The 65541-nt window shown below is 41.2% G+C and overlaps 1 protein-coding gene across 1 annotated transcript; it reads left to right on the forward strand.

Annotated features, from left to right (window-relative positions):
• Nucleotides 1-12994: 12994 nt before the first annotated feature.
• Nucleotides 12995-60462, forward strand: hs6st1a (heparan sulfate 6-O-sulfotransferase 1a). Its single transcript, XM_026318286.1, has 5 exons — nt 12995-13847; nt 55270-55492; nt 56682-56930; nt 58873-59195; nt 60168-60462. The coding sequence occupies exons 1-5, from the start codon at nt 13348-13350 to the stop codon at nt 60199-60201; spliced, it is 1329 nt and encodes a 442-aa protein (XP_026174071.1). The 5' UTR covers nt 12995-13347; the 3' UTR covers nt 60202-60462.
• Nucleotides 60463-65541: the final 5079 nt, after the last annotated feature.

Consider the following 65541-nt stretch of genomic DNA (forward strand, 5'->3'; position numbering starts at 1 on the left):
GGAGAAGCCTAATACTTAAGGCCAATCATACACTTGAACTGCTGCTTTTAAGCGTGTGCTACACCAACAACTTACTGGGATGAAAGGGAAAAAGAGTACTTGTAGCTGTGCACTGTTGCATCCAAAATAATTCTGTCTAAATGCCAGCTGAGACTGAAGAGGACTGTGTTGAATTTACTGTTAGAAACGGTGGAGGTGAACCACTAAATGAGTTGAATTCAACAGCTGAACAGTAGGCTTTATAAAACTCCAACACATGTGCACAGCAATGAAAAGCTCACCCACTGCAGAGCCTGTCCTCTCATCATCTCACTGCACCATCAGTCTGAATTCTCCAGGAAAAAAAAAAAAAAAATCTTAAAGCAGCAGCCCCATCGCACACAACACATATCTGTACCACTTAAAATCCGCCAATACTGGTTCAAAAAGTGAAATATTTATACACCTGGCTCAGCGACTGACCAAACCTGCTTGTTTTTTTTTTTTTATCTGGTCGATCAGTGTTGAACTGCCACCTGATTCTTATCACAGCATCCACCAATGGTCTGCTAATTAACTCTGTCTGAACTTAATGGAAGAATGAACCCGTTTAACTTGTTTTTAAATCTCATTGGTACTATGATAGTGAATACTGGCAGTGTCAGGAAAATGAGGACATGGTAGTAATTTTAAGGTAGTGGACCCACAATGTCACTGGTGCAGTTAACTGCAACTAACACTCTACATGTGTGAAGAAGATAAAGGACAGGGTTTGATTTAAAACCAAGGACCAAAAAAAATCATCTGTCGCCTGCCAGGTGTGGCATTGTGCCCATGATATGGGGACAGGCTTTTCCCCCAGCAGCTGAAATGGATGAGTGGATGGGATCTGGTGTGCTGTGGCAGTCTAAATTATTTCTGTGGTTTGCTGTTGAGTGGTGTCAAAAATTGTGATTTATTTTACTCATTTTACATGCACCTTCAAATTAACATAATGTACAATACAAGCCTGATTTGAACTACGTAATTTTCCTCACTGAGATGTACAGCAGCCCGTCTTACAAGCATCAGGCAAACTAACTACTGTGAAATATCCAATATTGCAGTTACTGTGACTATTTCAAAAAGAAAATATGGATAAATCGCACCAAAATATGTGTGAAACAAACATTACACAAATGAGGCCCGTGGACTTATCATATAACAGAGTAAGCAGAAGCCTAATCTAGTTTAAATTAAGTTTGCGCCTTCACAATAAAGAGTTTCATTTATTTTGCCTATAGGGGAACCACAGTTTTGATCATTTCCTTTTTACATTCACAGCGAAAAAGTGTAGCTACTTTGTGTTTTATGCAGTAGGACACATTTTTTTGGTAATATAATGAAAAAATAGACTTCAGACACAAAACAGTTGCAAAAACACTAAATTAGCACAAGATTTGGACACCTTCCCTTGCCACCATACTTTAAATAGACTAAAAATAAGCTATGACACAGTAAAATTATTAATTTCCTCTGAAACACACTTATCTCCTGTGGAGTGGGAAGGCAGATAAGGTGAAGAAAGAAAACCACAAAAAGGAACACCAGTGGCAGATTTTGAGGTGCAAGCTCTGCTTTAAGCACACACACACACACACACACACACACACACACACACACACACACACACACACACACACACACACACACACACACACACACACACACAAACACACAAACACAAACACACACATACGCACGCGTGCTGTTTCGATGCTTGGCAGACAAGCTGCAGCCCTTTTGATGATTGTGTTCTTGGTGATTTTCCATAGTCATGCAGCAGCATGGGAGGTCTCAGATGTTGTAAAAAATGAGTGCTTTTCTTTGAAAACCTGTAGGACCCAACTGTGAAACTGGACCAGCAGCCATTATCTCTCTTTATCACTACTCTTTTTTGCAGCTTTTTTTCCTATCTAAGTTCCAGAGCTTCATGTGTCTGCCTCTTCATGTCTTTCCTCTCACTTCTCTCTGTCACCACAAAACTCCATCATCTGATCTGTCTGGCTGTGAACCCTTGAGCAGCTCAAGACAGACGGTCATGGTGAATTGGTAATATGAGTCATGGCTGAGTATTGGAAAAATGACAGCCTTCCGTTTTTTGTTTTTTTTTTTCACACAGAGCTTTCAAGAACTCCTGCATGGAGCTCTTTTTTTTTACCTGAATGTAAGTCTGCACACAGAGAGATAGAGGAGAAATACAGAAACGCACACACAGATACACATGACAGGGCTACAACCACAATATGCTGTTTAGTAGGCTCAGAGGATGAAACGTGACTTTGAGATTGTAATTCAGATTTATTGACACAGGAAAGAAGCAATGCAGTGGAAATAGTATGAGAGACAAAAAAAAAAGGGGCATCTTAACTTCAGTGGAAATAAGGAGAAACTCAAGGAGGCAAAATTGAGAGGAACAGAGTGTGTCCGTGTGTGTGCTGGGCAATCAAGTGTGCAAAATCAAAGCACCGGGCCCTCAATCAGTGAGAGTTCAGATGGAGGGTGACAGAGAATATAGCAAATGGGATGATGAAGTGAGCAGTTTAAAAAGAGGAAGGAAATAAGATCCAGGGGGGCATCTCTGAGGTTATTTTTCATCTTTTGAGGTCAGTTATATTCCACTACTGTTTGTCCTCAATCACAGAGTTTTTGCATCATATCAAAGATGGAAAAAAAAATCATGGGGGTAAATTTAATTTCTCAATCTCTAAATTGATTTAGTAGAACCTACTGGAGGCTACAAGTCGAAACTGAGTTTAGCTTATTGTGCTTCTGCTGTGCTCTGTCAAACAGTTGGGATTTCAGATCAGCACAGAGTTATGACCTGACTGTACTAAGATGATAAGATGATTAAATATCTAATTCACTTTAGATCATTAATTTTAATCTGCTTATACTTAGCAGGCTGGGGATGGGGAGGTAGGGGAGGGGGTTGAGCTCTACGCTCTTCCTTCCATCTTTCAATATCCATCATGGAATCAGTTTTATCTTCTCTGTCCATCCGACAAAATGCAGAGAAAGAAACAGAAAAAAATCATGATAGAAGAGAAAGGGATATAACTGACACTGCCCAGTTCATGTACTGAGCAGCTAGCACACGTTTGTTGCTTTTTACCGTGGCATATGGCGCATGTAGCTGTCCATTAGGGCGGCCATCAATAACTGCTCTTTACAAATTCTCCTCAGGGAGTAATTGTCTAGTACAGCCTTTCAATATACATAGAGGCCTACCAACTTGTGTATATAGGCTGTTCAAATACGTGGTCCTACAATGTGTATGATATTGCAATACATAAACCAGCTTGGTCACTTACTTTCTGTTTAGACTCTTATACCTGCATACTTGCACACTGTATGAGTGTGATCAGTTTGCATGCATGTTTCATTTTGCTGTGTTACCTTTAGCACCACTGATTCATCACACAGTTGTACAGAAGATAATGGCTTTAGTGGCGCAATAAAGAAGTGTAACTGAACACATCTGTGTGATTCTGATCAATCACCTGCTGTGGGTTACTATGATGTGAAACCAGTACAGGAATAACAGGGAGCCATTCATTATTGTGCTGTGGCTTTTTAGCCTTTAATGATAGGACAGTGTGTAGGCTGGAAAACAGGGGGAGAAAAACTGAAAGGGGGAGAGCTGCGACAAAGGCCCTCAGCCAGGACTGAACTCTGGATGTCATGCATCAGTACATGGGCACCCACCAAAACCACTGAGCTCTCTAGGGTGCCCTTGAGTATGTGTTTTATTCTCCACACAAATTTATTCTCTTTCAAATTAAAAGCTGTTCTGGCACCAAAAGTAAAATGAGCTAAAACACCATGGGTGTATTGTATTGCATAAAATTCTGTTTTCACTTTGTCATTGTGTGGTACGGGGTGTACAAACAAATAATGAAATACAGTCCAATCTAGTCTCTTATTAAAAGGTTGATGTGGAGTTAAGTACATCCTAACATATGATGACACAGACAATAGGACAACCTATTTGTTTAACATTTTGAAGAAATTACTTTTTGAATCTTCTTCTCCTTTGGGCTGCTCCCTTCAGGGGTCGCCACAGCGAATCATCCACCTCCATTTAACCCTATCCTCTGTATCCTCCTCACCCACACCAACTATCCTCATGTCCTCCTTCACTACATCCAAGAACCTCCTCTTTGGTCTTCCTCTAGGCCTCCTTCCTGGCAGCTCTGACCTCAGCATTCTTTTACCAATTTATTCACTGTCCCTCCTCTGAACATGTCCAAACCATCTCAATCTGGCTTCCCTGGCTTTTTCTCCAAGACATCTAACATGAGCTGTCCCTCTTAGTGTCCAACCTCTCATACAAATCCTCATGCGCCCTTTGTTTGGCCTTTGCCACCTCTACCTTCACTTTATGCTGCATCTCCCTGTACTCCTGTCTGTTCTCTTCTGTAATCTCAGTGTCCCAGTTCTTCTTAGCTAACCTTTTTCTCTTAACACACTCCTGAACTTCCTCATTCCACCACCAAGTCTCCTTATCTGCTTTCCTCTTTCCAGATGACACACGAAGTACCCTCCTACCTGTCTCCCTGATCACTTTAGCTGTAGCTGTAGCTGTCCAGTCATCTGGAAGAACCTCCTGATCTCCTAGAGCCTGTTTCAGCTCCTCCCTGAAAGCCACACAACACTCTTCCTTATTCAACTTCCACCACTTGGTCCTCTGCTCTGCCCTTGTCCTCTTCATCTTCCTCACCAGAGTCATCCTACACACCACCATCCTATGCTGTCTGGCTACACTCTCCCCAGCCACTACTTTGCAGTCACTGTTCTCTTTCAGGTTGAAACGTCTGCACAAGATGTAATCAACTTGTATGCTCCTGCTTCCACTCTTATATGTCACCCTATGATCCTACAGTAAATACAATAATATGTAAACCCACATCTGTGTATCTCCTCTATCAATCACATACACTTTGTTGTGTCAGGCATTTGTAAGTGGCCAAAATCCTTTTCTCTGACAGTTAGCACTTTTCAGACTGTCTTTTTGTGCTCATTATCTGTGACAGCCATAAGTCTTTCCTGTTTGACATTTCATTTTCCTGGTGTAATTCTGCAGTAAAGATCAGGAGATGCTATAAACCCATTTTCAGTCATCGTGAAATTATTTCCTCCATGGCAGCAAACACCAGCTTTGACAAACACCTGCAGGTTAAACTGGGCTACCACTTTTAGGGCTGACTGACTCTGAAGGACATACTATAAATTGAAAGTCCTGGCAACATTAAGCCTATAAACAACCCATAATGAAACACTCTGTGTAGAAGACATGTTATACTGGAACTCTCTCCATTCAAAAAGAATATATAATGGAGCAAACCACTCCTCCCACACCTCTCCCTGATTAGGCTAAGCTCTGGGCCCTTTACCTACATCCTTGTCGTGTACGTTGTGGCAGGTAGTGCAAAAATTAGCCAGTAAGTCAACCATACTGACGTCTTCCAGGGGAAAATATTTGCTTGTCATAGTTGTAGTAGACAAGAAGTGCAAACATGTAGTGACTGACACCCATAGGCTCCCACTCTTGATTTCAACCTTGTCTGGCATGTATGTGCTATGCTAGACTAGGCTAATTGTCTCCCAGCTAGAATGGAAATCGGCAAAGCATATTTCGTAAAATATTAAACATTTTAGATAATCTATTTAGATGGATTAGGTGAAATAAATGGTCCTCTACTTTATATATTATTATATATATTTATATATATCCAAATTAAGGTTCTGCATCTTGGCAGTGGTGGCAGCTGACCCTAATCAACAATAACTACATCGCTATGGCAGCAAGGCGGACATGTGCTTTCATGTCCTGAGAATATACCCTGGCAGGGCCACTGCACACTTGAAACGGAGCTTTGGTTACAATCTACAATCTGCTCATGGCACAGAGACAATGCTGAAGCCAGACTCAGCGGCTATCTTTGGAACAATATAGTATTTGCCGGTTACTCATGCCAATAATGTGTAATTGACATGAGGCGGAAGTTGAGTTAGAGGACAGAGGGGGGACGAGGCTCAGATGAAACAGCTGAAACAGGCGAGAGGAGGAAATGTAGGACTGTGAGGTGAAAACCACCAATAACCCGGTAATTATTGTACATTTATTTCAAAAGAGATAAGTGGTGTGACAGAGGACAGTGTGGATTTCTCTCTGTGAGAACCTGATGCCATGTGGCTCACAATAACAGGAAGGAAGTACATGGTGAGGGCTGAGAGACGGCAAAAGAAAAAAGAGGTTGGAAAAGAGGAAAAAAAGAGAAACGGGGGTAGGAGGGAAGAGGGTGAGAGAGTGTGAGGTTACGCCACGTCCATTAGCTGTTCGTTGTCTTCCAAGAACTGGAGCAGCAGCTAGATCAGATTGCACTCCACTCAAACAAAGAGCTTTGGTTATTTGAGTCCTCTGCTATTGTACCAGCTAAATTTCCCAAGGCAAATGTTGACAAAGAAAATTGATATTGAGTGCAATATTATTCTCCACCAATCACAAGGCATTCCTTCACCAAAAGTTGGAATCTGTGATGTCTGTGCTAGATTCATCTGCATGCTTAGTAGATTAAACTGAGGGTATAACAGTTTACCTTATTATATTTTACTATAGTACTTAGCAGTGTGAAAACATGTTTTACATATTTTTCAGTTCTGTTTGTGACTTGCTAGCTACTGAGCCCAAGTAATCTCCACAAACAAATGCATATTTAGTGGCCAGTAAATAGTAGACAGTGGTTATGTGCAGAATTTTAAACCCTTAATCATTAACCACTGCTTTGAAACATTACATAATCCAATTCCCTATAGGCACACGCCTATTTATTTAATCCCTCATGTCTGTGAGGAAGAATTAAGTGTTAAAGCCGACACACCCATAGAAAACATATGTCCTCTGGCAAAAAGTTCAAGGGTCAACTTGTCACTAGAAAATAACAGCGCATCAAAGTACGTAGCGTGTGCACATGCACAAACACTGAGAGAAATGTTTGAGTGCTGTTAGACTGATGACATAAGGAAGATTAAGGCCAGTACATGCTTGAATTGAATGATTAAATGTCAGTCTCGCCTCAAAGGCATCCATTGTGTTACACTAGTTTGTACACAGAAGTGACTGATGAAGAACAAAAACTCAGCTTTCTTTCTCACCTTTGCCCACCTGAAAAATCCCTGTGTGAAGAGGGCGTGAATGTCAGTTTTGGAAGGTCACAGGTTGGATGTATGTCAGGAAGGTGTGTGGGACAGAGTTTGAGAAGCATGCTGACACCTTTAGTGTGGTGGAAGAGCTCTGTCTATTCGTGTTAAGAAAGATGAAAATGCCAAACGGCAGCTTTAACTCCTTGAAAATGTATTTATATACTGTATTTGCAACAGGAAATAAACATAGTTAAGAAGCACTTTTTCTATGTTAGTTGTGTGCCTATATGGATGACATTGTCAGTCCGTATGTCGGCGGGTCAACCATACTAAAATTTCCCAGCCACTGCATGGATTCCAAAGACATTTACTACGGACATTCATGTCCCACATCACAGATTCCAGTGATGCTCTTGAACTTTTCTATAGCACCACTAACATTTTCAAGTACCCTGCTGAATGTCTCAACATCTAGCTGGGTTGGAACAACATTTAGTTCTGACAGTCATGGTTCCCAGAGGATAAATCTTAATGACTCTGGTGATCCGTTTCTTCTAGCACCATCATTAGGATGGCATTTGTGGTTTGAGCTTCATCCAACTGTCAACTATTGACATCAGTCTCAGCTGGGCTTTCTTTTTAGTGCCAACTAAAGACTTGAACCAAGAGCCATGACATGACCAACCCTTAACAACTATCATAATACCTGCATTATAAAAGCGTTGTGTGAACATAGTCCAAGAAGCAACCTGAAAGGAATAATATATAAATGTAATTTCTAGGCGAAGCAATTGGAGTAGCACATGAACATGTAGAAGTATACACACTCATATTCATTCACACAATTCACACACAACATATCAAAGTAAGTCACATCAGATACGTGTTTACAACTGTATGGCATCTGTACACACACACATATCTACACAAACAAACACTCTCAAACCTCCTCTCTCAAACACACACTCAAACACTAAGAAACTCTGGAATGTTAAGGAATACATGGCGCCCAGTTTGGCTTTCTTTCTACAGTGTGCACTTCCCCGTAGGCACATCCAAAGAAAATATTTGTGTCTGAAACACTCCGAAGGTTCAGGGAATACTTCATTTCAGAGCTTCATGAAGAAAACAGATTTATAATTCTTCTGACTTAATTTTCTGCTTGTTTATTTATAACAAGCAAACAAATGTGCTGCAGCATTTGCAAAAAACTGTAAGTTGGGAAAATTGGCTTTGTATGTGTATGTGCTTTAATATCTTTTTGCCTTTGTTTTGCGTTTTTGCCTCAGTGGAATTTGGTCCTGGCCGCTGGCTGAATGAAAAATAAAGAACAAACAGACGGAGCATGTCTGAGCATGATGTGTGTAAATGTGAGTGTGTGTTTGTGTGTTAGTGTGCTCACAGGGCAGACAGTGGGGCCCGAAGATTCTTTAAAATTAAGACAATGTTGGGACAAGGACATAAGCCCCATGGATGAACCCTGTTTGGTTCGTGTCAGCATGAGAACTACCTATAATCCACTGACCATCTGTTTATTTATTAACTCACAGAAAATTTTAATTGGGGGCATTTCATGGGTCTCATCCACTGGTAAATATTTGTGTCCATGCACTTGTTTGGTGTTTGCTTTCTCTTGTAGACATTTGTGCTTGTTTTTTTTTATTTTTTTTTTTTATCACAAGACAAATATAAAGTGCACCTCATTAAATGTAAATGTAAGAAAGACGCACAATGTCCGCATGTGAGACACTGAAACAGGACATAACACACAGCTCAAAGCCTCTGGAAATGGTATGGAAATATCCATCTAAACAGGATCATTATGCAAAGGCAACAATAAACTGGCTCTGATGATAAACAGACTGTCATATCTCTATACCCGAGCCAGAGGGCAACACACTCTGTGACATCCATCTTCTTTAAGTAACGCAGCTCGTAATGACACTGCTCATGGTGGGAGCAAAACACACTCGCACTCGCACTCACACACATACACAGGCTAACATACTATGATAAACACGCACACGTTAACGCTCACAAACACACAGTATTAATATTCCCAGTCACTTTCTCTCTGTCTCACAAACACAGTGACACACACACATTCTCCAGAAGTCTTAGTATTTAACACAACTGGGTAATGCCAGGGGCGAGGCAGAAGTCATAATCATGAGTGTGTTTAACAGCAGTGTGACAAGCGGATGCTGCTTCACTGTAAGTAAAGAACATGTAAATAAGCAGGCTGAATTATTCAACACTGAAACACTGAGACTGGCTTGTACATGCACCTCGCTCAGCTCTAGCCGTGCTGGGATAATCTCAGGAACAGAAGGGGAGAAAAAAAAGTTTTCCATCAAGGTGTGAACAATCCACACCCGAGTAGTTAGTTCATGTGACATGATTGTAAATTCAGGATTTGTTAAAGTCTGTGTTAAGCTCATAAGAGATGTGGTGGATGGGTGTGGTAGGACAGGAGCATGGTTGTAGCTCAGGATACAAAGAAAGAACAGATGAATAAATGTGTCCACGGTCAGTTGACAGAAAATAAACTGGCACCTATTTCCATCCATCCATCCATTTTCTATACCTGCTTATTCCTTAAACAGGGTCACGGAGATCTGCTGGAGCCTATCCCAGCTCTCTTTTCTGGTGGAAGGCAGGGGTACACCCTGGACAGGTCACCAGACCGTCACAGGGCCACATATAAACACACAAAGACAAACAACCATACACACTCACACTCACTCCTATGGGCAATTTAGAGTCACCAATCAACCTAACATACAGGGGTTTTTTTTTGGACTGTGGGAGGAAACCGGAGTACCCGGAGTAAACCCACGCAAGCACGGGGAGAACATGCAAACTCCACACGGAAAGGCCGGGTTCCTATTTCCATTATTGGTTGATTAATTCCCAAGTTAAAGCTATATTTCATTCAGTTTTATTTAAATGTTTTCAGGCAAAAATAAAGCATTGACATGGGAATGCTATTAGGAGCAAGATCGCTCACTGACATATGGTACAGTATGAAATGTGTTAACCTATATAGGGATACAAATGTGGTCCAGTATTTTTCACATTGCTCATACTGTAATCTTAAGGTAAAGGTTAATTTAGCTCATTGCTTTGTTGGAGGGCTTGCCTGCAGCTCTTCCTGTGCACTGGCTATTTTTAACAGCTAAAGGTATTTTAAAGTGATATCCATTCTGTGCCATGATGTTTTCTGAGATTTTGTCCATGAATAATATGGGGATTGTATCTTTTTAAATGTAAGATTGCAGCTTGTTTTAGGCATATATATAATCACTAACAATACTGGGAATCAATTTATTAATAAACTTAAGATGAATAACTACAGAATTGATGGCAAAGCATGAAACCCAAAAGCATGTATTAATGAATTGCTAATTTTATAACTGCATTACTGCCAATTAGAAAGGCTCAGTACTAAACACTGAACACTTTATAATACATTAATCCTGTAAAAATTAACAAAGTATTTATTTTAGTGTTTCACTGTTTACATTTTGGATGCAAATATTGTACTTTTTATTACTTTCCAAAATTAGTTTATTAAAACCAATACAACCTAATAAATTAGAATGTATTGTTATAGATAAAACTACAAAGCAGAAAGTAGATTGGTGATGCGTAAAGGTTAATGCATCAGTAGGTGAATTATAATGTAGTAATAAAATATACATTATTCTCAAATGGGACACTGTTGATTTATTTTCTGTAAATCACAGAAACATCTCATCAGCATTAAAGGAAAGGGAAACTATTTGTTTGTTGTATAGCTGTTTGCTCCATAAATACAGGCTGGAAATTGTGAACAACTGGAATCAACCTGATATAAATGAGAAGCTATGACAGGTTTCAGGATGAGGATGAGCGCACTTCTTCATAGATCCACACTCAACTGGGAAATCATGGAAGCTGAATCTGTGGATAAGCACACAAGACATTACAACCTGACTAAACACACATCACATCATCAACCCAAACCACTCAAAATGAAAATATACCCACATCCCTTACCAACCTCATTTGCCATCAGCCACAACCGACTGCTGTTTTCACGCCCCTGGGCCTCCTGATTGGGCTGATCTTGCTGATTGAGCTTCATATAAGAAACATGTGGGAATCAGGGCACGAATCTTGAATGCCAAAATTACACGCAGTCAGTCATTTTTGCCTTGCCCTGTTACCACAATAAACATCTGCAATAACAAACTGCCTCAGAAATCCAATCTAAACCTCAGGTGCACCAGTGAAAAAAGCAGAGTTTTATCTGAACAACATTCAGCAGTTGAAACCCGTCTCCCCCCCATTCCTATTTGTGATTAGTCAAAACATGTTTGACAGTAATCGCCCCTGGGAATCACATAAATATGCCTGACAAGTTGTTTGGGATGCAATGAAGAATCACAGGAGTAGCAGGACTCAGTGCTGACCACCAGCGGTAACAACGCGAGAGGCAACGCGAACCACCGGGAACGGTTGATCTCATGGTTGTCGGACATTTGAGTTTTCTTGTAAACGAATAAGTTTGGAGCTCTGCAGGACCTGGACCTGTTGACTGCGCAAACAAAACAAAAAACAGAAGTGAGGGAATAAATAAATAAATAGCAAAAATAATTTCGTTTTTATAAATTCAACAATGTCATTAGTTCTACATGAGTTCAGGAAGATAACGTGTCTGTAGGAATTAAAATTGGTTTTGTGTTTGCTATTCCTGCTATTGCTTGTTCTCAAAAATCAGTTAAGTAAAGCCTTAATTTGTACTTTACCTGTGTATTTATTTAGCCTATCTAAAGTGACTCACAGCTTTTTACTACATCGGAAAGAGAATTGAGATTGGAGTAAAATGCATTTGTTTTCCAGCGCTGCCATTTCGGTTTTGTTTAATTCAGTTGTTGATATTGCTAAACTCATTTTCAATAATCCAATTAACCAAAGTAAATGCCAAAACAGACAAGCTGGAGCCTTATGGGGCCTCAAATGGCCTGGGGTCAGAGGGTAATGGAGCCTTGCCTGCAGCGATTTGTTGTTTTATAAGGTAATCACAGGTTTTGAGTTGTATAAAAACTTTTCTGGTGATGTACTGCAGCTGTGAAACAAACTGAATCATTGTTCATTTGTAGGAAGGAAAATGGAATTTTCAAAATGTACATAGTTATTTTATTACAAAACTTTAGGAAGTAAAATGCATCCATTTCAATTTACATTTTGTTTAGTTTCATATATTCTTTTGTCAGGCGTCTAAGAAAATCGATGTATCAGCTATCATAATACGTATTTATAAAATATATCCTAATAAATTTAATCAAAGATCCAAACATACATTTAGCATTTAAACCACATGTAGATAGATAGATAAATAGATAGATAGATAGATAAATAGATAGATAGATAGATAGATAGATAGATAGATAGATAGATAGCATTGGTCCTGTTGCTCTGATCTTAGCTTTTTTTTTCATTATCAATAAATCTATTTTTTTTATAAATAACAGTGATCGATCTGTGTAAGAAATGTCAGTAAACAGGTGAAACATAAATATCACTTTTTAAGACGAACAGTCAAAACATAAAAATACTGAGTTCACTACAGTCGGAAACTAGTTCAAGTTAATATTCTCACTTTGTTAACAATTATTCAATTATCCGTAATTGTTATTAATTAACTGACAAATCAAGAACAAACTAATTATTTCACAGCCAGGGCGCTGGTTGTTGTCTGCCACGCTATTGGCTGCTAGCAGGTGACGCGGTCGTTACGTGTCAACCAATAAATTAAAGCGACTCTCCCTTTCAGAGCGAGAACCGGAGTGAGGGAGGTTGAAAAGGTAGGCTTCGCGCTGCATCTTGGGTACATAGCTCCATGGTGATGCAGTGAGCCTGTGCCGTGTGGACTGGAGACCAAAGTAAAGTCAACGGGGGAGGGTCGGCTACGGGGCTTTACGCGAGTTACAATGCGTCTTTCGCCGTGTTGAAGAACCTCGCTGAGCGATGAGCCAACTTCGGTCGTCTCCAAGCGGAGCGAGTCACTCTTGAGCCCCGAAATCAGTCCTTCTTGGCGGGGGGAAAGCGAGAATGAAGAAGCCGAGCGCCCCGCTCCCTGTTGTCGGCTTGACTGGGAAATGGTAGCGTACTGTGGGAACCGCACTGGGAAGGAACATGGTCGAGAGGAGCAGCAAATTCTTGTTGATCGTCGTCGGATCCGTGTGTTTTATGCTGATTCTGTATCAGTACGTGGCCCCCGGAGTGATCAATTTGGGCTCCCCGCACGGTTATTTTACGGAAGAAGACGAAGGGGACATCTTCCCCACTCCGGACCCCCACTACGTTAAGAAATACTACTTCCCCGTCAGGGACCTGGAGAGGACGATCGATTTCCAAATCAAAGGGGAGGACGTGATCGTGTTTTTGCACATCCAGAAAACCGGGGGGACTACTTTCGGCAGGCACCTGGTCCAGAATGTCCGTCTAGAAGTCCCTTGCGACTGCAGACCGGGCCAGAAGAAGTGTACCTGCTACCGGCCGAATCGCAAGGAGACCTGGCTCTTCTCACGGTTCTCCACCGGCTGGAGCTGCGGCTTGCACGCCGACTGGACCGAGCTCACCAACTGTGTGCCCGGGGTCCTGAACAAGAAGGAGAGCAAGCAGAAAAATCAAAGGTAAAACTGAAAAACGTTTTGTTCATTGACTGGACATGAGGAGGGAACCCGAGTGTCAGGTCTTATAACCTGTAGTCAAACGTCTTAAGAAGTGAAACTAAACGTGTTTTTTTCCTGATGAATCTTGTTGCGGTGCCACAGTAGAGAAAAATATCTGAAGGTCACTGCAAACTCACAAATCTGTAAGTTCTATTGAAATAATATAATTACACTCATCAAACTGTTTGCTTGAACTAATGTAGAATTAGAAAATCGAATCTACTCTTGCCAGTGGTGTCTCCAGCAAGTCTTTGTCAGTTTTACAAAAGAGCCTTTAATGTAAGCTTATTTCTCTGGAGAGCTAATTATAATAGGCCTGACCTAATGGAACATTTTAAAGCTTTCTTTAAGTAAATATCAAAACTTTAGTATGAAACTAATTTTGTGTAATTTATTTCACATAAATGTAGCAGTGATACCAAAGAAGGTAAAACATAAGAAGAGGTAATATAAAGGTATTATGCCCACATGGCTGAATATTACACAGTCCCCACAGCATGGTAAGTATGATATTGATCTTTATGTCATCCTAAATCAGGGGTCTTTCTCCTCACATAACCACTGTTACAGCATAGTGTAAAATAGAAGAAGAATGGAAAGGTTTGTGTGCGTCTTTCTGAAATTGTGGTTAATGAAACACGTTGAGAGACAAATGTTGATTGACATTTTAACGTTGTGCTGTCACAAATGCCACAGGAGCTCTACAGTGCTTCTGACAATTGTTGATAGGTGCCAATATCAGGGTGCCCCCACCCAACCCAAGGGAACATGTACTGAGATTTGTTGAAATTATTTTAGGCAGGGGAGTGTAATACATCCAGGCAACATTTCCACTCACTAATAATCTTTCACATTGGCTGTGAGCAATCCACACACACTGTGCATTCTTATTAAGTTATAAGCCATTTTTTCTCCACACCTTCCCTTTGTTGTTGCCAACATATTGCATCCCTCACCCAGACATATTGATGGCTGTATCAACTTCCATTTCACTGCACCCTTGTGGTTAAAGGGTATGCTTGTTGAATGGGTTTTACGTCTTTGTAATGCTTAAGCTTGTTCAATATTTTATTTTGGGTATGGATGATCGATTAGATAAAGAGGGGTTAGAAATAAGTGGGAATTAAAAAAAAGAAGTGTTTTTCATCTCTGCCTATCTGTCTGGCAGCTCGGCGAGGTGGAGATGTCAGGCCGGCTGCTCTGCTTCCCATGCCTGTTCAAACTGGGAATCAGAGCTGCAGGCTGGGCTGGGCTGGGCCAGCAGGGGGGAGAGAGCTACTCTGCGGGGGTTTGGCTCCACTCTAATCCGGGTGATTATTACTGCTGGGACACACACACACTAGCGCTGGTATTTGCTGCTGGCGTCAGTCCTGACTCCCGTGGTTCCACCCGGTCAGAGGTGATAACATGTCCAGCCATTCACCATGGTGAGCTGAGATATCACAGAGGATGCAGGATAAACTGCCTTTCATCACTTTGTGAGCACTTTTTCAAAACCTACAACTTGCGTGTCTTTGTGTTAATGTGCACCTGAAAAGGCCACTGGAATGGAAAAACAGGAAGGGAGAGTAAGTGAGAGGTCTAGGTATGTTTGCATGGGTGTTAGTGCAGCAGAGAGGATGTCTTGGTTCTGGTATAATCTACTCTCCTATCGCTTTTGACAGGAGATACAAAGGACTATAAGCTTAATAGCACCTTGAAGAAAAACAATGCTGCTCCATATTACACACAGCTCCACTTCCACAGAGAAGTGAAGTGAATTGCTGCAATGAGGAACTCTGAAGAGAAACTAGAGGCACACACTCACTGTTTCTCATCCTGCAGTAGCGGTGTGGTTAAGAGGGCAGCAAAAGATCATCTGTGTTTACAGGATGGTGGTGAGGGATTTATTGGCGCAGCAGCGTACACATAACTTTCAGATCAGCTGTGCGTATTGTCAGAGTGGTGGAAATAAACAGTATGTAGCCTCAGCTAGTAGTGTGACAGATTTACGTGGCTGACAGTCTACATAGCTGCCCACTTTGTGGAGGAAGTGGTTTAGAGTTGTGCAGCTAACATTCAGAAAGAGAAAAGAATAAATAACCTATCTCGAAATCTCTGACAAGGAAGCAGCCGCAGTTTCTAATGTTGAGATCCAGCATGTCTCTGCAGCTGTGTTCTCATCTAGCTGTCAAGTGGATTTTACACAAACATTTCAGATGCTGCAAAAATAAAATGTGAATTAGGACCATTTCCATCAGCTGAATTCAAGCACACAAATACGCCTCCTGAATGACAAAAAAGACACTTGCCCAAAGAAAAATGGAAAAAGTTGAGATCAGATGAAAATATTGAAGAATTGATCAGTACTGGACATGTTGACATTGCTGCATTTCAAGCTAAAGCCCCCCGACCCCCTCAAAAAAGACTCAAAAGAATTATTTAATTAATACAGTTCTTGCAAATGAATATTAAATACTCATCCTGTTGTTTCAGCTGTAATGATTATAATGAGGTATAATAGCATAATAGGCGTGTAAGCAAAAGAGAAAGATATCTGTTCTAACATTTGGGAGATTTTGAACACATTTCTGAATGTCTAGAGCCAGTATTGCATTGTGTACTTATACTGTAACATTTTCAAAGCTTTATTTTTATGGCTGTATTATTTATTGATTGTACAGATAGGTTTGTATTACTGTGTATTGCACAGTTTCTTCAAAACATTTATGCTTCACAAGAGCATATAAACATTTTCGAGACATTGAGGAAATTGGGTTGAATGTGGTGGTTTTTCAAATTCAGTGTATCATAAATTGTGGGAGACAAAAAAATGCTACGATGGCTTAGGCTCTGTGTGGTCTGGTGACAGATGTGTCAGCTTTAGAGGAAGGCGCATTAAGTAGGAGTGAGCAGCGTTGAGATGAATAGTTGGTAAAAGGAGAGACAGGTCTGTCTTTGAACGGTGATGAGATGAGATCGAGATGAACAGTGGCGTTGTGGGAGAAAAGAAATCACATACTCAGCAGAGTGCACTCAGAGAGGATTTGTCATTTTCCACCTCTTATATCACTTTTAATGTTCTTCACTGATCTCATAGGACACACAAATACACACACATTTAATAGGCACACACACACACACACACTAATGAGTGTGTGAAACAAACAGACCCTAATGCAAGGCTTTTAGATATGGGGATTCTAATTGGTTAAGGAGGTTCCTATCACTTTACTCAAATTAGAGCCACACTTTCAGATGGGGGAAACCATCTGTCCTGTGAATGTGTGTACACATCTCAAGATTGTGTGCATGTCTGTTTTTAATCCTAGTGTGTCATAGAGCATCTTAGTAAGCGAAGTGATGGGGCTAATTTTACTGCCTCTGTCTCAGTCCTCTCTGAAATCACTCCCTGTTTTTTCTCTCCCGCCTCCTGCTCATCCCCTCTGCTTGCCTCTAAAACACTTTCCCTCCCTCTTCTTCCATCCTTTTCCTCCTCCATGATGGTGTCACTCTCTAATCAAACAGCAGGCTTGCTTTCCACTTGGTGGCTTTATGGCCGGGGGCTCTCCCTGTATCTCTCTCCTTCACTTTCCCCTCTCTCCTCTTTTCTCTCCATTCGTCTTCCCTCGCCGCTCTTTCTCCTCTTTGCCATCTTTCTTTCCCTCTCCCTCCGAGCGTGACTACCGCATTAGAGGAAATGTCTTTTCATGGAAGATTTGCTGCAATTTCCAAAATGGCTGCTTTGCCTAATGGACAACTGCCTTGGTTCTAATGAATGATTACATGTATGAGGGAAAGGGGAGGGGGGAGTATGATGGGGGCAAGGGACAGAGGAGTAGATGGAGCTTATGAAGAAGAGGATGGGATGAGTGTGGGACAAGAGGCAAGCTGTCAGGGAATGACTGAAAAGATAAAAAGGTGGAGGGGTAAAAACGTTTACTTTCATTGCTGGGGAGGGGGATAGTCAATTAGCACGGTTGTCAAGCACTGGGCATTACTCTTCTTTCAATAGGTCTGTTTCAGATTCACAGCACAAATCACCCCATTCTGAGATGGCTCTCTGTTTAAGTGTGCGTGTGTGTGGAAAACGATGCGCGTGCATGTGATGTCCCAGCATGGTGCCGTCAGACAGCCAGCCAACCAGGACAAACCAGAATCCAGATGAACTCCAGGAAGCTGCTGAGGGAGCCTCAGCTGATTGGCATATAGTCCAAATGTGCGTGTGTGACTAGGTCTGTATGAGAGTGTGCACGCGCTCATGTGTGGCCATGCAGGTCGGTGTTAATCCAATCAGATTAGCTGGGTTTAAGCACTGGCGGACAGGCCCTCCAAAGCCGGTTACGTCTGATCATCCTGCGACTGCATCACATTCCAGCATTCAAACAAACATTCCCACATCCCTGCAGCCAGCTAGCCCCTGCCAGCAAAGTACATTTTGGGACCATAAGTCTGTATTCACCTTTAATGTTGGAGTCATTAACTTTTAGGACTTTGGACAATTAGTTGATGACAATTTTTACAATCTATTAATCATTTTGGCAATTTACTAAAATGCCAGGACATGCCAGTTTACTGTCGGTATAACTTAAATTATTTTTGTTAGCCAGCTGATCAGTCTGGTTAACAGTGAAACTAACCTATTTAAAATGCCATTTGGTCTCTTGTAACTGCCGATAAACACAGTTTACATTTGACATTTTTAACACTAATCCAATGTCAGCAAACCTCTTTTGATTTATGGCTCTTCTAAAGCAAAGTTATGTCAACTTGTGACCCCTTGTCTCATGTTGTATAAGAGTACAAGTTGTCCCCATTTTAACTCGTACTTAATTCCTCCTTCTCATGCTCTTTTATATAAATACTTTTTCAAGGCTTGAATTGGTATGCAGTAAGTCTGAAAAACATTTACTTCTTTCCAATCTTGTTAATCATCCCATGACTTTTTACACTCGTATTATGACCCTATCCCATCAGTGCACCACACAGGCAAGTCATTCACAAGCATAACAAAACTGCCTATATGTGTATATAGGCTTCACTTTGTAATGCTGGTAAAGGAAGAGGTCTATATATAACATTATAGTCATTATTTCTACATTAGTGTATGATTCACTCAAATGATATCCTGCCTAATTATCGGATTCATTTCTTGAATAAAGCAGCAGATAATGCAACTGAACTCTTGATGACTTAAGCTTTGTCCTTTGTGATATAGTAAAGGGATAGTCCACACACACACAAAGTGGTTGAGATATTGCCTGTGTGTTTTTTTTTTTGTTTTTTTTTTTTTTCTTCTTCAATAGCTTGAGGTGGTGTTGACATGCCTCTCTCAGCTACATCACTGCTTCTTCTAAACTACAAGAGGTCAGCCCAGGTTCAGCCTCAGGTCACCGTAATTCATAACCCAGCCTTACAATTGAGAGTTCAGAAACTTTAGCTCAAGAGGATCTGTGGATACCTCTTTCAGGCCCCTGGCTACACACACAGGGCTTTAGTTTGACTCCACTCCTTACTGACCTTATGCAGCTATTTTGCAGCAGACATCTGTGGCTGTAGTTGATCAGGAATGCGAACTGACCTGATTAAAACCAAACTGCTGCTGTGGAACAGCATTTCTTTTTTGTCCTGTAAGGAGATTATAATAAACAATAAACTGTGAGACTAGTATGGTCAAGTTGAGTTAAAGCTGTTGTTCCCATCAATACACACTAGCTGTTTCACTTCAGTGCATCATAAAGACAGGACAAGGCCCAGCAGCCGCTTGATTGCTGACAACTGTGTCTATTGGTGGTATGTGAAGGGTTATCTTTGCTCTGCCTACAAGCCTTCATTATTGATTTGCCATTATGGATCAGCGAGGGTTTTTCATTGATTGATAAAACTTGAATGACGCTGACATCGAGCAGAACAACTGTATGTGCAATATAGAGGGCAGACTGGGGAAAGAGAGCAGGAAAGAAAAGCATGAGTGATGTGTCTCTTAATCATTACACAACCTCTGTGACTCTGTGTGTCACTCTGTCTCTTCCACCCTCTGCTGCCGACTGTCAAATGTCAACCCCCACCACCACCACCACCACAGTGATTCTGTGGCCCTGTGGACAAATAACCGTGCGGTGAATGATTAGCAGACATTTCTATGGTTGCTAATGAGGGGTGCTACACTGCAGCAGCTCCGCCAACAGGATTACTGCCTGTTGATTAGCCTAGCCTAGCATTACCATTGCTAGCTGAAAGCAACTGACTGATAAGTGAACATTTCTATAGTGGTTAATGAGCATTGCTGGAGAATGCTATGGTGTCCTATCCATGAGAATGGGATTAGAGGCTATTAATCAGACATGAGGCGAGCTGAAGTCATTAGCGGCCCCATGGTAAAGTCAGTGTGTCTGTGGCTGATCCTCATTCCTGGTTTCTAAATCGGGTTTGGCCTTGCTTCTGTCTTCCGGTCTCCTGCTTCACATCGACCCTGTGTGCCTGTCTGTCTTTTAACACTCTCACCCCATGGAGCACTATTCTTTGATGGCACTCATCTTTTCCTTTCCTTACTTCGTCTGAGATGTAGAAGGACAGAGAGAAAGAGAGAGAAAGACACCCCCAGGGACTGCTTTCTGCATCCATTAACAGCACTGTCTTTTCATGTCCCTGGATGTGACAAGTCCAGACAGGATGTGACCCCAGAGCTTCTCCTCATCCCTCACTCTGAGCGCTTCTCATTTGTTTGTAAACAAACAAATAAATGCATCCATTTTCTGCATGTGTGCATTTATGAATAAATACATCTATTCATGAAGCTGATGTGTGTCTGTGGGAGCGTGTTTGTATGTGTGTGAGCGAGAGCTGGCCAAAGGAAGCATGTGAACAGAGAGGAGAGGCTGACAAGCGTGGTAATTGAATTGTGGGAAAAATGCAAATCTCGTACTGCCTCTTTGAATTAGGAGGAGGAGTTTTCACTGATTGGGACTGTCCCCTGTTTAGGCATGCACATACACAGCATAGCCTAACTTTTACCAAATCACAAAAAGAGAATGAATGATAGCATTGACTGTATCGTTCCTCACTCTCTTTTTTCATTATTCCTCTCCATGTTTCTGCCGATCATGCTATTCCAGGACTTCAGTGTCTTTTGTCTATTTGCATGTGTGCATGTCTGTGTATGTGATTCTCCCACTGATGCCATACATGGAATGATGGTACGAAGAAAAAAGACAACAGATTCCTCGTTCTGCACTTGGTTTATCTGCTATGCTCGAGGGCAGAGCTGTAGATCACCAGAGTTGCTCCTTTTTGAAGCACCACACATTTGTCTGCGTGTGTGCGTGCGTGCGTGCGTGCGTGTGTGTGTGTGTATTCAAGCAAAAGCTGCATGTGTCTGGGTGTATGCTGTGTGAATATGGGACCTGTGTTCATTGTGTCAGTATTTGATGCGTGTGGTTCTGTTTGGCAAGCCACAGTCTAAATGTGTCACCATTGCATGCATTACTTATACACTCTCTCTTTAACAAAGCTGCGATTAAATTATATTTTTTGGGACTTGCAAGGGTCCCACACATACACACACGCACACACACAGACATATTAAAGAAATGCTATCCCACACCTTTCACTCCATCTTCCACTGTGACATTTAGAATGACAAGTGATTTGATTTCTGACATGGTTGGACAATGTTAACAATTAGTTTTGAGAGACAATAAACCAGCCCTTGGCACTGCATTTTATAACTTTTCTGATTAACCAGGTGGCAGCTATGAGTTATCCCTTTGTAGTTGGGCCATTCATGGAATTAATGTTAATTAACTACAGATGACCGAATTTGCTGCAGACAGTTTTCTTTATAGCTGGCAAATTTATACGTTCAGCAAATGGTTTTCAACATCTTGTTAAAACACTATTATTAATGTAATTAAAATGACTGCTCTCGTGATTTGAAAACTGCACTTGTATTTGCGGTTGATTGTTAAATTGTCATTATAGATATCAAAGCAATTAAATGCATTCTTCCTACTCACACCACATAAGCACACAGGTCACCCAGGCACCTATACACACAAGAAGTCTTTTGTAAGCAACAGAGCTGGTCAAACAGGGGTTAAATAAACAGGTCACCTCATCTGGAAACCTAAACACAGATATCTGGAGTCAAACCTAACAGTTTAAAAAGTAGGACAGGCACTCCTGTACTAGCAATAAAGAGCAAATGAGAGAACAAGGGAGTGTTGAATAAAGGTCAGTGTTAAAGCTAATCCAATCATCCTATTCATAGTGTCTCTTCACCTTTTTTTTTCTATTGCTGCTCTGAGTTCTCCTCTTCACCTTGCTCAGCCCTGTGGATCTGGGTCATCAGTATATAGGTTTCATTTTTCTCTCTCTGTACTTAAACCTTATAGCCTCTACCACTGTTTTTGTTTTTGTTACCTTTCTCTCGTTTCATTTCTCTCTTTGATTCTGTCAGAAACTTTCGTTTCTTCATACTGTCATTTTGGGTTCCTCAAATGTGTCATCTTCCTCCAGAGAAGAGGAAGTGATGTGTCAGGAAGTGTTCTTTTCTACCTCTGATCAGAGGTAGATATGATGTGAGATTGAGGTAAACACAGGAGGAGTGCGGTGTTCCTCCCTCACATTAGGGATCTGTACAAGGGACAAATCCTCTTTTTTTTTTTTTTTCCTCTGTCTGCAGCTACTTTTTCCTTGGTGGTCTAGGGACAACTGCCCAATTACAGAGGGAAAACAATAGTATGGATCTTTCATACCTGTTCAGCCCCTCTAATCTTTAAAAATCTGCTGTGAAAGCTAATAAGAGAACTGTAGGAAGCAGTCTTGCAAAAAATTGCCGGTTTGATCGCTTACAGTACATTGTCTGGCAACAGACTTGTATTGTCTGTCATGAGTGTCTTTGACAAAGAAACTAAACCTCTACCTATTTTTTTTTTTTAACTTTATTCTAGACTGTCAAAAAGTGCAGCAAAACGTATTTGATCGCATTCAGGAGCTGGCGTGACATTCAGAAAACTATTACATGGAAAAGATATGATATGTATCAATATTTCAGATTTTGTCTCAGATTGTCCTAACAAGCACATAGATTGACTGTTTAGAATTAAATGGGAAGGGAAAACACAGTCCCGCTGAGACTAAGTCTATTTTCAGTAGTCTGTATTGAGTGTTAAATTTAAAAAAGCCTCTGTGTCTCATAGTAGATACACATGCAGAGGATTTAAAAATGGCTCATTAGTTTTAGATTAAACCAAATATTTTTAGATAATTTGTTGACCAAATCTGAATTTCTATGTAATTCTGTGTTTGTCGGCAAGGTCACATCATGAGTTAACAGTGGACGCTCTGTCTCTGTCCTGATTTTGAGTAACCCACACCGGCCTCAACCAATTTTAGTCAAACCCTGGATATGTGGCACAATGCTGTTCATTGTGAAATGCAAATGTAATGGTAGTGTTCGTCCTTCCCTATAGCCACACTGCTAACAAGCCTAGAAGCCTAGTAGTCAAAATAAAATAAAAAAAAAAAAATTAATCACCTGATGTATCAGTCAGTAAGATGCTTTTATTTGCATTAGGCTGATGAATCTGCTGACATGTCTCAACATAAAGCTTTCTTCACGACATGTGTGACAGCACTGAGCTCTGTCTTTATAAAAGATGCATTATATGATCACCAATCAAAAGGAGCACTTGCACCCACACACATCAGTGTCAGTCCTCCACTTCCCCACCCCCACCACCAACACACAGACAGCACCCGCCACCACTGGTTCTGCATTGACAGTGTCTGTAAACAAAACCATAGGACCCAGTCAAACACTTTTCTAAAACAATTTAGCACCTTAAAAAGAAAGAAAAAAAAACACAAGGCATTACAGAAAAATCCAGTAAACGAGTCACTGAAAACAGGTGGAACCATTTCATTTAGCTTGTCTATCCTCAGCATTTTGCTTTTTTGGGAGGTCTTCACAACAAAGTGATTTTTGTTGGTGTTTGTGATTATGGAATGCCACATTTTTTCCTGACTTTGTTCTGGAGACCATGTCCGTGCAGGAAAATCACATCTGTTTGATCTCATGAACTTGAAGCCAGAAATGTGTTGGCCCAAACCACCCATTGTGGCAAGTCGCCCAGCAGCATGATATGAGAAAGTTAAAGTTTCGGTTTAATGTAGATGTCCTCTGATGAATCAGGGCACCAACCTGGAGAAAACCACTACTGCTTATTTTTTACTCTGTCTGGAAACAAAAGTAGAGTTTGTAGAGTTTAGACTTTAACCAACTACACTTATTCAAACAAAACTGAGGAAAAAGTGATTTGTAATGGTCTTAGGCTTCCTGATAACTGCCCCAGTTGAATTTAACCAGGCTTCATCTAGAATATCTGTGCCATGCACCTGGGAAATAAACCACTTCATTTTTGTGCAGCAGTATGTGAGAGAGCAGTGAGAGAAAGCAAATTCACCAGTCTAAGCCAGGCATGAAAATTATGTTTTCATTGCTAGATATGCTTCAGGTTTGTGGAACGCAAAGAACAGCTTTCCACTTTGTTTTGGAATGTAGTGAATTGAAGGAAGGGATGCTCTTCAATAGTTGTCTTCTCTTTGTTATTGATGACAAACATGGTCCACCTCCCAAATGTCAATAAACATGTCTTTGGTGATTAAATAACAGTCTAGTCTCAGATAATTTCATTATTTTGTTTTTGGTTTTGTCAAGAATTGACTTGGCTGAGTGTCCCACTCTTTAATTAAATACACTGGACAACTCAAGTCAAATCGTTGACTATGAAACAGCCTTGTGAATGGGTGCCTGTCACAGTGCTGCCATCTAAACTTCATCTTCTCTGCAGCAAACAGACCCAGACTATGGGTATCATTCTTAAAAAGCCAAGAAATTGACAGTGGATGCTGAAATGTCACCACACCATGAATGGTGCACAGAGGCTTAATGCACAGAGGCTTTTAGACGTGAATGTGTCACTGTGAAGCAAGTTGTGCCCAGATAAGATTCCCTTATTAAACTGTGCAAGATTTTTCTGTTTAATTTAGGATTTATTTAACCAGACAGGTCATTTCAAAACAAATCCTTAAGTACACTGACAGGTGAAGGTAACATCCTCATTGAAGGGGAGATGGTGGCATTCAACTAAAATTGGGTAGTTAACACATTTAAACAAAGAAAATAGAAGGGACATAAACTTTAAAGGCTAATAATTTGCTGAAGGCAACAGAAAATCAAAACAGTGACTATAATGCTACACAAGTACAATAAAAGCACTAAAAGTAATTAAAGTGTTATAGCACTGTTAGTGTATTGCTTGAAAAGGTCTATCCCATAAGCAATCTACTGGCTTCTGTTGGTGTCCATAGCAATAAAATAAGAAGAGTAGAGGCATTTGAGGCCCATAAAAACCCAAAGACCTCCAGGCAGCCTGTTCCAGAAAGATATTACTCCGTCATGACTCGGGTTACTTCCCGTTTGTGTGATGCTGCCTTTTGCATGTTAAGCGCCATGATGCAAATACTCAGAGGCACTAATGCAAGAAGTACTGACCCCGCTGCTTCTCTCTCTCTCTCTCTCTCTCTCTCTCTCTCTCTCTCTCTCTCTCTCTCTCTCTCTCTCTCTCTCTCTCTACACCACACACATTCTGACTTATGGATGTTCACTGTTTGACGTTATACCCCCCTCCTGTCCATTTTTCTCTTCTTCCCTTCCTTCCTTTTCCTTTCTCTCGCTGCTGCCTTTTGTTCAGCATCTCTTCACGCTTGACCAGCCTTGCTGTGACTCTTGACTTCAAAGAGCTACTTCATTCATCAGTCACTCATCAGAGAGAGAGGGCCATTCAGCCCTTTGCTAAAAGAAAGGGAGGGGACGAGGAGTGAGTGTATAAAAACGAGGGGGAACGAGTGTATGAAAAGAGGGCACAAGAGAGAAAGAGGATCCGCTCTTGATCCACGGGGAACCTCAGGAGTTACAAAAGCAAAATAGGGACACACTCCCACACATCTACACACCCGACAGACTCACATGCTCTGTGTTCCAACATTTAAACGCACTCTCTCACACACACTTTTTGTTTTGAATGTGTTGGGTGTGTGCAGATTCTGCATACATGATCCCTTCCTCCTTTTTCTGTCTGCCCATCTTCTTTCTATTTTGCCTGTCCCTCATTCTTTTCACTGGCAGTACAAAGGAGTGCCGAGGCTTGTTCCTTCCCATAATCCGTTCCTGCACCTGGGTGTGTGTTTGTGACTGCATGTTTTTTTTTCAAATCTTTTCTATGCTGCCCCGCCCCCCCTCCCTTTCCAGCATCTCTAAATCTCACCTTCTGTATTTTCATTGCCTTCGTGTTCACTGACATTTTTCCCTTTTCTCTGTTCCTCTGTATCTTGAGGTGGCTGGCAAGCTAGTTTTCAGGTCAGTGGGAATTGCTATTGCTTCCCCTCTCAGCTGGAGTCTGGCTCACACTCAACTGCACACAAACACACATACATATATAAACTTTATTTGTTCATTGCTTTGGCTTTGTGTGAACGGTTTATATGGAAATGTGTCTGTGTGGTCTAACCTGCCTAACCTGTAAAGATGCTTTGCTCGCAGGTGTGCCAGGTTTCTTTTTAATGTCTTTTGTCTCTTCGTTATTCCGTTGTTATTCCCCCAAGTAATAAGTTATAGCTGAGTGTCAGTGTCAGTCTGTGTGTTGCCTGCCTCAGTCCTTTTTGTTATGGTTGTTCACTTTCTGTATGAGGAACAAGAGGTTTCTTTTTTGACTCTAGGCATGTATATGTGTAGTGTCCTATCCAGGTTAATCTTTCCTGCTCAACAAGCAGCTTGTGATGTGTATCAGTAGTAAAAAAAATCTGCTCCTACGAAGGAACATTATTGTGACATGTGTCAGGTGAAGTCAGTGGGTGTTCAATCCAAAAATTTAGAGGTTTGGCATCTCACTTATTTCTAATCTGATGATACTTATCATAATCTCTTATGCGTATAGGTGACATCTAGTGACATGTATGTATTTTTTTTTTTTCCTCTTTAGTTTGTCAAAAGTACAAACTACTATTCTGAAAATTAGTGAATAGTCACAATTTAGAGGCTGGAAAGAGATTTTGTCATTTTCATAAAAAAATGATTTATCAAGGTTTATAAATTGACAATTTTCTCTCGATCTAATTAAGCTGCTGGTGGAGATTTCTTGTAATTAAAGTTTCTATTTTACATTCAGCATTACTCATTAGTATGCATTAGTATATATCGTCTTCCTCAGAGATTATTGTTGAAGCTTTTTTGTTATCATTCATTCCGGTTGAGCTGAAATGTCCAATGGCATTAAAGTTAGTAGTTGAAATGACCGAAAATCTATCTATCTTTTTAGGTTGGGAAGTAGCAGATATAGCCCTTTGATAAATCCTGCTCTGTTTGACAGAGCACAGACAAGTGTTCAACTGGTAATGTTGAGCTGTGTTTAATGGTACAGTTGTAATAGACTGCATTAGATTTAAAGGTGTTTCTAATCTCCTCTCATCATTATGTATGGAAACGTTACAGAGGAAACCCAAGGGATAGAACTATAGAGAACTCAGTTAAACTCATTCAACTAGTAAAATGTCTGAAAGCTACTAAAAATGTTGCATATTAAAAAGCAGTGGAATGACAGGGAAACGGCACCCGTTGAATATTTGTCACAAAGAACTGGCATGTCTGCAAACCACAGTGTTTGGATTTTGAGACTCAAATACCATGGCCACACACACATACACACAATCTTTATTGGAGAAAGCCTCACCAACGCGGACACACACACACACAAGCTGCTGTTTACCACTGCACACCAATGGCCACGAAAAGCTCTGAGAGAGCAGGTGTAGAGACATAGAGTACATGAGTCACAGGTCTTAATAAAGCAAGGGAGGTGTGGAGTAGTTAATGAAACACCTAGTCATTTTTTATTTTTGCTATTCTGTTTGCCAGAACCAGAAAGTGTGTGCACCTGCATATGTTTAAGTAGCTGTACATACATAGAAAATAATTTGTTTAAATCAATGTGTGAATTGCATGCACACACTCCATGCAATATGGTGAGTCAGTCAACTTCCCATAAACCTCCAAGCTGAGTAACAGGCGTGCCATGACATGCCTGATCTCACACACACACACACACACACGCATACACACACATTAACCTTAAAAATGGAGATGGAGATAGAGCAACGGGGCAGAGCTTAATAAAAGCGCCATGGAGGAGGAAATTGGAAGGGAGGGATAATTGCATTCAAGTAGGCAAACAGAAAAATGGCCCTGGTAGAAAGGAGAGATGGAGCGAGCAGTTGGATATACAGAGAGTAAAAAGAAAGTAGGGAAGGAGTAAAAAAGAAAAGGGAGGAAAACAGAGGGCAAGAAGGTTAGGGAAAGTATCTCTTCGTCTCCCCTCCTTCTTCAATGGAATGTTAATCAGCATAAAGAGGTCAGTCCTTTTGGTGTGTGTGTGTGTTGTGTGTGAGAGAGAGAGAGTCTCTGATAGGGGTGGAAAGGTTGAACGTGATATTCTGGCCTTTTGGAGCCTTGAAGTGCTTAAAGTGAACAACTACACACAGGGGACCATCACAATGCCCTTTACAACTTTCTTTACAACATACTCGCAGCCACACAATTCAGATAAAGAGATTCATCAGTTTTGACAACATTATCATGATAATGAAGCAGTGCATGGAGAATTTATTTCCAAGACATCAAATATCCAGCTGTGGAGAGGAAAAAACTATGCATTGATGTTTTCTTTCATGTATAAATTACTAATAAGTTACTTTTTCTTTTTGTTTTTAAGTTGTTTTCCTTTTCTTTTCTCGGTATCACATGAGAGTAGCTATGAGCTTTTTTTAAAGCATTGATTTACAACTTTGAATCCAGACTCAACATCCATACCTGTCTTTTCTTCCACACGTCTCTGAGGGAATTCTCTTGCCAGTACGTTGGCTTTGGCAGGCAGACGCAGAGGGTCATAGATCACAAAACAGCCAAAGGATCAAAATGTGTCATGCATAGCAACAATTTAAAATGTGTTGTACATTTGATATTTTTATTGAAAAGGTCTCCAAGGTTATTTCAGGGCAGCAAGAGCCTGAGGGTGAGAGAGAAGGCTTGATAAAAACATCATAGTTTTTTTTTTGTTTGTTTTTTCCATCTCTACAGCTTTTTCCACACTTGAATTAAAATTTCACTGCTTAAACATAATACACAATGCAGAAATGAAAGTGCAGTCTTGAGACAGCAGTGCTTTAGGATTTGTTCAGTACAAATGAAGTGCAGGATTTTATCCAGATCATATTTTATTGCCCTACAAGATTCTTTGCAGCACCAAATTAAATTGTGTAGGAAGCTGTCTGAAGCATTTTTTGATTTTTAATAAACAAAAACAGTGTCAGATGATTTGGGAATAGCAGCAGTCAGTACTGAATTGCCCTTTCTATGTATGATTCATTATGTAGTCCCAATATAGAGGCAGCTTTAAGACTTAAAGGTTGCAGTTATAAGAAATTTTGAAATATAAGCCAGAGCTATCTTCCTAGGCTGTCTGCCCTGTTCTGTGTTAAACATAGTGTTTTAGTGACTTATCGGTAATTGTTTTGATTTTCTAATTTTTAAATTTGCCCTTTTAGTTGGATCACATAAGTATAACAACTACTTTGTCCAGCATTTTATTTTGAAGGCAGGACTTTTGTGATCAATTTCACGTTTCACAGTGATTACTGAATTTGTTTTAGGGGTCACTAGTCCAATGTGAAGAGTGCCACTTTGTGTCAGTCCCACCGGCTGAGGTCATTTTTACAGCTAAATCAGTTGAAGCAGCTTTTTCGAACCATAAGTACATTTCCCTTATTTGAGTTTATTGGGCCATATAAGAGATTGGGCCGTGTAATTTCACTTGGGACCAAAACAATCAGTCCAGGGCCATGTTGAGGGGGTGGGTTCAGTATGTCTCACTGCGCCTCTGAAGTGAGAACTGTTTTGATGGAGGATGTGATTTGACCACCATAAATTTCAGTCACATAAACACAGAACAATAAGATAGAAACGGAAGTGTTTTTTATGAAAGTCACTGTGGTTCAATTTCAGTTTCTGTTTAAAACCAAGAAATTGAATAAAAAAGGATAAGTAAATTCTTCAGAATCCCATTATGTAAATAGTGGGATAATCCTGCGTTGTACATTAGGGCAACAACAGGAACAATTTCTACAGTGAGTGTGATAATCAGTGCAATGATCAACATCCGCAGCAAATGCTGATGCTTCATGTTTATTAAAGTCTTAAGGAAGTCTTTCCCAGCTACATAATCTGACTAAAAAAAGAAGTTTGTCTTTTCCTTTGAGTCATCAAAATAATAAATAAAAATAAATAAATAAATTGGTGGAATTTAACAGAAAGTACTGTTATCCATTTGCACGGAACAAAAATAGTTTATATAGAAGTGATTAATCTTCTGTACAGACACAAGTGTCTGTATTTTGTCACTGTACTTCAGCTTTTGTTTACATTTATGCACATTGTGGAAAAAATGCAGAAGCTATATTTAGTCACACTGCTCAGAAACCGTTCTGTCCCATTTCACCACAGCAGGGGCTCAGTCACATCATGTCGAAGCAGTGCAATATGCTATGTTTACTAGAATTTACTTGATATAAGAATTACCACACAATAGTATTTTCATAATTGTTCTTGTTGTTTTATGTTGTCATAAAAGTTCAATTCTAAGATCCAAAAATTTGGGGACATTGTTTTAAATGTACCTGACATGGCAAGAAAGAGAAGCGGTGAAATAATCATAGATACGGCTTTTATCTCTGAGGTTTGTCAAAGTTATTTATACCAGTGTAAGTAACATTGAAAACAAAAATATGTTAGTTACAGCCCTGTAAAATGTACGTACTTCCCATGACTGTCATTAAACATTCATCACAGTTTCCAAACCGAGTTCCGGTCCAACTTTATGCTTTATGTTTTTTGTGGTCTTACCTTTTTGAAATAAGTTAAAGCAATATTGCCCTACTTCCAGATTTCAACAATTACACTGGAGGGTACATACAACCAAAATGACAAAAAAAACCTGCTTTTGAACAGGCCAGAATAAATGAGTGAAACCAGCTACACCAACAGCTTCAAAGTCTTTCCCTGTCTTCTCTGACTCTCCCAGTGTCACTAAATTGAGGTTAGAACATGTTGTTCTTTCCCCACACTTGCATCCACTGATCAGTGTGATTGAGTTTGTATTTGTTTAGCTTGGCAAGAACATTGCATTTAATATAAGACTATTTGTCACATTCCCTTGTCATTAATTGAAACTTTGAAATGAAAGTAAAGTGACTCTGATGCATGCTCACCTACTGTTGCACTCACACACATGCACATACTGTACAGTTTCTGGTTGCTGTGGACATTTAGAATGGGATGTGTGCTCCCTGTGGAATAAGAGATACAGTCCCTGTCCCTGTTTCTCCATCGCTCTTTCTCTGTCTCTGCCTTTCCTACCTGTGCTCACTCTGTCATCTCTTCATCTCTCTCCATCCCTGTCTGCATTTCTTTCTCATGCTCTTCCTCTCTGTTCCGTCAGATAGAAGCTGACAGCTGCCATCAGGCTTATTTCAGGCACTGGCACACACACACACCTGCTGCCTCTCTCTTCTCTTTTCACACTTTCTCCCTGTTTGTCACCTCCTCACTTAATTTCTCCATCCTTCTGTTTGACTCCATCTACCTGCTACTGTGTGTGCATCTCCAACTTGGATTGCTTTCTGAAGCTTTGGCCTTCAACAACAGAAAATCTGGAGGAAGACGAAAGCAAATCTGAGAATCACTCCTCTGCTACTTCTTTCTTTTTCTACCTGTCCATCTGGTCGCCTACTCCAGGGGAGGGATTTCTCAGCGTGTGTTTTTGTGTTTCTCCCCAGAGTGTCAACCTCTTTGAGCACACATCTCTCATTCATTTATAATGAGGTGTCAGCCCATGTGCCCTCGGATGCACAAATTCCCTGCTTTTGGCATGCTACCTGTCACACCCAACATGTCCGCATGTCTGCTTGTCCATCTCCCTCTCTCTCTTCCCAATTTAAACATCTGTCCACCTGTCTGTTGACTGGCCTGCCTGTCACCTTTTTGTCAAATAAGTAGGTCATCCACCTATCAATTTGTCCTTCTGACTAGCCTTCCTGTCTGTCTGTCTCTTTATGCCAGTCTGCCTGTCTCACTGCTCATTTTTCCCCACTTGTCAGTTTGTCAAATTAATTCCTCTGCATCATTTTAAATGAGCCAAGAAGAAGCATTTTGAGCTATTGATCTCAAACCTGGTGATTGATTTAGGAATTTTATATGGTTATCTAATGTTTACACAGTGTCACTCTGTTGGTAGGACATGCTGTGCTGCCCTCATGTCAGTGTGACTCATTATTTACCTTTCCTGTCTTCTCTTTGTCTTTTTCATGGCTGATCCCTCCTGTACATGGCCTCGTTCGAAACAGGTAAGACTTTTAAATTTTCTTAATCTGACCTGTTTTGTGTGTTTTTGTGATTCTTGTTCAGACGTCACAAGACTCAGAGTTGTGTCATGCAGGTTTGTTAATAAAACAATTTGCACTTTGTGGCTTTCCACACACAATCACCACCTCTTGTCCCTGGGCTACATACACACGCATACAATCCCAGGTCACACACACTCACACTCTCTCACACACACACACACACACACACACACATATGCCCTCGTGTGTGTTGATTTACTATGTTGGTGTTGATTGACTAAACTAGTTAAATGTTAACTCAGCTTTGAAAGTTTGAAGGTCTTTGTGTCTATGTTTGTTTGCTCTTCACTGTGTGTGTGTGTGTGTGTGTGTGTGTGTGTGTGTGTGTGTGTGTGTGTGTGTGTGTGTGTGTGTGTGTGTGTGTGTGTGTGTACGTGCGTGTGCGCACACTTTATTCCTTGTTGGGACACTTCAGCTGTCCCAGATGGGCTTGGCTTCTTCCTTCCTTCCATTAATGCAGCCTGTGGGACTAGTTTGTATTTGTGTGATTTCTTCATGAGTGTGAGCATTATTTAGTGTGTGTGTGTGTGTCATCACCTGCAGGATGTTGTTTTCCCTGAGCTGTCTCTTGTGATCTCTCTCACCTCTGAAGCACCTATTCTGTAATTTCACATCATTCTGTATTCTTTCCATCCCTCCTCCTTCCATTTTTTTTCCTGCCATCCTCTCCCTGCAGTCTCTTATCTCTTGTTTGCAGCAGAGCCGAGCCCAGAAACACCACCTGGATGGACCTGTGTGTGTATAAGTGTATGTGTGTGTGCGTGGGTAAGTGTGCTGCACGCTGGTGTAGTGTGGAAAGGTGTTTCTTCACCTTCCACCAACCAGCCGTCTGTTTTCACCAGTTCATTTTTTTTATGCTCCATTTGCTTCCGTCTTGTCTTTCTCTCTCTCTCTCTTTTTCCTGGGGTCTCTCTCAATTTCCTCCTCCTCCTTTTCACCTCTGAGTGGTCTTCAGCTTTACAATCTGTTGAAAATCTGTATTTCCAGCCCAGCGCCCAGCTGCCTCCTGCACATCTAAGTACATGTATATTCATCTGGTCGCCCATGCATCAGGCCCCACTGCAGCAGACTCTTTGTCCACTGTGTTCACTGATGTCAACATGAAAGCGCAGAACATGTTTCTTCTTCTGTCTCCTTTATCATCCTTTTTTTTCTTATTTCTTCAGTTTGTTCTTCAACTAACCAGAAGACCAACACAACAGCCAAAACAATCTAGTTTTCATCACCAGTATCCCAGGCACTGCCACTGCTCCGCTCCCCAGGCTAGCAACCAGAACACAGATGCCCAGATATATAATTTTCTCAGCGTGTGGAGTTGGTAAAAGAACTGTCAGTGATGGGAGCCGCTGAGCCTTGGGGGGGGGTGGGTGCTGGACTCTTGCACAGATATTTTGTCAGGAGCTTCTTCTTTTTTTCCTCCCCCCTTTCCTTTCTTGCTGTGTTCTGTACCTACTGTACACCCCTAGGGAAATAGAAGAAAGAATGACCCAGATAAGGGGAGAATGAATGAGGAGGAGTGGAGTGGGTGCGGAGGTAAAACACAGCAAAAAAAAAAAAAAAGTGGGATTGTGAGAGGTATGAGGAAGAATGCTAGTCAAGAAATTTCCTGACACCTGCTTCGTGTCAGCATTCTGTTGAAACAGACACATTCTTTCCTCATCGTCATCTTTCACCTCATACTGTCTCTTCTTCTTTTTTTTTCTAACATTTGTGAAATGCGCAGCTGAGGGAATCGTAGGGGACAGACAAGAACATGTCATTTAGGGTGTCATTCAGATGGTGTCCCATATGCACCTGTTTGTGTGTCTCAATATGTGCACATTTGTGTGTGAGCGTGCGCTTGTCTGTCTGAGAATGTGTGTGTTTGAAGAGGGATTCTCAAACAGCATTATTAACTCATCTGGGTTTTGCTTAAGTCGCCTCCCATTCTCTGTGCACACATCCTTTAACACACACACACACACACACACACACACACACAAGCTCACACACTCAGAAAGCACAGCGCAAGTGCAGTACGTCTTGACAGCTCCCCAGGCTCCTATCCTGGAAAGGCGAGACAGGAGAGCAGCGGAGCATGCTGGGATAGTAGTAGACCCGGACGTTCATCTTTGAGCCCCCCAGCTTAGTTAATACTTAATATCCAAGCGCATACACACACACAGTATGTCACAGTATGCAGACTTGCACAGTCATGAACACACGTGCACACCCATACAAGGTCACAAAGACATACACACCCATACACACTCACAGTACATAAAATATTCAGGAGTCCATGAAATAATGATGAACACTGATGGAATGAAACTTGCTAATTTAACTGGGATCCTCTCCTTCCTTTGTTAAAGATGACAAAGGAGACACACATGCACACACACACGCACACGCACACACACACACCTGACTTGCTTGCTCCAACACACCTTCACAGAACTAATCGCAGTGCAAAAAAGAGAAGTGACACTACAATGACACTTATGGGTACCACTTGGGACAGTTTCTAAACTGAAGTGTGTTTTTATTTTTTCCTAGCATCTGTCCCTTTGGATTTAAGGCATGCTGATGCAGTGTGCTTGTCAGTAGGCGTGCACGTGTTTGCCTAGTACATATTAAAGTAGGGGCATTTGAATTTTACAGTGGTTTGATTGCAAGTATATATACATTTGGCATGTAAGTAGGGCAGCTGCCCTGTCTCCTTCAGTGCAACTGCTTCAGCAGTGAGTGGGAAGTGCAGCAGTATTGCTATAAAGATTAATAATGCTGGCTGCTGTTTGTAGCATTGAGATAGAAGTTTGGTAATCAGTTAATTAAATCAGCTAATTAAATCAGTGTTTGGAGGCGAGTGTGTTTTTCACATTTTGTTTTTCTGAATGGTGGCAAACAGTGGGAGGGAGACAGAGAAAGAACGAGGAACTAAAGGAGAGATGGAGGGGGAATATGAGGGCCTGTTGAAAGCTGCTGAGATGATAAGGGCACAGGACATAGTGGATGTGTGTCCAGTATAGACGGTGTATGTACACATGTCTCTGCATGTGTGTGTTTGTTGAATGAGCATCATGAGTGTGTGTGGTCATGAGTATTTGTACGCTCATGCGTGTGTGCGTGAGAGCATTATTAACTCATCTGGATTTCGTTCCCCCGCTGTCATGCGTGCTTGCTCCTGTGTGTGTTTAACTTAAACAGTTTCCAACAGCAACAACCTCACATTCCCCAAGTGGCGAACTATAAGTGCATGTAGTGCACATTTTCCACTGATGTCAGCATTTGGACACAGAATCACCTTATAGTAAAAGTTGTTATACTGAAATGCTTTCCCCATATAAGAACCAGCATTAATGCTGTGTTATCCGGCACTGATCGTGCTCTTTGCTGCGCTGAGCTGTCAGATAGCCGCGGAGGATAGGGAAAATGCTTTCTTATATTCAAAAATTCCAAATTAGACAATTACTTGAGCAGCAAGACTTGAATTATAGTAAATTTCACATTTATAGATGTTTTCAAAACAATTAAAAGCCGTACAGAACAGTGAGGATGGAAAGCCATTAAGATTAATAATATAATGAAATAAAACTGCTAGACTGAATTAAAAGCATGACTGCAGGAGAATAATATGCGAGAACACAGTCGGAATCAGACCAAAACTAAATAATGTGAATGCGTGCCTGTGACATTTTAACAAGTGAATGTATTTTCCCCCAGCCTAAGCACCTTAAGCAGTGTGTGCAAAAGCCTTAGAACCACATCCAGATCTCAAGGATTATTACTTACTGCAGTGCCTTCAAACTACAAGGCATTAATGCAAAGATAGCAGAGGTTGTATCAGCATTACTTGGGTACTTGGTGATTTTATTCATCATGACTCAAGGCACTTTGGAGAGGTAACAGACTTGGACACTACTGAAAAGAAGAATTAAATTATACCTCTAGCATGTAATAGTGAGGCATTTGTTTGACAAGGAGCCTGTTTGTGTATATGTGATTTCTTGGGTTCGTTTATGTGTGTGTAACTTGTGTGTTTGACATTGATCTCTTCTCATCCACTGCTGCTCTAAAAGCAGGGGATCCCCCACTGCCTGGCAGATTGACTCTGTTTGTGTCACCCTTTAATCTGTCCCCTGTATCGTGACATAATCCCTCCCCTGCTGACCTGCGCTGACAGGTGGAGGGTGCACTGGGGTGTCCTTGACCTTCGCTGTATGGGGCTGGCGTAGGACTGGATCAGACCGGATCAGACCCGGCTCAATGTGTGCTTGCGTGTGTCTGGGAGCTGGAAAGAGCTACAGGTATCAGAGGCTTTTTGGTAGACATTTTGAAGCATATAGGTTTCATGTGATTCAGGCAGAGACTAAGATTGGATTTTAGCCTTACGATATAATCCAGTTGCAAATTTATATTATATTAACCAACAGTCTGAAGTGCATTGGTTAACATTGTGTTCAAAATATAGATTTTATGGTCTCAAATCCAGCTTGAAATTAACTGGTGTTATGGCTAAGACAACATGGATCTGATGGTTTGGAAAGTGCTGTTGTGTTTTTACAGGAATCGTTCTGGGCAGATTTCTGTCTTCCTGCAAGTGTCAGCAGATTGACAGTAAGCAAAGTAACATAATGCAGCCGTCATCTGAAAACACTTGGACCAGGAAGTAACAATAGCACAACAGCACTCACAAAACCAAATTAAGACTGCATGTATACTCTTGCAGACCGTCCAGGCTATTCAGTTCTGAGGAAGCACTTTTTCGTACTATATCAAATTGAATGGCAGCTAATGGTTTCCCCTTAGGGTAGGGAAATGAGCCCAGATATTTTCATTTATGCTGACTATATTCAAATACAAGCAGGAAGAGTAGAAAGAGGGGCACCTAGATTAGTGGCTCAACATAAAAAAAAAAATCCTGGCTTTATATTTGAGCTGAGCACCCTGCAGGTCAGAACAGATAAATCCATTTGTCTAAGGTCTTATGTATGCAGCTCTAGAAGATATTGTCATATTGAGTGGTTTATACTGATGAATACTTGAGAGAAAAATGGTTAGCTAGATTAGAATAATATTCTACAAGCTGTTATTATGTTAGAATTCTTGGGCCAACATGAAACAGCTTCCATTGCACGTGGGACTGTTTGCTTCAGGGTGGAACACACTTAGAATAATAAACAAAACAGACTACACCGTCATATACTTATCTGTCAGCTAAATCAAACTCAAAATACTACCCTTTCATCTCGTAGGTCTTCAGAGTCCACTTTACTAAACAGTTTACTCAAAGTTACAAGTTGACTGTCAGCGAAAGAGAGATGGGTAAAAGCCACAATGCTCAGGGAAAAAAAAAAATCAGCTATTTTACATTTAGTTGTAAATCTCCATCCCCATTGTTTTTGAGCTGCATGCTGCTCACATTACTGAGGCGTCTGGGACACCACCACCACCACTACCAGTCATGCAGCTCTAGATAATTATGTATCTTCAGTACCTGTGCAGTACCAGTCAGCAGTCACGTTGATGTCAAGGGCTGCAGCAATTATTTTCATTATTGATAGATTTGCTGATTATTTTTTTCAATAGCCAATTAATAATATGTTTTGTAAATGCCATAGACATTAGTGAAAATTGTCCTTTACAATTTCCCAGCTGACATTTACAAATTGTTTTGTATAACAAAGAATCTGAACCTGAAGATTTTCAGTGTCCTGCTTCATAAAACAAACAAAAACACAAGCTTCTTACAACTGAAATGCTTTTAAAAGTCTTTATCCATTTAAATACTTTGATAACTGGTTATCAGAGAGGCTTTGGATTTAACTTGGACCTTAAGCTTTGCATTGTGGGTAAAGCGAGTGCTTTTTGTCAGTGTGTGTCTCTGCTAAACCTACAAAAACATAATGAAGCCTAAATGCCAGCAGTTGTTCTAAATGAGAAGAGTGTCCTTCAGCTGGATCTGTCTGTGCAAATTCCTCTGGGAAAGCAGGAATCCACCAGGCAGACATGTCCTTTTGAAGGCCACCCTCCAACAGTCGGGAATCACACAACGCAAGTTCTTACCTTAAATCCTTGGGGCATACCTGGCTGCCTCAGAGACAGATGTACTTCTGCCCCTAGAGAACTGTGCCCTTATAATCGCATAATGAATGCCAGCAGCTCAAAAGCTTCGGGCCAGATGATAGTTGAGAGCTTTTTAAATGTCTCCTCCAGGGGTGATTAGTAATGTGGTCATTCAGTGTAGACAACTGAGCCTGAATTCTCAGAATAAATGTCTGCGGCTAGGGTGAAGCAGGGTGTCCTTGTAGCTCCATGGTGGATTTAAATTTGAGTCTTGTTGCTCTCCTCTGTTCCCCAACAGAATCCTGACAATAGTGACACTGAACTATTCTCCCACAAAGTAAAGAAATATCTTGACAAATTAATCTTCAAACAGCAATTTCTTAATTTCCTCTCACCAGACCATTTCTACTTTAATACTGTTCATTAACTTTTTCTGTGACAAGATAAGGATTCAATTTATTTTAGTTTATTCGAATTAAAATTAATTTTTGGCTTATTTTATCCTAAAATGTCTGACTATATGAGCTTAGGTGGGCAATGTTTGTACTTCAGTTAGTGTGACATAGAATAGGACACTATATTTTATGGCCTCTGTAGCTCAGCGACAGAATCTATTTTGTCTGTCTTTATTTGGTTTCTCAATCTTCTTGTCTTTGTACAAACATCCAGAGACAAATGGTCTTTGGCACAAATACTTTTTGTGCAAACGAAACCCTGAACTCTGACTTAAAGCTGAATTTGGGACTTTTGCTTTTTTTTTTTTTTTTTTTCACCAGTCGATTTAGGGAAACCTTGTAAAATCCATTACAACCATGATCATCATCATCATCATCATCATCATCACTATCACTGAAGGCCCCTGGCGCCTGGTAGATGGTGTACATCACAGTCCCCCATCTATTTTTCCAGCAACCCTTTTTCCCCTGCAGGCCATTTCCAGTCTAGTGGCTATGGATCTGTGGAGTTGTAGTCAATAGCATCCTGTAGTTTTATATCTGTGGTCACTTATTTTTTTACCCTGCGGTTAGACAGTCCACCATACAGTATAGACTTCCATGTGAGGTTTAGAATTTAAATCAATTCCATCATTGAGAGATTTTTCTCTGTGAATGTGTAGAAAAGGAACCACATATGTGCCGCACGATTTGTTTTGGGGTTGATGAGAAATCCATAACTTGTTGGAAGCTTATTCTGCCTTAATAGCACTTGACCCTTATTGTGACATTTTATTTGAAACAACTATGAGTGTGAATGCTTTAATGAAAACACCTGCTGAGAAAACAAGCTCACCCCATGGTCTATTTAGTCTTGTTGTAGCTGCAGTTTCCAACAGTATGAGATATTGATGTGTGGGTTTTCTCTGCCATGGTTCATTTTATAGATTATTATTTCTTAACTTTCTGTGTTTTTTGCTGCTTCTGTTTATTCTTCGCATCTCTATTGAAATGATTTTCCTCATTCGGATAATAATGTTAAATTAGATTAGATTTGATTGTATAATCTTTATCAGCAGATGGTAATTGCCAGGTTGTCATGAAATTATAGGGTTTTTTTTTTTTCAGATTCATGGTTCTTCAAACATTTAAAGGGCTTCTCATCCATTTGAGGTTTCTGAGTTCACAGTTCGTTCATGACAGCATGTGACAAAACACACGGACAGATTGTGTGATATGATCCAAAGCTGCATTGCAATTAATTGAGTCAAATTTTGTATCATAACCTAATCTGCGTGCTGTGGAAATGACATATCTAATTCCCACAGGTGTCACTGCATCAAGCTACAAAATAATACAGTATGGTCTGATGAGATATGTCTGATCGATGCAACACAAACTCAGCCAGAGTTCATTTTCAGGGAATGCTCATGCAAGGCTCTGATGTGTCTTTATAGGTTCCTTGTTTTTTCTTTATTCTGCTGCCAAGTGCTGATTGAACATGGGAGTAGAATGAAATGTAAGAGATTAGAAATCTACAGTAGAATTCTAATTCTCTTCTTCTAATGGCCTACAGTAGTGTAATGTGAAAAGGATTAACGCTGGGATGAATGCACGAGAGGAGGGAGAGAGCCTGAGATTACAATGAGAGCTTTGTTTCTCCAGCTATCGAGCTGAGGTTTCTGCAAGGATCCATTATTCTTGCTTTGATGCTGCTGTCTCAGTGAAAAGTGTTTGGCGGCGATGCATTGTTTCAACAGCAAAGGGGGATATCGCTGCAGTGCTATTCAGCATAACTTACCCAACCCTCCCTCCATCTCTGTGCAATTACCTGCAGTGCTAAATTTGAGTTTGACAGCAGTAGCTAAATATGGACCTTCACGCCCAGCTTCACCTTATCAAACTTTCAGGGGTTTGCCAGGCAGAAACCACTCCAAAAAAGGATGGAGGTTCCTGATAAACACCCCAGTTACCCAGTACGACGTTTGTCGAGGGCACAGTTTGTCAGTTATATGGGCTGGTTGTCAAGGAGCAGATTGTCAGAGACCAGGGAAGTCGGGGACAATTAGAAGATGGGTGATTTATGGTGTGTGATAAAAAATAGAGCCGCTGTCTGTGCGTCTGAGCACCACCGTCCTCGGCCGTGCATGTTCGTGTGTGCCTGATGTGTTGATATGTCAGTGTGTGACAGATATTCCTGACTTGGCGCTCGCAACATCATTTCCCACCGCTCCTCTCAGCACAGATGTTCATTTGTGCACGCCTGATCACACACCCCATCGCGCACACATACACACACATAATGGGCAGCGTTCTGCATGCATCCCAGCTCCAGCTGTTCTTGCAGTTAGTGGGACATGGTAGATGCCTCTATTAGAGAGCCACAAATCCCCACAGAGGTAGAGAAAAGAGATGGAGTGAGCGATGGATGAGGAATGAACAGAGAGGGATGAACAATGACCCCGGTGCTGCTGGGAGGGAGGGAGTGAGTCTGCTCTGGCTCTGGAAAGTCTCAAAGCAGACATTCTGGACATTTCTGAATCCACCTTTAGAGGTTAGCGGAGGGGGAGAGGAACACACAGCAGGGGCGTGTGGGGGTTTTGAGGAGGGGTCTTGGAGCGAGTGATGAATGCTGGCGGAATGCTCCAGGAATGTCAGGCAGAGCTCTGTAGAGGTCGCCTGCTCAGCTAGGACAGATGTGGCCTTAGGGAAAATCACAGGATCATCATTCCACCACTGTTTACCTTTTTTCTTTGGCACACACAACATATGCAGATTTGCATACTGTACACATTCAACATTCTCTGCTATACAACCATGAACTGGGGAAAGTTTAAGGGGGAATTTAACCCCACAGCTGGAACGCTGTGGTTACCTCCAACCCTTACAGATGGTTTTATTTACTTTTTACAAGGATTTATGTTTGCAAGTTTGAAGCTCCTGCCAGCTGCTGGTAGTACACTGGAGGTTAAACACTACAAAATGAAGTACAGGGCTGGTAAAGCCCCTCTGCAGTATCTCTTTGGTAGACATTCTCAGCACCTAATCACGTCCAACTTGTTGCAGTAGTCTATATTTTACACCTCCAATCCCTCCTATTTCTTCCTTATCACTCTGTCCCACCACTACTCACTTGGGGCCAGGTTTTGAACTTGTGAGGTCGCTGTCCAAAGCATTGTGTAGGCATCTGCCCTGCAAGACTACACAGTGTAGACTAGATGAACAAACCTATCCCGCAGGCTTTTGGGCGATTAGCTTTCCCTATGTGTCTTTAGGTCGATCATTTTTTCAGCAGTTAATAATATTTTCTGTTACACTGGCTTGAACCAGTGTGGGTGGATTAACAGATAATAGGCAGTGGGAAGGCATGGGAAAAAGACACTTTGAGCTTTCAGCATGGTGACCCAGTGTGGGAGGTATGCAGGCGGGCTCAGATAAGGGCCAGACTGCTAACTGTTTCCTCCAGTTTCTACTGAATGCTAATCAGGAGCAGCAGAAGATAGTATTGGCTGGTTTCTTTTATTTCCTTTATTGGGCGTTTGCTTCCCAATCCATCTCTTGTCCTCTCTTCTCATTATGTTTTCCTCTCATCTCTTTCCCTTTTTTTGCATCGCAGACCGAGCAGAGATAGCTGTTACAAGGTTTTGCAGATTTAGCATGAAAACGAGGGGAAACACTTGCATCTTCAGTGTAGACAAGTTTGTGTGTGTGCGTGTGTGCTGAGCACTCAGTTGATTCTCACCATATGGAGTAACTTCATTTGCATAGTGTATTGTTCCCCTGACACATGGTCTCTTGTGTGTTTTAAACATAATATAGTCAGTCTCTTTCTCTAGTGATCAGCACATGAACAGACACACTCTGACCCTTAGACACACAACCTACAATCCAGCTTTTTTTTTTCACCCCTCCTGCACCCCCTGCCTCAGCATCTGATCCAAGGATTTGTTTGGGATTTCACTCGGATTCACCCTGATTCTACCCTCCATCAGTGTGTTTGTCTGTGTGCGCACATGTGCTCGTCTGTATGTGTTCCTCCCAGCTGGGCACATGACTTTAATTACATATCAGCATCCACCCACACAGCCTCAAAAACCAGACAAAAACCTTGTATTGTTAGACATGTTTAGGATAGGATGTGCTGCACTACCTTCACACACATGCTGATACTGCTTTTACTGTTGTCTACATGTTCCATGGACTAACATCTGCTCTATCTCTGATAATTTTCTAATTGCTGAGATCAGGGGACACCATGACATTACTACAGTCTGGCAAGAGAAAAAAAATCAGTCCGTAGGCTTTCAAACATAAACATGAAACATTTGCAATGGGTTATCTAAACCACTTTATTTGAAAGTAAAACCCAAAGTGCGAAATTGTTTATGGAAGTTCTGTGTACACAAAACCTTAACTAGAGCAGTAATTCTAAACTGCAATCTATGATTAAACAGTTTAGGCGAGGTTGGTTTTCCATTTTATTTGTCTTCCTTTGTGAGAAAATACTGAAGCTGGGGTTCACTTCTGTGCTTGAAAAACAGCAGCCTTTTGCCATTTTAGCTCTGTAAGGCAAATGAGCACATTTCCTGCCAAATCTATCCAGATGGTAGAAATTGGTAAAGGAATGAAAGATGCCGACAATGGCTGCAAGGCTCAGAATTATTTCAGTGCTGATTTACTGATTTACTGATTTTTAAAATGTTCCTTATACCAACATTTACATTTATCCTGCTTTTAAATTCTGACTAATTCTTTCTGGGTGAGGTCTTCAGTGGTATGCCTAATAGTTACTGACAACATGAGTGATTATTGAAGCTGACACACACACACACACACACACACACACACACAAGTGCTGCATGTACCCTGTCCTCTGCTGTGTTGAATGTCGGAGTGTTGATGCTTGGTAAGTTTCTATAACCGCTTGGTTGGCGAGGAGCATTGCCAGACCGACAGCTGCTGTGACTACACATTCCCTCGCATGTGATCCAGGATTGGAAACTCAGGGGAGAGTCTGCTTGGGACAGACATACATCCGCACACACAGAATGGAAAAACACATGTACTTAGAGGCACACATGCACCAGCTTACAATCAGACACACACACATATGCAGGGTGGGGGCTGAAGAACTAGAGAGGCTAGATGTCACAGGCCTTATAATAGAGGGATGCCCTCTTAAGCTGCTTCACCCCAGAGCCCAGAAAATCTAAGTGTCATATCAATGAGCAGCTCACCAACGAAAAAAAAATCTTCCTTCTCCTCCTCTCTTTCCTATTCAGCCTCTCTTCTATGCCTTTCCCTCCCTTTTGCCATGGCTTTCTTAAAAAACAGGTTTGTAGTTTTGTGGTGGACTGAGCAGGCTTTTCAATTATATTCTGTGTCATTTGTAACGGTTTGAGAGGGATAGAAGAAGAGGGAGATGAAAGAAGAGGGAAGAGAGAGCTGAGAGTAGAGGAGAACATGAGTGCTGGTGGAGCAGAGCTGTTTACACTGGGATAAATGGAGATATAATTCAATTTTGGCTATGACCAAAGGCCAGGTTCCTTCAGTAAAAGCCAGCTTGCATCAAATGCAAACATAGCATCTGTTTTCAGCTAAAAGAGGAACATCATAAAGGAAGAGACTTTGTATCCACCCCCAGTCAAACATCACCTCTTGTTTTTCAATTTTTATTAAAAGGTTGTTTGATAAAAGCATCTCTGTCTTTTCTGCCACCCTCTATGTTGGACTTTGTGCAGAACTAACAGCCTTTTGAATCTCTAAATGTACAGTCAATATGCACCTAACAGATGGTGCGTGGCTCCACTGCTTTTCTTCTTCCTCTTTTTTTTTTTTTTTTTCCACCTCTTGTTTTTTTTTTTTTTTTTTTTTTTTTTTTTCTCCTGTCTACTAGTAACAATTTGCTGCTCAGAGCGCGTTAGCTGCATGTTACTCTGTTTGTTCTGCTGGCTTCCTGTCACAGATGTAGCCTGAAATCATCTCTGTCACACTGGCCTTAATCTCAGGGTTAGCAGCTGCCAGTTGATTGCATGTGCACGTATGTGCGCACGTGTCAATGCTGTCATATATGTGCATGTGTGATGAGAAATCACATAATCAGTTAAGTTCACCTAACTGCTCTGGTTAATCAGGAACAGATCACAGATGACAATATAGTAGAACATCTTGTATTAAAGTTGAGGAAGTCGGTTATTAAATGTTTGTCTATGATTTGCAGATACTAAATGAGTGAAATGGGAGGGGGGGTAGAAAATGGTAAAGTGTTACGGATTAAACAAATCACTTAAGTGTTAATTAGTCAGCCTTAGTGGTGCTGGTAGGCAGATTTCCTTTTAACTTTAGACAGCTCTCCGCCCCTGTTTCCAGTCTTTATGCCAAGCTAAGTTAAGCTATCTTGCTGCTTGTTGTGTCTACTTCTCATCTGGCTCTTGGCAATAAGGTGAATAAGCGTATTTCCCAAAGTATTCCTTTAAGAGGAGAGTGAGTCTGCTTGAATGGAGTGGAAGTGAGGAGAGAGGATAAAAGGAAAGTAAGGAAGGATGCCACAGGCTCACAGCTCATTGGAGGCAGGGGTGAGGCTGTGGACTTGAGTTACACTGCCAGACAATGGGCTTCTTTCACCAAAACCCACCCACACTTGCTCAGACACACACACAACACAGAGGCATTCTGTCTCGAAAATTGTTGTTACTCCTGTTGCACAATGTTTGGCTCTTATTATTTCATTATGTCCCCTTCTTCCTGGTCTCCTGCCTCTCCACCCTAGTTTTCATTTTCCTGGCTGCCTGTTTTGTCTGACTGATTGGAGGCTCTGTCACTTGTATCTAGTCTGTACTGTGTGATTGCATATAATAACAAAGGCTAATTTTAGTTGTGAAATCTCTCTGGCATTGTGTCTCTGTGTTGTGGCTGCATAATGAGGGAAAAGGCAGGGGCACAAAACACGGGGAATGTCATCCTTATTCTTTAAATCCCTGGAATTTTCCATCCCATTTTCCTGTCTGTCTTTCTCATTCCCTCCCTCCAGGCAGTGCTCATTAGCCCCTTGGCCCTTACTGAACAGGTGGGGCATGTTTGGCACAGCCCTCCACCATGTAGTCAGGCTTAATTGGGCTTGGAGGACCCCTTATTCTCACACACCCACACACACACACACACATGCATACATCGCTCATATACACCCCTCCCGTCACACTTTTGCCTCCATTCTTAAATAGCCAATTGTCCCCGTCTTATCCCCCAGGGTGAGGTTGTGGTTCCTGGGCCTCAGAGTGTAAATCCAGCTCCAGGCCTGCCTCTAGGCCCAGCTAACTGGCTGACTGGTCTCCTGGCTGCACCCCCACCACCATCTCCACTCTTTCCCTTCTCTGTCAAAAGATAATAAAAACCACTAGCCATACAAACTCCATTGATATGCAGACATTTTCCCCTAGATGTCACCAGACTGTTCTCGCCCCTGGCTCCTCCGTCTTCCCGCTCGCCTTTCCCCAGCTCTCCACCTCGCCTTTACCTTTCCACCACCTCTCTATCTCTCTTTCTTTTTGTTTCTTTCCATCTCTGGCTCTTTCCCGAGTGAGACTTTGTGTTTTGTGTGTCTTGGCTGCTCATGATTTTTTTTTTTTTACCTACACAGGGATTTTTTTTTTCCCGTGTTTTTGCTTTTACTTTTCAAGGATACCCAGAGCTGATCGTTATCCTCATGTGACTGCCAGTTTGTGTTTGTTTGTGCTGCATGTGTGCATCTGCTGAGCTCTCTGGGTAAACATGAAGCATCATCATGCCTATCTATGTCTGTGTAATTACAGCCACATCAGCCTGTTTTTTTCCTTTCCTGAGCAAACACTTGACACTACCTTGAAAGGCTGTTTTCTTTAAGTAAAATGTCTTTTTCTTCTGCCTCCTGTCATTCCCCCCCCTCTCTTTCAGACACATGTGTTTACTATCCAACACTGTTACTGGCTCAGCAATATCTCATTATCCTGTTTATTCATACAAACAAATGCTCACTTTTTTGCACACACATGTAGAACTGGACTGAAGAGGGGAAGAAACAAGTGTTGAAGTGTTCATATCTGTGTGTGTGTGTGTGTGTGTGTCGGTGTTGGTGTGAGGTTGCACAGGGCAGGTGGGGAGGTTTGAATGTTAACTGCCTTATCACTCCAATTTCACACTCTCGCCTCCAGTCACACACACACACACACACACACACAAACACAATGTACACGCACAGAAACACCCTGTTGCCTCCAGTCTTGTATGTGACGACTGATTAACAGGAAAACTGGGGTCTCACACGCACACCTACACACACACACAGACAGACACACACACGCATCACTAATCCCAGCCAGAGGGGAGGTTTTGTGTGTATGAGTGTGTTAAATGAGTGTGTACGGCTGCTTCGTAATGGGGCCACCTGTCTACTCATTAGCCTCGTTACCCAGCCTTTTAATTGTCCCCAAACTCTGCATCATGTCCCCTCCTTCTCCTTCCTCTTCCTCATTCCTTGCTCCTTCTCTCCTGGTGATTCCTCGTCACTGTGTTAAGGGAGCCTGATATCACCACATACAGCAAGCATTGTGTCATAACATGCAGGTGGTTGTTTGTGTGATGGGTTTGGGTGGGGCTGTGTGATTGCAGCATGTCCATATGTCAGCGTATTAGCAAAGTGATTGCTTTGACCTCAGTATCAGGAGGCATATGAACATGACGCCAGTCTGAGGGGAATGTGTTCATGCGCGTGCACGTTCAGTGCGCAGGGTTATTAGGTTGATTTGTTTTACCTTGAACAACCTAAAGCGTCACCTCAATCCATCTCGCTTTCACACCTATAATTGTGATTATTCGTCTCAGCTTCAGGAAACTGAAGCCGATTGTTTTATTGGAGATTTTTGCTGCTTAGCATACATTTTCTCTTTATTTTTCTCAGTGCAGTATTTCTCAAAGTTGCTGAGAGTCCTGTTTTTTAATAGACTTACTATGGTCTTTATGTACAAACGTCAGCCAATAATCACTACTTTATTACTCTGGGACACAGTATAACCCAGAAGCAAACTAAGTAAATAATCTGTAGTTATTGGTCATGATCTGGCTTAAAACCAAAGATAAAATAAGATCTTTTTTTTTTTTTTTTTGCAGGACGATTTCTTTCCTATAATTAAACCAGTTTGCTCTGCTTCTCAGGCTTTAACTATTTTAGTCAGATGATGATCATTAAATATAAAGAGAGTGGCTAAATATGTCATTTTAAGTAACAGAATAGATAAATATCTGTGAATAAAATGTTAGACTGGCATGTCTGATTTTGCCTTATCCAACAAATTAAATACCTGATTATCTCAGCAATTTATTATATCAATGCAAAAATTTGAAATAAATGTCTGATCAAAAGAAAATTTGTGGAAACTCTTGATAAATGATTAATCATTTCAGTAACTTTGCGAGCCATGATATGAGCTCTGATTTGACCTTTGCAAAAAAGTTTTTTTTTAATTAAAAATTAACGTGAACATTTTGGATTATATACATTAACGCAGAAATAGAAATCCAGAAAATATCCACTATTACTGCTTGATTTGTAATTCTTCCAAGTAAGGATTAAATAAGGATTTTGAAGGATGTGTACCTTGGTGTGAATGGTACTGGCAAAATCTGACGGCTGAAAAATGTATATCTCCTGGTGGTGTATCTTACGTTGTCATATCATTCAACCATATCAGGAATACATAACTTTAAAATGTGACAACATAAAAAAATGATCTGCATTTACTTGCGCAACTCTTGTCCTCCAACCGTTTCCCTCTCACCAAATCTGTCTTATTTTCTTCACCTCCCTCCTCGCTCCCTCTCTGTGTCTGTCAGACAGCTCTTTGGGCTGTTGCCAGTCAAGTTACATGAGAGAACAGGCGGCAGTACATTCCTGCTGAACATAGCTTTGCACTCAGGGGAATCCCTCCCCTGTTTCTCTCTGCCTGCTCTTTGTTTTTGTCCATTTCTGTACTGAAATGTCCAACTGAAGCTGTGGGCTACACTTCCATCCCAGGCATTTTACCTCTTGTTTCCTCTGTCAGATTAGCATGAAAAAGATGCTTTTTTTGTGCTGAAATGCAGTGAGCCATGCATTATTTTGCACTCATAGCATAAGCTGCATTTTCACACTCTCCTTTAGTTATGGTCACACAGCAACTCTCCACCATGTTGCCAAGTTGCATTTTCTTGTAAAGGACACCTTGCATGCAGAGAGGAGCTCGTCTGAATACTTTGTTAGTGACTGCAGGGGCTCTGAAACATTTCTAGTGTTAGACCCAAATTTATTGTCTCCCCCTGGGACCAGAGCTGAAGAAACTTTACTGTACACAATCACCATAAGAATGCTCCTCTTGTTTTAACCAAAGTTAAGGAAACACTAGATGGTGTTTAAATCTAGACTCAACACGGAAAGTGTCATTCTGCTGTTCCAGTTTCTCATGTTTGATGAAATGCTACTTTTAGTCGTTTGTGGTCCTAAGTTTAAGGTTTTGACGTTTTGGTCAAACAAAACAAGACTTTTAAATAAGGGAAGCAGGACTCAAAATGTACAAAACACCACAAATTCCAGTCCACAGCAGGGATGTTTAGATCATCTTCTCTTAGTGATAGCCATACAAGAGTTGTCAGTGTAGACATGTCTGGTGTGTGGTGGAATTTCTGGTGTTTTATATATTAGGGCCTTTAATGACTTCATGTTGAGCTTTAGGAAAATGTGATACAGTGTTCTGATATTTTCCCAATGAAGACCCAGTTGGATTAACCATTGATCTGTAATTTGTGGTTTCTGTTTTTTATCATTGCAGATTGAATTTTGGAGAATGGGGGTTTGGTTGTAAAAAATAAGATATTTGAACTTTTAGGCAGAGGGTCTGGGGAAACTGTGATGGAATGGAATGAGCACTTTTCACTTTTTCATTTTTCTTTTTTACATTTGATTTGATATTGTAAATGATCCTTAGTTGCAGCCTGTGTAATAACTGTATATGATTTCTCTTGCATTGTGAAGTCTAGACTTGGCCTGCTTATCCCAGTTACATGGCTCGGTCACATCAGCGCACAGAATATCAAATTGCATCCAAAAGTCTGCAAATCTGAGTCAGGATGTTATGATATGTAACAGTTTCAATGGAACATATCTAGAAACCATAACTTCTTGGCACAGTCTGATTTCTCTCTGTTGAGAAAGAACAAAGAACTATTACAAGTGTCCTCAAATGTAACCACAATCCCCTGTATGTCTGCTTCACTCCAGCATGCCCCCTCTGTCCAACACTGTCACCACTGTCCCTTCTGACTCTCCCCATGTCTTTTACTCTGAGTTTTTTCGGTTTCTTTGTCTCTCACACATCTTCTTTGTTTAAAGTCCAAACTACCAAGGCAGGCTGTCTGAGTCTTGAGGCTGTTATTGATCGCCTAACGGAGAGAAAGGGAGACAGACGATGAGTGGTACTGAGAGGAAGACAAAGCCGTGAACAGCAGACAAGATGCCTTGAGAGCTTGTCTGTACTGGAGGGTCTATTTCCGTCCTCCTCAGTGCATCATCATTGGCCAGAAGACACGCAGGACACACAGTTTGTTGACAAATGGTGAGAGGAGGAGAGGACAGAATATGATGGAGGGGAAAGGGTTAAGCTTAGTCTTGAGAGGTCACCGCAGGTTTGATTCTGTAGGTGAAGGGGTTGGGATGAAGGGAGTTGAGGGGATTTTCCGGGAGCCTGTCAGTTCCCAACTAGGTCTGACTGTTTAGTGTCTGAAGCCTGACACACACATCTCCATCCTGACTGCTGGTTAAGTGTGTGCACAATAAATTGTCCAAATAATTACATGCAATATGGCAAAAATGCAACAGGAAGGACTCATAAGATTCAAGTCCTGAAATGGCATTAGACATAACACATTACACATTTTCTCAAAATACATACAGGCATATTTATACCCACACATGGTTGATATCATCTGCATTTACAGCCAGCACATTCTTTGGTACCATTCCTCCTGAAAGCAAAGTGGGGTCAGGGCATCCAGGGCTTTTCCTGGAAGTCAGCGCACTCAGAAACACACACCGATGTCGTACAGTCAGGAAAGGGTTGGGTCTGGTTAAGATTTAATCGAATCAGGTTGCTTTTCTGCTTCTCAGTTGTGGGTGGTCATAAATTTTATTTTGAGTTCATCCTGATAAAAGACAAGCAAAATAAACTCTGTCAAACTCTCTCAATAAAAATACATGATTTTGTTATCTCTGTTGTTAAATGTTTTTAACTCTTGTGCACACGCCAGCTCTGTCTGTGCACTTTAATTCTGATCGGCAACCAGAGTCGCACTTTATTTCTTGAAAAGCCTTGTTTCTTTCTCTTCTCTGACATGATTTGTTTACCTTTTTCTTCACGAGTTAAAAGTCCATTTTCAGAGGTGGGAAATAGCCGTGTTGTTGAGTGGATCTGGTTTGAACAAACATCCGTGAACTATTAATAAATCATGGTTGCTCTGCACTGTGAGATGCTGTTGGCGTCACCCTGTTAGTGTGTCTGGTGGTACATATGTGCATGCTTACTACTCTTATAACCTTATATTTAAGCAAAGCTCTTAAACTTTTTCACACCCTATTTAGGGGGGAAACAGCCACAAAGCTTCTGTTTTGTGCTCCTGATGTTGTTGTTCATGGAGAGAAAGTCTCCAAAACTTAAATGGCTTGAAATCATAACCAAAAAAAAGTAACCAGCACATATGGAATTCAAACCAAGCCAAATGCCAAACGAATAATCTTGTTTTTGAACAATTTGCTAGTAAAGCTGGTGCAGAAAAGATGTTTTCAACGTCACAGTTGAATCTTGGTTTGAGATTTTAAGAGACGACAGGCAACAGAAAGGAAAAGATTTAAACAGAAAGGGAAGAGGTTAAAGAGAGAAGGTGGAGGTTGTACAAGTGGTGATTTGTGACCCACAGGAAACAGGCAAAGGGCTCATTTTCTCCAGGCTCTCAGAGACCATAACAGACCCAGTCGCTGTATGTTTCCTCTTGATAACACTCGGGAAGCTCACGTGTATTTACGTTGACTGACAAACACTGTATTTTCACCAATACAGCTTTTTAAACTTATCACGTTATCTCTGAAGCTCGGCCATTGTCATATGAAGACTTCCAAGTATCCAGTGTTGCTCCAATAACTGTACTCTTGGCAAGGTGGGGGAGGCTTACACACAGCTGTGCATGATGGTAGAGATGGTGAGAAAATGAGGGCCAAGAGTCAGAAAGCCCTCTAGAAATGTGAAAGAAATAGAGAATGAATGATGACACATTGTGTTTTCCTTTTTTCTTCTTGGTGTTTTTGCTTTTAGTCAGCTAGACAGCTCTGACACTTCATCTTGCACTTAAAGCCTCGGTTTTGTATTCAGTTGTAGTGAGCATGGCAAAAAAAAAAACAAAAACACACACACACACATTCATATAGCGAGAAAGTGAGAGATAAAAGACAAAACTGTCCTTGTTTAGTCTGAATCCCACAGTGGTCGTTTCATCACACCTCTCCCTGCCAAACACTGACTTATTTATCACTCTGCTCTACACTCCACCCATCTGGTAGGATGCATCAATAAGGCGATAAAGTGCTCGCTGATTATTCGACATGTTTGACACCTGATAAATCCAGTTTTGAGTCTTTTTGTGCGTGTCTTGGGGGTATTCCCTCATATGTTGCAGATAAAAAGAAAAAGGCACAAAGGAGAAATTTTGTGGAAAATGTATTGTACGTAGCAGTTCATCTGCAAGAGGACTCTTCAAGCTGCTCTTACCAGACTCCCAGCCAGAGGATGATTTGCCACAACAGTGAGAGACAGAGAGCTGGGTTTAAGTTAATTTGACAAGTGTGAGTTTGCCTCAACCATAAGCAGTATGACCTGTGAAAAAAATATCTGTTGTAATGTGGCATCCCCTCAGGGGTAGGCAGTGTGTATATGCATGTTTAAGGGAGTGGACTTGCTCGTGAATTAGTGTGTGTGTGTGTGTGTGTGTGTGTGTGGGTGTTGAAAAATCATTACATTGGGATCTGAGTACATGGCCAGACATCATTAGGCTTTAAGGCGAGAAAGTCTCCACAGCACCAGTTTTGCAGTCTGCCTGATACGACAGGCAAGCACGCCGTTTAAGATCATTTATTTGGGGTTTGCATGTATGCCTGAGTGTGTGTTATTGTGTGTTGCATCCTGTGTGTGTTTGTGTGCATGTTATTTATTTATTTTTCCTGGTAATATGCCTGAGCCTTCATTATAGCGGGAGCCATAACTTTGATAAATCACTTGGGCTCGGGGCCCTCACTGCTTTCACAGTATTAGAAAACTAATTGAAATTCTCTTCCGCCCCCTCCACTCCCTCTCTTTTTTCTCTTTCGTTTCCTTTCTGTTTTTCATCCTTTCCCGCGTTCTCTCTTGCCGTCTCTGAAGCAAGGGCCAAACAGTACCATGGTTTTTCTGTGCAATAGGAGCCAAAAGGGGAAAATGTCATCACTGATTTAATAGGCGTAGTCTTACCCAGAAACACACACAGCAGCCTCACACACAAATGCACACTGCACTCTAGGGAGTGTTAGGAATCCTGATAATGTCATCATAGGAATCTCCATAATGTACCCCGCTCTCCTGCAGGCTCCAGTTTGACTGTGCCTCTCCTCTGCTCTGCTTTTGATTAGATTGGGGGATGAGATTTTAGGTCTAGATTGATGGGATTTAGAGTTTAGATACTAGTTTCTATGGCTGTGATCCCCCTGCTGTCCCTGGATTGAGGGTCTGTTTGGTTCATTGCCTGGGATCTCCCAGCTGCCACTGGATTTAGGGTTTAGTCGCTTCATTGTCCATGATTCCCCCTGCTGCTACTAGATTTGTATTCATTTGAAGGGATCTCTGTGTGCTGCAGCTATATTCAGGGTGTGGTTGTTTTGTTGCATGGGATCTACAAGATGAAATTTTGTTTTGGAGTTTGTTTTTTTTGTTGTTGTCTAGGATCTCCTCCCCACTGCTAGATTTAGGGTTTGGTTGTTTATTATTCACCGTCTCTCAGCTGTTGCAAGAATTTGGGTTAGTTGTTTTGTTGTTCAGGATCTCCCTGCTGCAAATGGATTTTGAGGCTTTAGCCACTTCTTTTTAATATCTAGACACTGCTACTGTTTGTGCGACTGTGTGTATATGTGAGAAGGCATGTGTGGACCGGGTGATTTCGTAGAGGCCTGTCAGCACACAAAATCTTTCTCTGCAAACATTCCTCTGACGTGATGCTAGCCCAGAAGAGGAGGGCAGCGTGTGTGCCTATGTATGTTTTCGACTGGCGGCCTGTGTCTGTTTCCCAGACAAATCCATACCATCGCTTTTAGACACACTGCAGACACATGAGGATGTGTTGATTGATTGGACTGCAGTAATTAGCTAGAGTGTGAAGGCCTGGAAAGGTCTCTGCTCTGGTGGGAGTGTCCCCTCTGGAGAGACGTTGAACTGTGCTATGCACCATTACGTTACTCACACATCCACACATACACACCACAAAAACAGTCCCATCCAAATCTCAGATGTGGGATGAGTCATCTCTGGAAGGCAGACCTAATACTCTGCGATTGTGAGCAGAGAGGAAGGATGTTTGCTCTGTGTGTGGGTGCGTTTCGGAGTCAGAGACATAAGGATGTTTTCAGCATGGAGATGTGTGTTGCAGAGTGGGATTTGCTTGTGCCAGCAGTTTCTTTTCCCATACAGCGTGGCCGGAACACTGACCTGATCCTCTGCCCGACTGTCTGCCTTACCTCCTCTTCCTGCTCATTTGTAGTTTAACTTCCTTTTTGCTTCCCAGATTTCTTTAGTGCATCACATGACTGCTTCTTGTAAATGCAAATAATATGGTATTAAATATGACAGCCTCAGTCTGCAGCCATCCTCCTGCTGTTAGGAGGATGGAGAATTACTGCTGCAGTAAATGGTTGTAAACAGTGCCACCACATGGACGAATGGGGAATTACACATGAAGCATCACTGACGAGAGAATTATCGCTATACTTTCTGTTTCTCACATCAAGACTGTTTCACTTGACTGGAACAATCAGGAGGTTTCCTGTTGCTAAAAGAAAGCAAAAATCAATGCAATTCAGTTTGCAGTTGGAAACACTAACAAATGAACTATTTTTTTACAGGTTGCTGCTGTTTATAGTTGAGCCTTCCACAATATATTAAAGAATTTTTCTTCTCTTTCTCTTCTGCTGTACCTCACTTTCCCAATTCTTTCCTACCTTTTCATCCCCTTCTCTACCTCTGCTTTCTGCCGGTTTCACTCCTTTTCACACCCAACAGGAAGTTTTACTACATCACCCTACTGAGGGACCCTGTGTCTCGATACCTCAGTGAGTGGAGGCACGTGCAGCGAGGAGCCACGTGGAAAACATCCCTACACATGTGCGATGGACGAACCCCGACACCCGAGGAGTTGCCCTCCTGCTACGAGGGCTCCGACTGGTCGGGGTGCACCCTGCAGCAGTTCATGGACTGTCCTTACAACCTGGCCAACAACAGACAGGTAGGGTGGAGAATGTTTTAAAATGAATCAACAAAACAAGTAAACTGTAAATTGTATGCTTAAGAAAGCAGGGATATGTTGTAGGGTTGTCACATTGGCTGCTGTTGTTACAGTCCACTGAACTGAAGTCAGTGCAGTTTTTTAAATGAATGCCACATAGAGAGATGTCCTCAGACATTCGGCTTTGCTCTTTTTCCCCATTTGTGCAAAGAGTTTTTTTTCACTGCGAACATTCAAAATTCATAATTTCAGGCCCACTGGAAAATACCACCACAGGTGATTTACCTCTGAAGAGAAATAGATAAAATTGTTCATTGTTCACACCTTAAACTAAATAAGTAGTAGATACAAATTTCATAAAAATCAACCAAATATTAATTTCTTAATAAAAACCAGTTATCAGAGGAAAATTGAAGTTATTTGTTATTTGATTTCTTGGTTTTGGAGTCACTCCAGGTCCAGAATATCTCTAATCCAGCCAGCTGCACACATCTCCCTCACGCATTCACCCGTACATGTACACGTATACCTGTACACACTCGGGTTCGCCTGCTGGCCATAAACAACTGAAATTCACACCCTCGTTTCTCCTGCTATCTCACTCTTCCACCTAAACGTGTTGGCCAGCTTATCTCACATGAGCCCAGGGCTGTTATTATTCAGGGTCCCATAACTTATAAATGTTGCGCACACACACACACACATACACACACACACACACTTAAGGCATCCTGATAGACCAGCAAGCTGAGGTACACGCATTGTACTCTGGTGAATCTACAATAAATTAGTATGCAGTCCCTTTTCCTGACTGTAACACAACAGCTAGAGTGCATTCTGTTGTATAGTAATCTCTCATATTTGTAACCATATCCAGCTGAATCTAAACTAGTTTAGTTTACAGAGTGATAAAGAAATGTGTAGTAGTTAATACCATGATACAAAAGGTAGTTACATAATATAGATAATGATACAGAAAGTACAGGACTTAATGAGTAACTGTTTTTTTTCATTATCAAGTGATGTCTAATCTATGTATGTATTGTATAATAAAAATTAATACAATAATTAGCTAATCCATTTTCCAAATAGAGTCAAAATTTAGTGGAACTAAATTTGGAATAAAGTAATTGATTTGATGAAGGGATTATTTCACACAAAGCCACACTTTCTGTTCCTGTGTCTCTAGGTTCGTATGTTAGCAGACCTGAGCCTTGTTGGATGCTACAACATGTCCACGGTTCCAGAAAAGAAGAGGGCCCAGCTCCTCCTGGAGTCAGCCAAGAAGAACCTGCGAGACATGGCCTTCTTTGGTCTGACAGAGTACCAGAGAAAAACCCAGTTTCTGTTTGAACGAACCTTCAGGTTGCGCTTCATCAGGCCCTTCATGCAGTACAACAGCACCCGGGCTGCCGGAGTGGACCTGGACAATGCTACGGTTAGTGCTGCAGCTCGGATTAATAGGTCTTTTGTATAATTGTAGAGTTTAAGTATTTTCATGTGTTTCTTATTTATTTCCTTGCTCACATGTCTTTGAAGAGAGACATGGTAGTTATCACTTACAGAGAGGGAAATATAACAGTTATTTCAAAAAGCACTTCACGATTAGGGGAGAAAATATTTAGAAATACAGAGATTGAGAAAAAGGAGACACAAAGAGTAAACATAGTGGTCTTATATTGCTGTGAAATGAGTTGGGATGACTGTCTGTTAAAAAACAGCAGCTTCAAACATGTTCTTCACACTTTGATTGGTCCAATGTGGGAGTTGTTAGGCTCAATTCCCAGCAAGGAAAATCCTCCAGTACACAGCAGACTGGAGATTTATACATCAAAACCAGAAGGGAGGAGAGAAAATAAAGTATGCCCAGCTGACAGAGGCTGTGGACTGATGGTTATTACCACAAGAAAGAAAACATGTGGAGAAAGTTTGGAGTCTGACAGGTGGTGGAATCTGTGTGTGGCATTTTGAGTAAAAAATTAGTTTTCAAAATTAGCTTTCAAATTAATTGCCTCCAAAGGCACTGTGTGGAATTTGGTAATTATTAAATTATGTAACAAAAGTCAGATAATTGCATCAGCAGGTGTTGAGAAGAATATTTACATTTGAATTCCTGGCAAAGCTGCTGAAAGCCCACTTATGCACTCATTGCTTCAAGATCCCAGTGAGCTCTTTTTGATTGAATCCAGTTTCTAAATTATCTGATGGCATTTCTCTGTTACATGAAGCCTTTGTGTTGACAAATGGAGCTCAGTGCTGTCTTCTTGACTTTGTGCAGATGTCCCCCCCCCCCCCCCCTCCACCCCCCATGTTGCCGATCAAACATCTCAGATTTTCTCACATCGATGCAGCATGCCGCTTCCCTCCATTTCCACAGACATTGTTCACAAATGATATCCAGCACCCCATCAGAGCTTTCAAAAGGATTCTCCTAATGATACACAGTTCCCACTACATGTTGCATTCACACACAGCAGATGATACAAGCCAGTAAAGCCAGCTGCATTGCACATGCTAACATCTAACATTTTTCTCATCTCTTACTCCACATATTATAAACACACTTTCAGGTCCCTCTCTCTCTACAAACCCTTTGTACAAATGTCATGTAATAGGCAACTTTCACCAAAACCTTCTGAGGAACTCAGGAACCTTACCTGCGTTTCAACATCATGGGCTACATTTAATTTCTGTACCGGTTCCTGTTCTGCTTCTGGGACAGATTTTATGGTGCTCAATGCCCATATTGATCAAACACAGACTCAGAGCAACTACAACTAACATGCCACTTCATATACCGAACAATGAAGCTCTAGTGACACTAGTATCAATTTTAGGACAACAGTGTGGCATTTGTTGTTGTATATTAACATTAAAATCAAAGGTTGTCAGCTTCCTGAGTAGTGGCCGATAGCAGGTAGGAAGGGAGCAACAAATGGAATGAAAATGAAAATTAAGGAAAATTAATCACAATTACATATTGAAGCATAAATCGGTATAAGTTGTTTTATGTATATATCGTAATAAGTAACCACAAAGGACGTACGTTGTTTCTTAATGGCATTTCAAATGTTACTGTCATTCTTTTTTCCAAAATAAGACTTCTGCTAAGCTTTTAGTTCACTTTTCTGAATTTAGGTCAAAAAAAAAACAAAGTTAGGTAAAATGTGAGATAGAGGTGGAAGTGATAGGAGAACAAAGGGAGTGAATGCAAGAAACCATGTCTAGTTTGCTTAATGTACAGGGTTGTCCAGAGGCCGTGGAAACGCAAACAAGACTTTTCACTTATTCTATTATCTCACTTTTCTTTATGTATTTTTTCCTGCCTGTGATTTAAATTATGAAAATCAAAACATTTTCATCTCCTCCATCCTCATTAGGTCCAGCGCATAGAGGAGCTAAATGAGCTGGACATGGAACTGTACGACTATGCCAAGGACCTGTTCCAGCAGCGTTACCAGTACACCAGGCAGCAGGAGAGACGGCAGCAACGCATCAAGAACCACATGCAGCAGAGCCACCAGGGCCTGGGCCTGGGTGTCAGCCTGTGGCCCTCTGGCAGTCGGCAGAGCTCGACGTTGACACTGGAGGACAGAGAGTTGGAGAGGGAGGAGCGGGAGGAGGGTGAGGAGGGAGGCAGAACGGAGGAGGCAGGCAGCAGGCTTCCCACAGAGGACTACATGAACCAGATCATCAACCGCTGGTAGCAGAACAAGAACAAACTCAGACATGCATACATAATGTGAAAATACACACACATAAACACAAACACACACACACACACACACACATACACACATACACATACATGCACAGAAAGTGGCACCGGCATTAAAGACCCAAATGACTGACTTTACGGGAGAGTTGGGCAGTGGCAATGAGAATCCAAGCTGTTGCTATGGATACTTGGGCTTGGTCGATTGCATCAGTTCAGATTAATTAGGTTTGTCCAGTTGTTATTCGCACCTTCCCCCAAGTTTCTCTGCCTTTTCCATCATCATCGATGACTGAGCAGTGGAGAGATATTAAGAGTTACTGACAACCAGATATCTCATCCAAATCTCCTCTTCCCCCTGTGTTCTTCTCATTCTCTGTGGCCTGATACAGAGCGTGAGAATAATAAAATTAAGTCTGAAAATTCCCACTAATCTTTGCTAAGTACCAGTCTACTTCCTGGATGCTCTAATTTCAAATGAACTGGGAAAGCAATGGAAGTTCTGCTAATAGATGAACTGAACAAAGAAAATGGTGGATGCACATGAGAGACTGAACCTGGAAGAGAAAAGTTGGACTGAATTATGTAATAAAAGCTTTCAGACTAAAAAAATTCAGCCATTTTATCCATGAACATGCTTCGTCATGAAATAGTGAGAGTCTCATTCTAAGATGATTTCATTAGTATTTTCCTTCTGTGTTTATGCTTTTTTAAAAGCAGAATTGTAATAACACTGAGACCAATGTTGCTGCCTAAAAAAGTGATTCCTTTATTTCTTATTTTTGTTTTCTAAGTCAAAGCTAATGGATTGGATTGGTGTACAATGGACCATAGCCATTACTGAAGCCTTGCATCTTAGGGGGAAAGTGGCCTGTTTCTCTGTTAAAGGTTCCCAAAGCTCCTGTCGCTTAACAAGTTCATTATTTTTCCTTTTCTTCTTTTTTTTTTCCTCTGTCACAGTCCTGCAGAGAATGACAGCCAATTACAGAACTGAATCTCACATAGGTGTGAAGAAATCAAAGGCAGGGAGAGGGAGTCAGCTGCAGGCTGTTGCCAGGAACCGTGCTGTGTGAGCGGCAAGCGCTTTGGAAACCCTAACTCAGACAAATGCTCAAGATGGGAGTATTGGAACTACTGGTCACCATGGCAATGTGGGCCCTTAATGTAGTGGGTGGCATTTTTAGTCTTTTTTTGGTTTTGTTTGTGTGTGTGCGTGTGTGCGTGCGTGCATGCGTGTGCGTGTGCGTGTGTGTGTGTGTGTGTGTGTGTGTGTGTGTGTGTGTGTGTGTGTGTGTGTGTGTGTGTGTGCATGCGCATGCTGGGGGGGGTTTTTTTGGTGGGGTTTTTTTTGTTTTTTTTCTGACCCAAGAGCAATGTTGCTGAAAGGACACACAGTGCTGGTGACCATTAGTTCATTAGTGTGACTGGGAATTTACTTGGTTTTACCCTGAAGAACTGATGGGGCGAGGTAGCAGTGCCTCTATGTACTGGGATCATAGTCAACGTAATTATTGGCAGATATTATGTCTGCATTATACTTCAGTAATTTCTCTGACTACTCGTGTCTGTGTGGATGAGTGTGTGTAAATAGTATGTACAGTATGCTTTTGATTGCTGTATGTGTATGCCTTTGTAAATAGTGTGCCTGAGTGAGTGAGGATGTCTGAGGTTTTTGAATGACTGGTTTCACGACCAATTATCTTGCCATTTTTTTTTTGGTGGTGGACAGCAGGCCAACAGAGTCCCTCCAACAGTGATGCAAGCTAGTAATACTCTCCTCTGCCGTTTCTTTAGCCATTTTTTTTCCCCCTTTTCTTGTCTTCTCCTCATAATGTAATTACATCTGAGGATTGTTTTATTATGATGATCTAAAATTTTAATTTATATTTTTAAAAAAACCTGCCTATGTGAAATTTATTTTTTCCTTACAGTAAACTATTCAAGTAGGGTTGGGTTGCAAAAGCTGTCTCTATTTGGAATCTGGTGTTGCACATTTTCTGCCCTAATCAAGAATTTCAAGATAATAATTTTAATTTATGTATTTGTGGTTCATTTTTTTAAAATATCATATGAGCATCAGAGAATGATGAGATATTTCTGTGTTGAAAAATATCCAGATTCATTCAGCTCTGATGCCAACAAACCTCTTAGTAAACACTTTATCTCTCAAGAAAAATGTAGACAACATTAATGTAGCTTTCATTGGTTAAAACTGTATAGAGGTTGAGATGTCACAGTTTTTTATCAGCTGTGTCCAATTAATATTACAGGTAAATTGAAATGCAAGCCAGTCTCTACTAACAAACAAAGATTGTTTGTTTTGAAAGGGAAATATCACTCTCAACATCATTCTGTAACTGTGAGAGAACTGTGGTGTGTCATTTAACAAGGCCAGTAGACTTGTCTACATCTGGTTAGCTGAACATATCTCATTACGTTCAGGGGAATCTCGGGTTAACTTTTAACACTGGAATTCAACATTTCTTGTTTTCAGTTTCAGCTAACAAATAGATGCTTGCCAATGTTGAAATAATACTTGGACATTGGATTTGGTAACATGCTATTGAAACCCAACCTTATCTACAAGCAAAGAATTTGAGCAATAAGAGGAGAGCGATGAAAAGGCAGAGAACAGAATGTAAAAGTATGAAAAGAAAAAGATATCTTGTAGCACGCTTAAATCAAACTGAATGTTTTCCAGATTGAGTGTTATCCAGGGGGCAATGGGCGGATGCATCCAGGTTAAATGTGTCCTTGGTATTTAAACATGTTACACCATGTTATGAGTAGTAGATTTTAACTAGGGAGGAAGTCGAAACTACTCCCAAGACCACCATCCTCCTTGTTAATTTTCAACTAATTACCATGAATTTTCCCTTTTCTGTCTTTTTGATCACCTCTTTTTAAATCAGGAATGATTCTCAAAGGGAAGGAAAGATGAACAAAGTGGGGGAGATGATGAAAGGTATTGAGACACATCCAGTGTCAATATGCTGGTTTTTGTTTGGCCTTTAAAGAAGTGCAATCGGCACAGAGAGATGGATATGGAAAGAAAGATCTCCCTTTTTTGTTTGTATTAACTTCCTTTTCTTCATGTTTTTGAAACTGGAGACTTGAAAACACTGCAGCTCTGGGCATTTTGCCCACACTTTCTTTTTCAGAGTCAGACCTAAATTTGACCATCTTTTGGCTCCAAACCAGTATCTGGCTCTGCATTAGTGGTTAAATACAGGATACAGAACTGATTCTCTATCTTTAGTGCTTTGTTTTCAGCAATCCAGTTCCAAGTGACCACCAGACTTGAAGCAGTCTTCAATAATTCTCCCTGTACCTGAAAAATGTGTGAAAGAAAACCTCCTTTCACTGAAATTATTCCATAAATTGATGCTGCAAAGCTATACTCAGACATTTTATGTCTCATCACTATGTATATCTGATGTCTTAACAGTTTCCTTTGTGACAGTAAAGCAACCCAGGTGACATTTGCATTTTTTTTTTTAAAGATGTGTTAAAGAGTGTATGATAGACTCGTTTCTTGTTTGGATTGTTGTGCAGTCTGTCTCTGGCTCCTTCTGTATGCATCATTCTGGGTTTGTTTCTTATGATTGCAAAAATGAATCATCAAGCCACCAATTAAAATATTTCATTTTTACAGACCTGACTGTGTTGTGGTTGTCACTGCATATCATTTATGATGTTTCTGGCTCTGTCACTCTATTATCAAGCACACAGTCACAAAAACATCTCATTTTTGACCTTCTTAAATAGAAATTATACCCAGGGTACTAACGTTGAAATGCAGCTGCATGTTCATTTAAGACTCAGAGTTAGTGATTTTTTTTTTTTTTTTTTTTTTTTGACAACATATGTAGGAGCTTTGCCCTCCAGGTTTCTACACCTAAATCCACAAACCACCCCATATCTAGAAGAGATTTCTACTGCTCTCCTACACTAACCACAGGACCATGACCCTAAGAAGTATCTTGTCCCCCACTAATGACAGCTACAGCCCTGTCAGCAGTGATCTACTGCCTAATCCAAAAGTGCAGACACTGCGGGCCAGCCTATCACACACATATGCACACAAATACGCTTCTTCTTCTGCTTCCCTGATCAGTGGGGCTGACATAAATATCATTCTCTGTCCTTGTCTGATCACAAAAGGGAGAGGGAGCAGAGCACAGGCCTTCGCCTTGTCTCATCAACAGTCCGCTGAGCTTCAACTTTGACCCCTGAAGGCAAGACAGAAAAATAATTTTCCTGGGCAGCGACGAGCAAAGGCAATTGGCTGGAGGGAGATCAGAACAGGCCGACAGCGCGACAAGAGCAAAAGTGTAAGGGAGATGAGGAATCACAGTGGGCCTTTATGCAAGACTGGAGGAAAGAGAGGAGGTTTTTGTGCCTGATATATGAACAGAGAATGAGGAAAATGAGGGGGAGCAGGAGAAAAAAGACAGGCTGTGGAGCCTCTCTGGCAGCTGGTACATGGTGTACTGGACTGAACGCAGTATTTAATCCTCCCCATAGCTCAGGGTCGCTCTCATTTCAAGTGCAGTTGGACTAAACAAACAATAATGGCTCAGCTACTGCAGAGGGCTGTGACTGAACGTGTGCATGTGAGTGTTTTAGAGAAAGTGCTTGCTCACTCCTTTAGTGGGAATGGGAATCTGACTTGAGTAATTGTATGGACTCTGGCTGCATTCCACTATTAGGAGGTCAAACTGGCTACAGCTCCTCACTGCTGGTCCCATGCTTCTTTCATGCAAACAAAGAAGCTCTGGCATTATTATTGCTTATTTTGAGCATGGAATTCTGCAGATAAGTTCATATGGAGTGCTTCTCTTACATGCATCAGAGCCAGGCTATTGTAGTTCTGGAGGATTGCCCTGCTGGCACTGGCACTGGCACTGGTCACAATGGTGTTTGGTCTTTTGTCTCCGGTTGAGTTGTTTCCAGCAGTGGCATGGCTTAGACCTTCATCATCAAATATACAATATGGATAAATCTCTATACACAAACAATTTGCAGAGTTTCAATGCCCTGTTTTGTCAGAAAGTAAATGCAGAGGGCACTGAGAAAACATACTGGGGAAGTGCACATTTTTCTTTCAGCAAAAAAATAAATATGATTAGATTGGACATGTGGGGCTGTTATCTGACCTTCCTCTCCAGGTTTGGCTAATCTCCCCCAAAACTGAATCATCCCTCATGATATTAAAGAACTGAACAAAAGTCAACCTCCGAGGCAGGTAGTGTTCAGCTGCTATGTACCACTAAGACACTGACTCTCCTTTTGCTGAATCAGTGTCTTTATGTGTGTACATTTCACAAACACCAAAGTAAACAAAACTCTCTTCTTTCCAACTGGCCCCAATTTAAGCCCAAACCAGCTCAGTGTTTAGTGGCTGTAATATGGTGAATTAGCTTCATGTAGGAGACCCTGACTGACCCCCATTATACAGTCAGGGACACATTTAATTAGCAGCAACTCACGTGAAACGACAAAATGTATTAATATTAATGGAGGTTTAATTGAGGTCGTTTTGGTCCCCCGTTGAGACTTTCAACCTCTAAAATGGCTGACGTGTGATATTGTGAGGAGAGACAGCCTACAGCCTGGGTTCGCCATTTTGTATGTGACCCCAGAGAAGATGACAACCATGTCCCATAATTCATCTCAAGATGTCACCTTTTTGACAGATGAACAGACCCTGCTGTGTGTCTGTGAGGCTCGGTTTACCACTACTTCTGGGGACTGTCTAGTGAGGACTTTCTGGTCTGTCCTCAGAGGGCTACAGCTGATTTTTGTGTTGTATTCTGCGTGTATGTGTGTGTGTGCATGCGTGCATCTTCATGTGCGAAGTGTCCACACACGCACTTTAAAAAAGTGAAGGTCAAATCCAACAGGATAATTAATGTTGCTGCTTTTTATATAATGTTAAATTAAACCCTGGAACTGCTCCCTCTGGAGGATCAGCTGTCCAATTTAATTTAGGCTGTAGAGCGAGTAAATGAAAACGCAAGACCCATGTCTTCATACCCTGGGACAGTGTCTCTGTACTGTTCATGGCCTTTTTATCAAGACTGCAAAACAGGTAGAAAGGGAGTCTGGCATGTTTTACCAATCTTCCCCACAGGGACAGTCCATCCAAAAAGATACAGAATACAAGACAAACTCAAGGTAAAGATTTAAAGAAAGGGTTTCAGTTTCTCTACTTTATCATTAGTGCACAACAAATACTGTCAAATGAAGGGAAAGCTTTGGCTTATTCAAAATATGGGATTTATTTCCCTTGGCTATAACATTGTGAATACAGTAAATCTCATTTCCATGA

Source organism: Mastacembelus armatus, chromosome 22 (assembly GCF_900324485.2).
Source record: "Mastacembelus armatus chromosome 22, fMasArm1.2, whole genome shotgun sequence".
Taxonomy (NCBI): Eukaryota; Metazoa; Chordata; class Actinopteri; order Synbranchiformes; family Mastacembelidae; genus Mastacembelus; species Mastacembelus armatus.

Bases quoted from the DNA above. Each gene is read 5' to 3' on its own strand.
- hs6st1a (XM_026318286.1), top strand. From the start codon at position 13,348: ATGGTCGAGAGGAGCAGCAAATTCTTGTTGATCGTCGTCGGATCCGTG. The intron at 55,493-56,681 runs GTAGGGTGGAGA...CTGTGTCTCTAG, and splicing joins ACCTGGCCAACAACAGACAG to GTTCGTATGTTAGCAGACCT. The intron at 59,196-60,167 runs GTAGCAGAACAA...CCTCTGTCACAG, and splicing joins AACCAGATCATCAACCGCTG to TCCTGCAGAGAATGACAGCC.